This window comes from Pollicipes pollicipes, unplaced genomic scaffold (genome assembly GCF_011947565.3).
Source record: "Pollicipes pollicipes isolate AB1234 unplaced genomic scaffold, Ppol_2.1 Scaffold_4740;HRSCAF=5597_pilon_pilon_pilon, whole genome shotgun sequence".
Classification (NCBI taxonomy): domain Eukaryota; kingdom Metazoa; phylum Arthropoda; class Thecostraca; order Pollicipedomorpha; family Pollicipedidae; genus Pollicipes; species Pollicipes pollicipes.
The window spans coordinates 3,494,893-3,565,340 of NW_023596545.1; the positions used below are offsets into that span (position 1 = coordinate 3,494,893).

At 55.0% G+C, this 70,448-nt stretch overlaps 3 protein-coding genes across 5 annotated transcripts in view; 2 read left to right on the top strand and 1 right to left on the bottom strand.

Moving 5' to 3' along the window:
- Window positions 1-14,885: 14,885 nt before the first annotated feature.
- LOC119098900 (bromodomain-containing protein 8) lies at window positions 14,886-18,547 on the top strand. The gene is made up of 4 exons (XM_037221945.1): window positions 14,886-14,994; window positions 16,454-17,236; window positions 17,294-17,442; window positions 18,053-18,547. Exons 2-4 carry the CDS (start codon window positions 16,474-16,476, stop codon window positions 18,545-18,547), a joined length of 1,407 nt encoding a protein of 468 aa, XP_037077840.1. The 5' UTR covers window positions 14,886-14,994; window positions 16,454-16,473.
- Window positions 18,548-30,295: 11,748 nt separating this feature from the next.
- On the top strand, window positions 30,296-39,278 carry LOC119099331 (transmembrane protein 209-like). The gene is made up of 9 exons (XM_037222462.1): window positions 30,296-30,653; window positions 31,808-31,949; window positions 32,296-32,405; window positions 32,941-33,090; window positions 33,431-33,524; window positions 34,192-34,317; window positions 35,186-35,283; window positions 36,228-36,437; window positions 37,329-39,278. Exons 2-9 carry the CDS (start codon window positions 31,910-31,912, stop codon window positions 37,452-37,454), a joined length of 954 nt encoding a protein of 317 aa, XP_037078357.1. The 5' UTR covers window positions 30,296-30,653; window positions 31,808-31,909; the 3' UTR covers window positions 37,455-39,278.
- A 19,395-nt stretch (window positions 39,279-58,673) lies between these two features.
- The window catches only part of LOC119098674 (fasciclin-1), a 38,829-nt gene continuing 27,054 nt past the window's right edge, over window positions 58,674-70,448 (bottom strand). Inside the window, exons 7-15 of one of the 3 annotated variants that reach the window (XM_037221658.1) lie at window positions 69,356-69,406; window positions 67,939-68,099; window positions 67,306-67,448; window positions 66,680-66,788; window positions 65,865-66,088; window positions 63,934-64,096; window positions 62,225-62,363; window positions 61,935-61,955; window positions 58,674-61,092 (exon numbers count right to left, since the gene is read on the bottom strand). In XM_037221658.1, coding sequence (XP_037077553.1) covers window positions 60,905-61,092; window positions 61,935-61,955; window positions 62,225-62,363; window positions 63,934-64,096; window positions 65,865-66,088; window positions 66,680-66,788; window positions 67,306-67,448; window positions 67,939-68,099; window positions 69,356-69,406 — 1,199 coding nt within the window. In that variant the 3' untranslated portion in view covers window positions 58,674-60,904. The remainder of the gene's footprint in view (window positions 61,093-61,934; window positions 61,956-62,224; window positions 62,364-63,933; window positions 64,097-65,864; window positions 66,089-66,679; window positions 66,789-67,305; window positions 67,449-67,938; window positions 68,100-69,355; window positions 69,407-70,448) is intronic. The other 2 variants (XM_037221661.1, XM_037221659.1) reach the window with 2 other exon arrangements.

The following is a 70,448-nucleotide window of genomic DNA, read 5'->3' on the forward strand; positions in this document are numbered from 1 at the left end:
CGTTTTCGGGCCTACCACCGCTTTGTGCGCAATCAGAGCAATAAAATATGTATGCTCTTTTGGTTATCTGATCATGGCAACGCCTGGAGTTATGCTTGTTAGTTTATGATAATGATGTTGCCAGGATTATAATGATGACGATTACTGACGATTGTGTCTGATAGCATTGGCGTCAACGGTCGAACGAAGCTCGTTTATCGGAATGTTAGATGCCATTCTGACCCATCTGTTGGTTTATTTGTTACCCTCTACCATGGCATGCGCGCCATGCGCACCCCACCTCGGGATAAAGGCACTGCTTATTCCTCTGCCCAGAAGAAAGATCCAATGTGTTCATGGCACACTGCTTTTACTGTTGCCTTACGGCTCCAAACACCGCCTTGTGGTAGCTCTATTGCTCAACATGTGGCCATGGGAGTAAATACAAGTGGTCACTCACCCACGAGAGAGGTGGTGGTGCGCAAGCAAAGAACAACATAGTCTTCACTGAGCTGATTTGATATTTAAGCCACACGCCTGACATACATGCTTGCTTTGCAGATGTGCGACCTCTTTCCGTCACTTCAAACACGTTTATTCCAGTAAATATGAGCCATTGCGAAAAAGTGCGCTCGCCGGCTCGCGGGCGTCCCGCGGCGCTGGCCGCGATCAGCGGCTCGGTTTCTCCGCCCGGGTGGTAATCCTCATGTTCGGGGTGCTCGTCCGCAGCTGCTGACGTCACTGGAATAGGCGACGTCTGACATCTGCCTGCGCCGTAATAGCCAATAAACGGCGCTCTCGTCATGGAGAGCGCTCTCGGCACCGTCAGCTTGTGCTGGTTTGGAATCTGAACAGCGCCCTGGCCAGGGTGAGCCCGCTGATTTGTGATCCGGACAGCGCCCTGGCCACGATTAGCCCGCTGGTTTGTGATCCGGACAGCGCCTGGCCGCGATGAGCCCGCTGGTTTGTGATCCAGACAGCCCTCTGGCCAGGGTGATCCCGCTGGTTTGTGATCCGGACAGCCGGCTGGCTACAATAAGCCCGCTGGCGGACAGCCGCCTGGCCAAGATGAGCCCACCAGTTTGTGATCCGGACAGCGGCCTGGTCAAAATGTGCCAGTTGATCTGCGTTCAGGGCAGTGCTCTGCTGAACGCGGGCATTTCGCACGCCCCCGACTTTCCGATTGAGTTAAACCGGTCATGTATGGGATGGGTTTTGATTGGTTCATGGCATGGGATGGGCAGCGGAGATGAGCCTTAAACTGGGCCTATGCCTTCCAGAACCAGTGCGCAGCGGATCTTTGAAGCTACGGTAAAAAGAAAAGGCCTTTTCGTCGTGGCACATCTGTATCCTAACAATCCCGCAGCATAGACTTTAGCTGAGGCTTGTATCATCGGTGAAAGGAGGGACACGCCTTCGCTGATCATCTTAGAATTAAGCATTACCTCCGAGGCGTTCCGTTCTGAGGCATTCTCTGAGGCGTTCCGTTCTGAGGCATTCTGAGGCGTTCTCTGAGGCGTTCCACGGCAAGAATCGGCAATAAATCAATGTCATCCTCCCATCACCGACGCCGTTCTTGCTTTCAGTGCATAAATTGCACACTCGACGGCGGGAACACGTGGGACACGTAGGCACGGGGACATGCCGGCCGCGGCCAGAGAACTCGGGTCGGAACATTCAGGCCCCGCAGCGGGGGTCATAAGGGCGTTCTTCGTTCTTTTGTTTGGGGGGGGGGGGGGAGTCAACTGCAAGCGGTTGTGAAGCACTTCACGGATCCGGACAAGGGGTACGTCGTCCGGACGCTTAACTGGCACTCACGGCAGGCGAGACGCTTTGCCAAACGCTGGTGGTCTGACAGACACGGCTGAAGAATTTCGTGAAAAGGGGGAAAGCTGTCGGAAGGGACATCCTTCAATTGGAAAGCAATTCTATGGCAAAGCGCAGTGCAAGCCATTATTAATATTCGGGTTCTTATTCTCCAGCGTCTCCTTTTTCATGTGGTAAGAGGAGAATAGCAACCTAGTGATGAACGCCATTGGTGGTAAAGAGATGAAACAAATGCAGGTGACCACCCTTGTGAAGCGCCTACGAGTGCTTTGTTGATTGAGAGAACATACACGGGACATTTACGTGTGGGAGATGTGTCTTATCCTTGCGAATGATGCTGTTTGTTATTCATAAATACACATCTCGGATGTTACCTTCCCCGTGAGACTATACCCACGTCATCCACACACTGAGCGTGGTAAGGCTATCTCGTCAACGTCTGATTAGTGGCCAACGGTATGCCATCATCGTTCAATACATCAGGAGGTGATGCCCAAACGACGACATCAAGCAATCACTAGGACATATTAAGAGAACACTGTATGCCTCAAGGCGGCACCCATGGTCATGACTATGATGTACTTCGACCATGAGCATTGCCTTCAAACGTCAAACATTCTCATAACGTACCTGAACGATCGTGTGATAAGGCGGCTTATACAATAGCTCCGGCTACATTGAAGGTCGGTTATTTTCGGCATAGGAGCTCATGTCAAAAGCCAGGAGCTCGAGTACCTTCTTGGTTAATCAGCAATACGCAGTTGGGACGTGGCACTGTCGCTATACAACCTTGAACTTCGTCTGATAGAACTGCGCAGTTCATAAACCACTGGCACAAGGGGTACTGTAACCACTGCTGACAAAAACCACAGTTGACCACTTGTGATTTTGGCATCAACGGTCCACTAGATTAGTTCCGATCACACTGTTGGTTTCCTCGAACCATCGCTAGCAAAAACACATTAAGCCAGATCTGCTGATTCGGGACCTGCAAACGATCATACTGTTCTTTGATGGCATAATGGCTGCTGAAAAAGGTGGGTATAAGTGTCTGCAACACCATCACTCAGAAACACATTTTGACGACCGTAGGCCGATTACAACACTAAGTGCTTCAGGGCTGATGATAAACAGCGGATAATCGCTCATTTAATCGGCCACGTGTGACTCTGAAATAAAAGGGCGGCTAACCCACAGTACACTACGGCTCCGCGGAACATAACGCGCCGTATTATTCCAGCGCCAGGCCCGTCAACGCTTTCAGCTGGGAGTCGCAGTCAGCTGCATGCATACGAACGGCGTGGTCAGCGCGGTCAGAGACGTCGTTTAACCGGACGACCCGGGCTAAGGCTACTTTATGCATTGGCTGGCATGTTCGCGGGGCTGCAAAGGTGAATCAATGTAATCTTACGCACACCGCTTTATCATGCGCAAGTTTACTGTCAGAAGACAGAGTTCTCATGGGCTATGAATAATGCAGAGAAACGTAATGAACATAAGTTAAAAATGTGCATGTGATAGCGGTGTGACACTTGGACTTCCAGGTGGTCTCCAGCACTCTATTATTCATCTTAACTGGAACAGCTTTCCCAAATGGTGCAACTCTTGTAGAATAAGATAGTTGTAAAAGCTGCAATACAATTCCGGACCTGATAGTACATGTGCGAAAATGCTTCCTGGAGTAGACAAACTTGATTTCAAGAATCACGAGGCCTTGATTCAACTTGTGCAGTAGTATTACCAGAAAAACACGAATCATGAAAATGCGTTTACTCGCAAGTTTCGCACGCAAAAACATAACTCTCGTAATGACTTGACAGCAGCAAAATACCACCGACCTAGCGAGTAGAATCTGATTGGATGTAGCGCGATGTTCTTAGTTGCCACACCATAAGGTTCTGATTGATGATGAGGAAGGAGACAGAGGAGGCGAAACCACCAGAGGCCTTGGCGAGCCGGTTAACTTCAGTATGCAGATGAACAAAAGCCACCCGTGCGTCGGATCATCAGACGCCCGCCGCCAGGCCGGCCCGGCGCGTGGCGGCCCGGCTGGTCATCAGACAGGTCCGGCTGGTCATCAGACAGGTCCGGCTAATCATCAGACGTCCGCCGCCAGGCAGGCCCGGCTGATCATCAGACGCCCGCCGCCAGGCCGGCCCGGCGCGTGGCGGCCCGGCTGATCATCAGTCGCGTAGCGCGGGGCCGGCCAGGTGCGCGGTGGCCCGGCTGGTCATCAGACAGATCCGGCTGGTCATCAGACAGGTCCGGCTAATCATCAGACGTCCGCCGCCAGGCCGGCCCGACTGGTTATCAGACGTCCGCCGCCAGGCCGGTCCGGCTGGTTATCAGACGTCCGCCGCCAGGCCGGCCCGGCTGGTCATCAGACGCCCAGCGCCAGGCCAGCCCGGCTGGTCATCAGACGCCCAGCGCCAGGCCGGTCCGGCTGGTTATCAGACGTCCGCCGCCAGGCCGGCCCGGCTGGTCATCAGACGCCCAGCGCCAGGCCAGCCCGGCTGGTCATCAGACGCCCAGCGCCAGGCCAGCCCGGCTGGTCATCAGACGCCCAGCGCCAGGCCGGCCCGGCTGGTCATCAGACGCCCAGCGCCAGGCCAGCCCGGCTGGTCATCAGACGCCCAGCGCCAGGCCGGCCCGGCTGATCATCAGACGCCCGCCGCCGGGCCGGCCCGGCGCGTAGCGGGCTACCCGTCAAACCCGCCGTCCCTGCCACCACTCACACACAAAGCAGGTTTGTCTGCCGCCGACGAGATGGGGGAACCGGAGACCAGTTTGCATGGCCGCGGGGAGGCGCGGTGTCACGGCACCCAGCTGGGATAGGCCGGCCAGAGCGGCACGGCGCCGGCTGTGATGCGGCGGCTGCGGCGGCTGCCGGCCGGCCCTCCCGCCGCCCCGCTGCCGCGTGCACCTCTGGCGGGCAGCGGAGGGCCGACTCCGCGTGCAACGCCGCTCCTGCGTGCCAGTCACATCCTGCACCAGACGAGTCGGCGCTGGACTCCGTCGCCAGGCGTGAGTTTGCTCCGGCGCGACGCGTGAGTCAGCTCCGGTGCGAGTCGTGAGTCAACTTCGGCGTGAGTCGTGAGTCAGCCGCGGCGTCAGTCGTGAGTCAGCCGCGGCGCCGGTCGTGATTCAGCGTCGGCACTGACTGTGAGTCAGCCCTCGTGCCAGTCGTAAGTTTCTTAGTCCCAGCCATCAGTCCGTGCCAGTACCAGCGTGACTCGTGAGTGTGCTGTACTGACATTCGTGAGTCTGACTGTGTTGCGTTTCGCCCATGAGATTTATCGCTTGGTATAGAAATCGAGCAGAGTGCGCGCGATCCCATCGAAGAATAGCAAGCCTTTTCGGAGTCAGTGAGAGCGCTCTGCTTTGAACCCATTTATTATCAAGGCCCCACAAACATGCTGCCATTAATATCTTTGACGTGGAACTAAAGGGCGAGCTCTAAACCCAAACGTTTGCTGGCAGCCAAGGAGCGGACTTATGGATGTTTCAAGGTAGAGGACCTGATTACTTTTGCGATGAAGGTTCATTTCTTTTCTCGCTGTTTTTTGCTTGCCGTATCGATGCAAACTTCCACCACGCCAGCGCCTCGGGCAAGGAGTATGCATAACAACACTACCCTCCATCCAACATGGTATTTCAAGGTTTTCTGAGCTACTGCCCTCATATGTCCGGAAAGGAAGACAATCGGAGGAAAGGATCGGTCACATACGCGAAACGACCTGCCAGTGCTCGGCCCGGTTATCTACCATCATTTCCTCGTCATGTTTGCGCCGTTTCAGCGTCGGTCGCCAAGTGGCGTGACTGGGACGACCCCAACGTGGCTGGCCGCGGTTGACACCGCCACAGGAGGGCGGGACGCGCGCGTCCCGCCCGGTCGTCGGACAACGCGCCGCCACTCGCCGCCCGAGCCGCGCCGCTGACCGACGAGGCGAGCCTGGCGCAGCTCCGGCGAACCGGGCGCCGTGCAGTGCAGCGGCGGGCTGGCCGGCACGGCCCAGGCGCCTCTGAAGGCCACGGGGCGCCCTGACCGGCACTAAGGTGTCCGACGCGCGGCACTGAAGTGTCCAACGCGGAGGTGTCCGACGCACGGCACTGAGGTGTCCGACACCGGCACTGAGGTGTCAGACGCCGGCACTGAGGTGTCAGACGCGCGGCACTGAGGTGTCCGGCCCCGGCACTGAGGTGTCCGGCGCCGGCACTGAGGTGTCCGGCGCCGGCGCTGAGGTGTCCGACGCCGGCACTGAGGTGTCAGACGCCGGCACTGAGGTGTCAGACGCGCGGCACTGCGGTGTCCGACGCCGGCACTGAGGTGTCCGGCGCCGGCACTGCGGTGTCCGGCGCCGGCGCTGAGGTGTCCGACGCGTGGCACTGAGGTGTCCGACGCGCGGCACTGAGGTGTCCGACACCGGCACTGAGGTGTCCGGCCCCGGCACTGAGGTGTCCGGCGCCGGCACTAAGGTGTCCGGCGCCGGCGCTGAGGTGTCCGACGCCGGCACTTAGGTGTCCGACCCCGCCACTGAGGTGTCCGGCGCCGGCACTGAGGTGTCCGACGCCGGCACTGAGGTGTCCGGCCCCGGCACTGAGGTGTCCGACGCCGGCACTGAGGTGTCCGACCTCGCACTAAGGTGTCCGACGCCGGCACCGCGTCTCCCGCTGCCGGGCTGAGGGACGCCAGCGACCGTGCAGAATCATCCGGTTCATCGTCTGCAATTGGTGCATACTCTCTGGCTGATGGTTACTTGCATTTTCATCCTGTGTTGTGTGATCGCGTGTCTACCTCCTTCAACTTTTACAACAGCTATTACTCTGTAACTCGTACGGCCATCCTGACAGTGCATGCAGACCTGGGCTGCGTCTGGCAATGCATGCAGGCCTGAGCTGCGTCTGACAGTGTATGCAGGCCTGGGCTGCGTGTGGCGGTGCATGCAGGCCTGGACTGCGTGTGGCAGTGCATGCAGGCCTGGGCTGCGTCTGGCAGTGCATGCAGGCCTGAGCTGCGTCTGACAGTGTATGCAGGCCTGGGCTGCGTCTGGCAGTGCATGCAGGCCTGGGCTGCGTGTGGCCTTTTTTGCTCTTCCTCCTCCGGGCGCCTCAGTTTGGGCTCGTGCTTCGGGTTTTCAGCAAGATGTAAGCTTACACAGTTAAAGCCAAGTTTAAGCCCACCACGAAGCACGAGACGTTGCACGAGGAAGACCGATGAGATGTCTCACAGGCCCTGTCCCGCCCCCTCATCATCTCCGGCCCGGCAGGTGCGAGGTCGCACAGCCTCCGTGCCGACGCTGACGGCGCCGGCCGCCGTCTGGCCGGGGCGCCCGCGGCGATTCTGCCGCGGCCAATCACGCCGTCGCCCCGTGAAACGGTGACGTTTGGCCGCCATGAATTATCGCAATGGATGCGGGATAATGTTCGCCTGCAGGCGCAAGTTAATTCGCGGCGGCCAGTGCAGCGGCGGACGCCAGATAAACACGGCCCTCAGCCGAAAACTTCCGCCCCCCGGCCGTGCATCAAGGCTGCACTCAACTGGAGCTGAGACGAGATGCGGGAAGATATCAACGCCGTTATGGTCTGCCCGGCGAATCCGCTGCATACGAATTCAAATAATATGCTCGTATAACCGAGCCGCTGGCTGCAGCGTGCCTTGCTCCTGCATGGAGCCTATCGGCTGCCCGCCGCCGTTCGGTACACAGGAGGTTAGCGATCAGACATGCGATGTGAGGCGGCCGTACATGAATTTTCCATGCCGGGACACATGGACCTAGATACACATCGTATGTGCGAACCATGCGGTGACACGCGACTCAAGTGCATGACACCCGAAGGCGCCATGATGTGCCACGTGATCTGAGGTACAGACTCAATGACGTGCCACGTGATCTGAGGTACAGACTTAATGGCGCGCCACGTGATCTGAGGTACAGACTTAATGGCGCGCCACGTGATCTGAGGTACAGACTCGGTGACGCGTCAAATGACCTGAGGTACGAACTCAATGACGTGGCAAGTGACCTAAGGTACAAACACAATGACGTGCCACGTGATCTGAGGTACGGACACAGTGATACCCCACGTGATCTGAGGTACAGACACAGTGATACCCCACGTGATCTGAGATACAGACAAAATGACGCCCCACGTGATCTGAGGTACAGACACAATGACGCGCCAAATGACCTGAGGTACAAACTCTGTGATACACCAAGTGGCCTGAGGTGCAGACACAATGACGCCCCACGTGATCTGAGGTACAGACTCAGTGACGCGTCAGGTGACCTGAGGTACAGACTCAGTGACGTGGTAAGTGATCTGCGGCACAAACACAGTGACGCGCCACTGACACGACAAGTAACCTGAGGCACAGACACAGTGATGCACCATGAAGAGCCATGCCATGTCATTCAGCCATGTCAGAGCCATGAACCATGTCATTCAGACCGCACGTGCACGCGCCGTGGAGAGCCGTGTGATTTCAGGTCAAAGGTATGTTGGTTGGCGCGGGCGGAGACTGGGCTGAGCCCCAAGCGCAGCGAGCAGCTCACGGACGTGCACGGCCCGGGCCGTCTGAGGGAGGCTTGTGTTTCGGGGTGACTGAACTCCGTGCGAATGCTAGCGGAGAAATACGAGCTGAGCGCATTCATTCACGGCCAAGGGCTGCTATTCAGCTGGTAGACAACGCTGGGCCTGGCCACCTTTTTGAGTTTTTTTTTTTACCTGGATTCACGCTCGCATCCGGGTAACACAATATCACGCTGCCTTTCCGGTTTGGACCTGAATATTTGGAGCGATTAGTTTTGCATACGATGGGGAGCGGCCCAAGGCGTGGATCTCGACGAAAGAAGGGCGTAATGTTCGGAATGTGACGAGGATGTCGAAGCTTGACAGCACGAAGCGCAGATGCTTGCGTGAGCTATAAATGTTTCTATTCTCCAATGACACCTTGACGGCTGGTGATCCCTTGTATCAGGTGGCTTACTGCGAAGTCGGTTGTCGAGTGCAAAACCGGGTTCCAGAAATGCTCCACTCCCTTGTTATTGGGAATGTTCCAACAGTCCCAAATGACGCACGACCGGATTTTTCCGCGAGAAACACAGATCCTTCCAAGGAACGAGTTAAGCCGAGATCAATCGTCACGACACCGCGCCTCCGTAATTAGGGCTCCGTCCGCTATCAGACTTCCAAGATGGTGAGATTACCCGGCTCTAACCAAACCGAACCGTCCTCGATCGTGTCCCGCGGCACTGACCCGAAGGCAGTGCCGACGAGCGGCGCAGCACTGACCCGAGAGCCAGTGCCGACGAGCGCACCGCTCGTCGCAGGGGAGTTTTCGTAGCAGCTGCCTGCTCGCGGCCACCCAAGACAGAGTTTAGTCACCTCGGACCGTCTCCGAGATCGGACCAGACCGCCTCTGCGCTGCTACGACCGCGGATGTGGCGTCATATCTTGAGCGCCGACAGCGGCGCACACGCGCGGAGCGGAGCCCACCGCTGCACCTGCCGTCGCCGGCCAGCTCCAGCCTGGGTGCCGGGCCTGCGCCGCGGCGCTGCGGCGGCGCACGAGGCCGGCCGGCCGCCGCCCACGGACCCGTCAGCACCGGCCCAGGCGGCTCCCGTCGGTCGCTCATTAGCTGTCCAGAATGTATGTTCCTTTCTCGGGACATTTTATCTCTGATGGATATCGCCAGAAACGTCACGTGATTAATCAGCTATAACGAGTGATAAATATAGAAAGTCTAATGATTGGCGATACGCCGGTTGGGAGTCGACGGTGACACGTCATTGGGCGGCAGCGACCAGAGGGGCCAGCGCGAGGAGGCCCGCACCGCCGCCTAATGCCTCCCCGGCTAATGCGCTCCAGCGCCAAAAAGGTCTTATCGGGTCCCGCGCCGGTCAGCGACAGCACCGCCGAATTCATGAATATGTAGAACGGGCGGCAGCACGCACGCATCAAGCCCGGCCGTTTGATGTGCGGGTGACGTTACGAGGGAGAGCTGGAGGGGGGGGGGGAGAGGGGTTCACTTAGTGCGTGTCGCGTTCACACGGGGGCGGAGCAGAGGCTGACCTAGAAACGTGTTCACAGTGGTGGCGTCTGATGAAGCCCTGACGAAGTATGGATGCAATGCATCTGATAACCCAATGACAATTGCGGTGATTGTTTCCGCTGACCATAGCAAAGAAGAAATAAAAACTTCTGATCCTGCGATGGAATGAACATGAAATGAGGAAATTACGAAAATAAATATGAAGTTGTGATTATGCACCAAAGAATATCCGGAGTGCGCAAGCTATTCACTCATTTCAACGATCTTGACAGAGTCTCAGATGGCTCTCCTCAGAAAAATTAGTGTCCGATAACTCACTACAGACGTTCTTCACACAGTGCGCCTCTCTGATGAGCCTGTTTCTTTCACCAGGGAGTTTTTCCTTGATGTCTGAGCGACATAAGCAGCGCACAAGACAGGACAGCAACTTGTACACCACCGGGTGGCGCACCGAGGTGGTAAGAGACGCTTTTGGGGTCGCCCAGCCGCCCAGTACAGCGGAGATCCTGGCCGACATGCGGTTCCCAGTCGCCGAGGCGCCCGAGGCGCCACCTACCGAGAGCGATGCCAAGTGGCCACAGACCAATGGCCCAGGCCCGCGCCGGCTTGCTTGCGTGTTTGTGGGCGTTGTATGTCTGAATATGTTACCACAACGCTGAACGTAATGTCTTCAATTAAGTGACGATTAGCTACGATAGGCAGCAGTCTATTGCGTATGGCTAAAAAAACGGCTATTTCTGCCCATGAATGCATGCTGCCACCTCCCCCTCTCCTCCGACGCAGTAGCATGGATTGTGGCGACCAGCTCCCCGGGCATGGCACGACGCCCCGGGGCCTGTTTTAGCCCTCTGGATATCGTAGGATAGCTTTCCACCGCTGACCCTCTGGACATGACACAACGGCGAGCTCCGTTGATCCTCTGGGCAGAGAACGACAACCTCTTTTGCCTGCTGACTTTCTGGACGGGGCACAATGACGAATCAGATGACCGCTGAAGAACGGCATCGAGGTAGCAGTGGTCGAAGCCCCAGAAGAACACTGGGAGAGCGGTCTGCGACGACGCTCAGAGCATTGCACGACGACGCCAGCCGTTTAACCCCTGCGCACGCCCCTCTCCCAGTCCCCGACGACCCGTCCAACAGGCCCGAACGGTGGCCCCTCCGCGCCGTGCGCACCCGCCGCAGCACTTACCATGGGTAGCCGGCTCTGGGCCAGAAGGTGGAGCTGCAGTAGGCGACGTTCCTGGCGCCGCCGCCCCCGTCGAGACCGAGCATGACGCGCCGGGCCGGAGGTGGTCGCTGTGTGTGGAGCTCGTGCGGGGGAGCGGCCGCCGCTCTGCCAGGGCCCGCCGCGAGCCTGCCGCGGGCTGGATGCTGCCGACGTAATTGGTCTGCACACGGGCCGGACTGCGGCATGGCACTGGTGCGCCGCCCCCGGCAGGTGGGCGCCCTACCTGCCGCGAGCTGCTGCTCTTTATTCGCGGCGCCCCACAGAGCCGGGCCGCGCCGGCCGCCTCCTTTGTGGCGGCGCCATTCACGCGTGGGAACGTGCCGTCCCCTCCACTGCCAGCCCGGCTCCGAAAACGCTCCGCCGCCGCCGTTATTTATATTATAATTAGGATTAGTAAAAAATGTGTTGTATTGTTTACTGAAAAGTTCCGATCGCATACGATTTGGGGCGAACAAAGTTGGGGGTTGTGTGTGCACCTGATGTCGTGAGGCGGCGGACAAAGCGGCGTCGCCACCTGGTGGTAGGCATCAAGAGGCGCAGCTCAAAATTCCACCGACGCTGGATGCTAATTTGATGCATAATTTAGTTCCTTTCATCGGCGAATGGTTCGGCGTCCCAAGATGTGTTAAATCTCTCGTCCGATGCGCAGTTTCTAACACGCATGTGGGTATCGCCACGGGGAGGAAGGGGTGTCCCCAAACGGCGAGGACCAACATCTGATTTGCTCAAATGTCGCCCCCAGACCAGTTTGATAATCGAAAGAGCCACGCGTTTAGACTCTTCTTCCAGCAAGCATCATTCCATAGCAAGGTTAGTACAATAGTATTAAGCCGACAGTGCGCACGGTTGGTGTCTACCCCTAGCCATGCTTTTTACCGACAGTTTCGAATTCAAACCATAGCAGCAGAAAAACCTTTTGAAACAAGCTGCTTCTAAGCTTTCAGTCAATAAATCTGGGTCTGGGGCTCTGAGAGCGCCGTTTCTGACCCCGCTCTTGTATGCCATGCCCTTCGCTCTATGCTGCTTCCCGTCTTGGATGAACCTGGAAACTATTTATTCCGTTCTCTTCAACGAGCGACTTAAGAAATGGGCAGAAAGTAACTACATACACCGATCGGCATAATGCTAACGCCTTAACCACTAGCAACATCCCTGACGCAAAAAAAGTTTCGTGTCAGCCGTCGCGATATGCTGTATTAGATTCCTTTTGTCTTAGCTGGATAACTGTGTTTCTAATCATCTCGCTGCTTACTAGCGGCTGGGTGCCCACAATCGAGTTGAAGCTTTGAGCCACTGCAATCCATACTCAGGACACATGAAATAACACAAAGCTAGTTTAAAACATGGCCCATGCATCGTCAGTCTGTTTTAAATTTGGCTGTATACCGGAAACTTTGTAAAAGAGCCCGGACAATTTAAAAGTTTCTGACTATAAATGCGGCTCTTCCCCTGAGTATGTGTTGGTGCCGAGGCCTACACGAAGAAATACTTCGACCTCGCCGTCCCCAACTTGAATGTCTTTCATTAACGTCGGACTTCTTACTGGCTTTGCTAAAGCCTCTAGCCACAGTGCAAACGACGGTTAGTGCAACGGGCATCTCTTCACTAAGTTATCACAATCATAATAATTCCATAAAATCAGGATGTAAGGTAGTGTCCAAAGTCGATGCTACATGTACACGAATTGAGAAATATAAACTTACTCAATCTAAAACCTTAAGGTAATCAATTAGTACAACAGCTCTCGAAATGCCGTTGTCGTTAGTCATGCCCAGAAGCATGCCAACTCCATCATGCCTAGAAGCAGAGCGAATTTTGAGCCTGATACAAACTCATATTTAAATGCTTATTTTATCACCCTAATCAATCATTTGGGATCGCATTGTGTCACACTTGCAAACAAAGCTTACAAACCACGGAAATCGTGTGATTCACATTCATGCTAACGGTAAAGCTATTTGGGGTGTTTGGTGCTTTACGCCACACTCAACTGCTGTTCAACATCTGTACACCATCCATCATTTGTTGTCCACCATCTTTTCGAGCTATTTACGGATGGCCTTTTGCACCCGTCCAAGGCCACGCTCCCCAGTTTTCTTTTGAAACTGGTCGGAGTGTTTGAATGTGGGCTCTATGGCGTCGTTTTAGAGTTAATCAGAACCTTTTAAATGAATGAAAATCTGGGATCACATCTCACGATAAGCACTGGCTGTTGTGTGAACCCTCACTCCTACCGTCTGATAGAGCAAAACCATGTCAACGGCAGCATTTGGTGGCGTAAGTCTAACGTGCAGTGCTGTTCGGCATGGTCGGTCCTGCCCTCTGACGTCACCTGACCTTCAGCGCAGCTGCTGTCAACCGTCACAGGCGATGCACGTTAAAGGCAATCAAATGCAATACAGAATTGAGAAGTTTTGCAGCATTTCCTAAATAACTGCATCTGCTTTCAATTCTTAACTTTTCTGCCGATCAATATTACCAATTTTACAACTGCTTAAGGCTTTGTGCAAACTAGTAATACTGCACATTCTATATAGACACACCAATATTCCCAATATGCGGAAGCCCCCAGTGGCCGAACTCTGGCTCAAATGTTGCTATTTTTGCTCGGCTCGTGGCGCCGCAACGCCATGGTCAGAGGGCCACCGTGACTGTCTGACTGCCAGTCAGAGGGCCACCGTGACTGTCTGACTGTCGGTCAGAGGGCCACCGTGACTGTCTGACTGTCGGTCAGAGAGCCACCGTGACTGTCTGACTGTCGGTGTCGCTGACACCGCACGGGGCAGCGACACCACACCGTGACTGTCTGACTGTCGGTGTCACTGACACACCGCACGAGGCAGCGGCACCACACCGTGACTGTCCGATTGTCGGTGTCGCTGACACACCGCACTGGGCAGCAGCACCACACCGTGACTGCCTGACTGACGGTGTCGCTGACACACCGCACTGGGCAGCGGCACCATACCGTGACTGTCTGACTGTCGGTGTCGCTGACACACCGCACTGGGCAGCGGCACCACACCGTGACTGTCTGACTGTCGGTGTCGCTGACACACCGTACTGGGCAACGGCACCACACCGTGACTGTCTGACTGTCAGTGTTGCTGACACACCGCACCGAGCAGCGGCACCAGGCGCAAGGTACCCAATGTTATGACCGCGGCTTGGCGAAAAAAAGTAATAAAAAAAGAACACCGACTGGTAGTGAGGAGCAACGCGACCAGAATCAGACGAGATGTCGCACGCGTCCTCGTGATGAATCAGAAGTTGTTGCTCAAGCGTCCAATGCTTTGCATACCTGTGTTGTTACGAGTGTTCTCGCCTGCTTGCCTGCTGCCGAAGGACTGAGCTTGGATAAGAGAACCATTTGTTCCAAATGCAAGCCAGGAACGAGGCGCGGTATGCAAAGGAAACAATCTTAGCCACTTCAGCATTAGCCACACTAATAAGCAAAGAAAACATTACGTTTTATTTTGATGTGATGTTGGAGGATATGCGTTCGCCTGTGTACATCTACGTATGAGTAGTGGCGGTAAGTGGTTCCCGCTAATGCACTGAACAACTGACACTACCCTTGGCAATTGAATTGCCTCCTTATCTATCCCACATTGCATTTCCCCAAAAATTAGAGACAAGTACCCCCACCCCACCTAACGTACTCGCTAACGCAAGAGCTCCAAATCAAATTCCCGCTTCAGTCAGTCCGGATTGAATCGTGAGTCCAAATTCTGGTAGCTCGTCTTCAGCCGCACCATCTGCGCTAGTATCGTCTCATATTGGAATAGCGCGCAGACGCGCGGATGCGCGTGTTGGCGGTGGAGTCGTTAAGTATCTTGGAAAGCCGTGGCAAAAACTCGTTACAAAAATCAAGTCGACCAATCAACCTTCAATAGCTGTCGAAGGTAATTTGCATTATCTCTTTTGCTCATTGTAATAGCTTGTTCAGTATTGCAGCGCAACTTGCCCGCTGTTTTGGAAGGCGCTTATTTCCTTGCAAGTTGCAACATTGTGGGTGTGATGCAAGAATTTCGAGAGGTTATGCGATTTGGTGTGCCCCCTAACCCCCCAATCCCACCGTCTTGGAGTCATGTACAGCGTCACTGAAATTGTTGGTGTGCTCTTCCAGCAGCCTGTTAGATTTGTGTGTTGTGTGAAAACTAATATTATCATCCATAATATTAGTTTTCCAAGAAATAGATGGTTACAAGGCAAAGTTGGTGTGTCAGAATGTCAGTATTGGCTATGTTGATAATGTTATTTTTAGTTCTTGTATTTGCAGCTTAAAATTATTAATCTCACATTGAAGAATTAATGGTAAACATTAAGTAGAGACCCTTGGCATACACTTGGCATACATCTTGCACATTGCCACATACACACCATCTACAACTTCGTGTTAAGATGTCAGTGATAAACAATGAAGTGGAAACCTTTAGATCCAAACCCAACATAAGGTACATATCTGGTTTGTGCCAGAAAAGTATTGCCTTAATGGAAACAGATGAAATTTACAATCATAAATTTGGCATGGGTAAAGGCCTTTTATTTCTTTATGATGGCAAAAATTTAACAAATAGGGACATGACAAGTCTTGCTGATGCTTTTTTACTAATATGCATCACGTGATTTATGTATGATAAATCATGCAACTTAATATGGACATATTTAGGATCAAAGCATTATTAATAAATCAACAAGACAAGAGCTTGATGGACTCATTGATTGAAATACATTCATTTGTATTGGTTAGTGTGAATATTATGACAGGGAGCTTCAGCTGTACTCATTGGTCTGACAGAATGGACAAATGGCAATAAGCCAGGGTTGACAGGCCTTTTATGAAGTTATGCATCATTTAAGGTGTCATTGCAAGTCATCATCAGTGCATCAGAAAATTTTAAAATGCTGCTGATGTTTTCACTAAGCTGGCTAGTATACCCATACAAACACTTCCATAAAGCTCGGAACTTTGATTTGTGAATCTTCTACCTGTTCCCATAAGCCCTCATACCCTACAGCCAGGAAATTTGGAACCTTGGCATATGTACTACAGCAAACACTTGTTTTGCCTAGTCATGCACTGGTGTAAAACTCCTCATCCACTTAGTTTTTGTGGTGATCACTTACCAAACAGTGTACAAGCAGTGACACACAAAATGAATGGGTGCAAAATGATCACAGTAGTCGGCACACCCTAAAACTCCAGTCAACAACAGCACAAAAATAAATATCAATAGTGACAAGAGTGCATTACAGTCTAGTGTCCTATTTGGACTACATCTCCACATGCACCCTGCCTTCAACTGGTCAGTCATCTGGCAGTAGGCCACACCTGACAATGGCACGTGTCCTCTGTTCCAGCCAATCACCACCGCACCGCCATGGCTGCCGGCACGCCGTCCCGCCTGGCCCTGAAGCAGACCCCGCTCGACACGTGGTCGACGCGCGAGCACCTGGCGCTGGCGTCTGCCGTGCTGCGCAGCGGCGACCAGAACTGGGTGTCGGTGAGCCGCGCCATGCGTGGCTTCGCCGACGCCGGCCGTCCATCCGACTGGCTCTCGCAGAAGAACTGCGCGCAGCAGTACGCGCGCCTCCTCGAGCTGGTGGACGCGCCCAAGCGGAAGCGCGAGCGCGGCGAGCCGAACGAGACGCCGGGGGAGCACATCGTGCGGCGGCTGCGCCAGGACCGGACCGAAGAACTGCGCCGCCTGGTTGCCGAGAAACGGGCCGCCTACCTGGCGCTCAAGCAGCAGATCAGCCAGCTGCGCTCTGGCCAGCTGGACTCACAGCTGGACGACATCCAGCGCCAGATCCAGGCCGAGAAGGAGGCGGCTGCACTGGAGGAGGAGCGCCGCCGCCAGCGGTTGGCCGAGCGCGAGGCGCAGAAGGTGGCCGTGCAGCAAGCGCTGCGAGCGCAGGTGACCAAGGCGCCCCCGCCGAAGCGGCGCAAGCTGACGCCAGAGCGGCGCGATAGCAGCCTCTCCGAGGCCGGCTCGGCGTCCGAGCCCGAGTTCGCAGAAGACAGCGCCGCCTCGGACGCGGTGGCGGCCGAGGCCAGCGGCGACGAGGCGAGCAGGGAGGGCGCCGACTCACGCCCGGCGCCCTCTTGCCCGCTGCTCACCTCGCTGCTCCGCTCGCCCTCGGGTGGCGCGCGACCGGCGACTGCGGCGGCAGCGGCGACAGCCGAGCCGGGCCCGCCAGCGTCCTCCGCCGGCTCGCCCACGCTCTCACGGCTGCTGGAGCTGCCGCCGGCCGCGCCGGGCTATCCGCTGCCACGGCTCAACCTGTTCCCCGACCAGGCGGCCCGCGACGGCGAAGCGACCGCGGCGGAGAAACCGGCCGCAGAGAAGGTGGCCGACCCGCCATCTCCGCGGCTGCCGCCACCGCCGCCGCCACCACTGCCGCCGCCAGAGGCCTCGCAGCCAGCTGTGGCCGCTGAGATGGAGGTGGAGTCCGAGCCGGCGCCGCCTGAGTCGGCTGAGCAGGGTGACGCGGTGGCCGACGTGCACGCGGAGCCGGCGCAGGAGTTGCCTGCTGCCGCTCCGGAGGCGCCGGCTGAGCAGGCCACGCAGGCGGAAGAGGTCGAGGCGGCCGCCTGCCCGCCGCCGCCGCCACCACCGCCTCCACCACCCCCCGCCGCCACCACCACCACCGCCATTGCTTCCGCCACCGCCGCCCGCCGACGAGCCAGAGCCGCCGGCGGCCGAGCCGGAGCCGGAGCCGGAGCCGGCCGCTGCCAGCGGCCCCGGCGGAGATGGCCCGGCCGTGCCGTCCGAGCCGGCCCCCGTCATCAAGCAGGAGCCGGGCACCGAGGGTGGCGCACAGGAGGCCGCGCCGCCGCAGAAGTCGGCCGAGCCGCCGCTGCCGGTCGTCAAGGAGGAGCGTGACGAGTGGGAGGCTGAGTCGAGCGGGTCGCGGCAGCGCAGTGGCTCGGCTGGTGCCGGTGCCGCTGCAGCGCAGGCCGAGTCCGTGCCCAACAGCCCAGCGTCGGCTGTGCTCAGCGGCGACGACGCCGAAGAGCGACGCGACTATCGGATCTGGAAGAAGTCGATCCTAATCCTGTGGCGCGAGTTCACGGCGCATCGGCACGCCTCGATGTTCGCGCGGCCCATCACCAACGACCAGGCGACCAACTACCGCGAGATCGTGAAACACCCCATGGACCTGGCGCAGATGAAGCGCAACGTGGAGGCCGGCACGGTGAACACGACGCTGCAGTTCCAGCGCGATCTGATGCTGATGTTCTGCAACGCCATGATGTTCAACTCCAGCGACCACGAGGTGCACCGGTTCGCGCGCGAGATGCAGGCCGAGTGCGTGGAGAAGATCCAGATGCTGCTGCTGGCCGACAAGCAGACGAGCCAGCGACGGGAGACGCGCGAGTCGTCTCGCGACGACCTGAAGCGCAAGCGGTCCGGCGACGAGCGACCCACGCCCACCAGGAAGCGACGCTAGCGCCGGCGCACGCCCGGCTCCGTATCGCCCCCCTCTCGTGACCACGCCTTGGTACACGTGCGCTCCTTCCATTTCATCGTGTTTGGCGGACTGCGTGAGCGATGAGCGGCGGCTCGTTTTTCTCGTCTGTATTACGTTTCCAGCGATGTGCAGCGAGTTTTGGGCCTGGCGTATAGGTGCTCGTTCGTAACGGAGGCGTCCTGGGTGACCAGCCAGTATGGGCATCCTATCGATGTGTGCGTGTGTCGTCGGTACCGCTGTGAACTTAGTATCTGATGATTCCTGTTCTTGTAATAAATTTGTCCGACATTTGGTGTTTCAGGCACAGTGCCTTCGTAGTGTGACAGCGATGAAACCCTCAGAGGTAGGTGAGTGGACATGCCTAGTGATGAAGCTCTACGCGCACGACTCTCCATTCGTTTGCAGCGCGTGATCAGCCAACCATGGTCTCAGCAATGTCCGCAAGCGGCAGGTGGCTGGGCTTCACGCTGTTTCCCCGCGCTAAGGAACTTCCAGACCTTTTTGTCAGCCCTTCCAAGCCTATGTTGGCTCGGTAGTTGGTCGCCTCAACTCCCTGTCACCACGTCTGAGTTGTGTGGTTTCGGACGTGAGAAAGACCACGCGTGTGATTCATTGGGTTCTCGAGGTTGCAGATGTGATGAGTTGGGGTCAATCACTTTCATGCAACACGATACTCTTGATGTTAATGTTTTACGATAAGTGCAGAACATGATCCCTCGTTCCCCGTTCAAGCTGCGAAATGGTTCTGAAGCACGTGCTATGCCGTATATGAGGCCTTGTCCATGCTCCGCACAGTGGGCTGCTCCGAAAGACCACACGGGAGTGGCAGGAACGCGATGCTTGCCTAGTATTTGTATTGCACAACCATGATTCAAGTTCATTTTGCGGGGATATAACCCCCTACCTCTATCAATCACTGTCCGTGATTGCGGGTGCTGAATATTTATTAACGTGACGTCATGGACGTGATACTTAACGTTGCATCTTTCAACCGCGGACAACACTTCTTCACTGTATTCCATGCAGCCATGTTCAAACTCCGCAACCGCTGGACGGATTTTCTCCAGACCAAACCCAATCGAAAGCCATCATGTGGTTTCGTGTCCGATCTGAAACAGGATGCCTGAGGCCACCATCCACACCTTTAAGAACTGTAAAGGCCACGGAGACATTGCGGTGAAGCCCAAACTTAGAAACATCTCAACCCATCTGCCCAGTTTCACCAGACACCAGTTTCAGAACGACTGATAAAGATCTTTGCGTTCTATCTTCTGGTGAAAGTCCCGGAAAAATCCAGTGAGCGGTTTTCAAGTTTGGACTTGGCTGGGACGTGCGGAGTGGTTTGTACGGTAGATGAAGGTAAAGATTGTGACCTGGGGTCACCAGTTTTCGAATTATAGATGAAATCGCATATGCTCCATCGGTTGCCAAAGGTCCTAGGAAGATTATTCGAGCGGTTTTCGAGTTTGGACTTGACCGCAATGCTCCAGAATGGTTTATACGGTCATGGAAGGTAATGATGATGACCTGCGGTCACCGATTTCAGAGCAGCTGATGAAATCGTATGTGGTGTCTGTTGGTAAAGGTTCGGGACAGATCAGTTGAGCGGTTTAGAGTTCGGACTTGTTTGTAGTGCGCCAGGGTGATTTATGCGGTTTTTGAAAGCAAATGGTGGAAATGGTGGAAAAATAGAAAGATGGTGACCTGAGATCGTCAGTTTCAGAGCGACCACCAAAAAGCGCAGACTCGTTTTCGATCGGTGGACTTGGAGAAAATCAGTAGGGAGGTTTCGAAGCATGGACTTCGCTGCATGGATGGCGGCGAAGTAATATTGCTTTCAAGTCTCTCCATTGCGATCTGGTAGCGTAAGAATGTGCAGTACTCGCCGCTTCGTTTTCATCCTGTTATCTCCGCTTCTAGAACATGTGGTGTTGGAGTGCCTTTCAGAGCTGTGGCACCTTTGTTTCTGCTGCGTGATAGTTCCTTAGATGCAAGTTTCATGTGCTTTTCGTATTCTACGTGACTGTTTTTCGTATGCCGACACTTTCGTCCGTTGCGTTCCTTCGTGGGTGTTACTCCGTAGCCCAAGGCAACGACGGAGTGGGCGGATTCACGGTGTCGACCAAGGACAACGCATCTTCTGCGACAGCGGAATGTAGTTGGATCCCGACGGGGACGGCGTTCCTCCTGGTAAGATTTTTTTATACCACCGAGTCCTTCAGGAACGTCAGCCCCTACAAGATTCGAGACGAATTCACGATCTTCTGGAAGGGAGTGTAGCTCAGGCCGCGGCAGTGAGGAGCGGCGCCCTCCTGAAAACCATTGATGTCGGTCAAACTCGATCCCTCTTGGCACGACCATCTTTCGGGGGCTGAGAGGTGTGAGTCACCCCAGCAGACAAATTAAACCAGGTGGAAGGGGTAGTCTACGCACCGGGCATGGCGGGGGACTCTGCGAGGAAAATCCTGGAGGAGAGTGCGCCGCAGGGAGTAGCGGCAGTGACCCGTTCCCCGTCGAGAACTGCGCGCCCCAACCCCCCGCTAATGGTCCGTTTCGGACGGCTGCAACTCCCCGCGCATCTGCACGCAGCCTACACGCGGCATGAGGTCCGCCGGTACACCCCGCTGCCCCGCCGCTGTAGTCAGTGCCTACGATGTGGGCATGTCAAGGGCATGCGCGGGGCTCGCTCGCAGAGATGTGCACGCTGTGCCGGGGAGCACCCTTCCGAGCGATGCCCCCTCCCCCCCCCCCCCCCTCCACGCTGTGCGACATGTCAGGGCCCGTACCCGGTGACCGATCTTGCGTGCCCGGTCTGGAAGGAGAAACTTGAGACGCTGCGAGCCGCAGCGCCCGGGTGACCCCTCCTGGGTTTGGGCTGGAGGAGTGCCGGCACTCCCAGCGCGGCGAGCTGCGTGTGACCCACCAGGAACCCACTCACCCCTCGTACAAACCGTCAGCAGCCACCCCCGCCAGGGACGCTATCCGTGGCTGGGAACGGTACATGGGGGCCGCCGCCGCCACGCACGACGGGCAGTAAGCCGCTGCCCAGAGCGTCACAGACCACCAGCGCCAAAAGTGACCTGCTGAAAACCCCGTCACCACCTACATCCACAAGTCAACCGCCGCCCGAGCTGACCCGAGCGAAACGCCTTCACCGAGCGTAGACGACGCAAACGCCGTCAGTCAGGCTTCATCTCAGGCAACAGCGATTACAGGGATAATAGTGGTCTGGAGGGTACAAGGAGTCCACTCCCGACAACCTCCGCGGTGGCAGAGGTTACCCTGGCTGCGTGCCAAGAGCCCACTGACACTGATATCATGATCCGAGATGAGGCTGGGTCACCAGTATCAGCAGACCGCCGCAGCCAGGCGGTGTCTGAGGTTGACTCGGATGACTCCATCCCAGTGTGCTCACACGACAAAGTGAAGTCCCTCCTTTTGCCCGGGCCGTCAGGTCTCCACGGGCGCCATCCCCGGAAACGGACCCAGACTCCCCCCCCCCCCCACCACGCTTCCTACACAGCGACGAAGCTTCCGCTTACGTAGTGCATCAGCCTATGAGGGCAAGAACCGGGGGTATCGTACGCAGCCCACACACACAAGACGTGCGTTTATTCCAGGGTCCTCCTCTCCTGCCTAACCAGACCCGCGTCATGTCACATAAAGAAATGGCGTTCCTACTTCAATGAAATGTTGAAGATCTTTTGTAGCATTGTGCCGAATTTGAACAACATATGAATTAATTTTCTCCCCTGGTCGCTGCACTACAAGAAGCCTTTTCCGTGACTCAGATTCGTACAACTTTAAGGTTCCCGGATAAACTCTCTAGCAGAATAGCATAAATTCTGAAGCGCGTCAGGGTGGCGTGGCGGTTTATGCATGAAATTCGGTTCTCCAGCGACACACTTTTCTTCAAACCCAGCTGAACTTCGTGGCGGTTACTGTGAAACTTTTCCAATCTGTGTTGATATTGTCTGCATTCTTACCTCCCAACTCTCGGCTCATTACACAATCCACTCCTGATTATTTGTTCTCACAAATGCCTGCCAATTGCCTGATGCTTAGTGATTTTGGCGCCCACAATCCGCTCTGGGCCCGAAGCCAACATTTGTCTCCACGGGGATCCCAGATGAAAACCGTGGTCAACAAACATTCGCTGGTATACCCCAATGGTGGCACACACATGCTTAGGAGTTCCAGTTACCACACCACCTCAGCCATAGACTTGTCCATTGTGTCACACCGTGTCGCTCTCTTATTCCAGTGGATTGTAACTAGTGGCCTGTTATTTTCTGACCACTTTCCTCTCCATCTTGTTCTTACGCGTGCGACTGCACTCCTACCTCCGCCTTCCACAAAGAAATGGTGTACAAATGGTGTTGACTGGGAATCCTTTAATAGCTGTCACCCGGCATGTTCCATACGATTTCAAAACAACCGTACCAGATTTCCCCAATGCCGTCCACTCAGCCGCTAAATGTTATCAGCCGAAACATTTCAGGAGGTTCCAGACCTGATCGGACTGGAAACGCTTCATGGTGGAACTGGCGTTGTCAATGGGCAAATGCACTTCGACGCAGGGCACCTAGAGATTTTCAAGAATGCATTGGCGCCCATCATGCGGAATTTTATACAAAAGCGCGCAAAGCGTGTTCTGACACCTTGCGTCGAGAAAATCAATCGGCGTGGCGGGATTTTGCTTCGACGTGCAAGCGCTTTACGCCGTTAAGTAAATTTTTATAGCATGTCCGCTCGTTTGCCTCTCGCCGAAATCACGTATGTGCCTTCCCACAGCTTGCGAGAGGAAACGACATTGTAACCGATCCACATGAGGTCGCCAACACATTTGCGCAACGCTTTGCCTCTGTCTCCCCCTCAAATATCTACTCACCCAGCGTTAACCCATGTTTAACTAAAAGAACTTCCAACCCCGAGTTTACGTCTGATCACGATGAAGCCTATAATGCTCCTCTTATCATGCGTGAACTCGAATTGTCCCGGAGAAAGTTTCGGTTAGCCCAGATGAACTACCTTACTCGTTTTTCACCAAGCTATCTACTTTAGACTTATCAACACTTCCAGTCGCCATCAACAATCTCTGGATCAATCACACTTCCCCAGACGCATGGCTCCAAAGCATGGTCACTCCAATCCTGAAGCCCGGCAAAGAAAGGCTGTCCTCGGACTCAAATCGTCCAATATCGCTCACAAACTGTGCCTGTAAGGTCGTGTAACGAATGGTCAGTACACGCCTGCGATGGTTCCTGGAAACAAATCAGCTGTTAGACGCCTTCCAAAGTTAATTCGGAGGTAAGCATGGTACAGCAGAAAACGTTATACGTCTCACTACAGATATACATGCCAACTGGGATAGACAACATCTAACCGTCGCTGTGTTTCGTGGCCTCACGTCAGCATTTAACAAAGTCCATCGCGACACCGCGATCTGCAAGTTGCATGCTCTTGGCCTCAGGGGCCACTCAGCGCATTTTCTTTGCAATTTCTTGCAGTCATTTCTTCAGTGTATGCTGCTAATCCACGGCATCTGACTTACATCGTATGGATCATGGTGTTCCACGAGGTGGTGTTCTGTCTCCAACGCTGTCTTTTATCGCCATCAATGATGTTTTTCTTACACAACCGAACACCCTAGGATGTGCCCGATATTCGATGTTTGCTGGCGATCTTACTATATGGAGCTCACACAGAGACTGTCAAGAGTCTTTCTCAGCTTTGCAAATAGCAATCGATCATTGTGTGAACTGGTGCTCAGAATGGGGCTTCTTTCTCTCCACTCTCCACGCCATGCTCGTTTTCATGCGAGGTCCCTTACCGTCACTTGCCGTCTCTCCACAAATTTGTGGTACTCCCATACCATTCTGCCCCATACCATTCTGCCCCATACCATTCTGCCCCATACCATTCTGCCCCCATACCATTCTACTCCCAACTCCCATACTATTTCTGGGAATTACATTGGACTCACGTCTAACCTTCCAAGCTCACAAAGGTGTCATAAATTGTTGCCTAAAATGGCTTAGCGTCCTCAGGTGCCTTGCTGGTCATGCCTGGCGTGCAGACCGTGCGACGCTCATCACACTTTATATCGGTCTCGTCCGATCAACGTTGGGATATAACAGCTTCATATTCAGTAGTATCTCCGCCAACCTTTGCAAACGCTTGGGAGCCACTCAATCAACCTGCCTGCATCTGATCACAGGGGCCTTCCGCACGACCCCAGGTCTCGCCATCCGTGCTGACGCCAACCTGCCAGCGCTAACAGAGTGGCGTTGCTTCTTGCTGCTCCACAAATCGCAAAGTGTGATGAACCTCGAGTTATGCGCTGCTCTTGAAACCAATAGACCGCACCAACAAAGACAGGAGCGGAGGTCGTGTGTCCTGCCCGACGCTGTCAGACAGGCGCGACGAGCTCTTGACATCCCATGCATTCGTGTTGCTCGTAACCCTCCATTGACGCCTTTCTTGGTTTACAATGCTCTCTCAATAGAGTGTCTATCTAGATCCAACAAATCGGAATTGTCTTCTGTTGAGGTACAGTCTGTCCTCCTGGAGTACTGAAATCCGCGCGTCGAATCTGTTTTCTTTTACACCGGTGGATCTGCTTATGGTGACCAGGTTGGTGCAGCAGCCATCGGTCCTGACTTTCGATTCACCGGACGTCTTCCAGACTTCAGTACGATGTACTCTGCGTAGGTATACGCTTTAAAACGAGCGCTATCACATATCAGAGTCAGACGTATTCCTCAGTCTGCGATACGCACAGACTTCAAGGCATCGCTGCAGGCCCTTCAGCGACTCGATGATTTCAACCATCCGAGAGTGCATGATGTCCATGATATAATGTTTTCGCTGCCAACCGACCAACACGTGACCTTTCTGCGGATACCGGGACATTATGGCATCGTAGGAAATGTCCTCGTCGACACCCTTGCGAACGAAAGTGTCCGTCTTCCAACGCCTCTGGAAGTGTGTCTGACACTAGGTGATGTTCTTCATTTTACTAAAGTCTATTTTGCTTGGTATTTTCAGAATCAGTAGGATGTCTCTCATGCTAACCATATGCATCGAATCAAACCCACGCTCCAACCATGGGCCACGTGTCACCAGGAGAACAGGCAGAGAGAAGTAGTGTTGGTGCGCTTGAGATGTGGCCACACTCGTCTCACCCACAGCCATCTATTCAGTCGTTCTGCACCACCGGTCTGCGAGGCTTGTAATGTTCGGCTTACGGTTGAACACGTATTGGTTAGATGCGCCGCTCTCACTCGGGAACGTCGCCATGTCACGACTTACTTGTTAACACACCGCCTCCCCCACACCCTCCAAACGCTGCTAGCGACGATGATCCTGCCTTAAGCGATCTTGCCCTGGACTGCGTGATTAAATCGCCATTGGGTACAAAGATCTCACGGGATCTAATTCTCCATTCAGCTCCGTGGTACGTACGAATAATGCCGGGAAAGGATGACAGCACCCAACGTAACCAAGCTTTTACTCACCGGTTTTTTCCCACATATATGCAATTAATTGTGATCTTGAGTGACGGACCTTGTTGATCATATTTTCCGTATTGCCTAGCCAATCAAAACAAAATTGCACGTGTGACTCATTTAGGATGAGCCGGTTTTTATGCGGGATTGGTTAGCGAGCCCCGCGTTCCTCTTTTGGCGAATAACGTAGGTTGAAGCCACTAAAAAATGTTCTCGAGCTGTACATCTTCTGCATGGCACCGAATGTGACGCATAAGAGACGGGCAATTCATATTTGGAGGTTTTGGCGTGCTACTAGATTGGCGGACTCGCTTTCGGCCGGCGTGGTGCGAGTGGGTGGGGGGTCGTGCTGAGTTTGGGGTACGCCACGCTAAGCTAACTTAATGTACTCAACGCAGACATTGCACTCAACTAACTCAAAGGACAGTACGCACATTTCAGGAATTCTTCCTGCTATTGTTTGAGTCACGTTAGGTTTGCAACTTGAAACAAAGATCAGCATTACGGCTTGATATTTGCATGGCTGGCGTAGTAAACCAGTGACCTTACTTCGTGTGGTCAAGAAGGTAATTGCTGTATCTTGGAGAGATACCGTTTTTATTTTTCCATCGTGAAATGGGTAGCATGGATGAAATAAGTGAGGAGTCCTTGTGGCAGCTTCCTATTTTGTACCAGGTTATGAGAGGAGTGTAGAATAGTGGTTGGGATGGTGAGCACTTATTGAAATGCATACTTGCCATCAGAACAAAAGTACAAACAGACAGGTAGCTACTTCCCACCATGGAAATAAACAGTGGAGGTGTGGGCCTTATTCTGCCATGTGAAAATGTCATGAGCTTTACTGATGATGGCATTGTGATTGAACATAATTGTTTATATATGGGCTAAAACTATGGACCCATCAATGAAAAACAACAAAAATAAAGCTGTTCATTGATTGGTTGTCAAATCAGCTGCATAGAATTTGTGGACTGGAAGCATAAACTGAAGTGCCCAATGATGGTTTGGAAACATCCAATAAGCAAATGTGAACCCCTGCCTGAGCATGTGTTAATGTGGTGCATGAGATTCTTGTTTCATCTAGCAGTCCCTTGTCATAAACCAACACAACCAGATTAACAACACAGCTGGATGTAGGTGCAGCCTAATAATGAGGAAGTCAGTGCATGTTACAGGTGAAGCCCCTGTGCCCTCCTGCACCTTAATTTAGTTGAAAAAATTCAAATTGCAATGCTATGTCAGACAAATGTGTGGATTTTAAGATAGTGGATATCTGGCCCATGGCTGATTAAGGTATTTATCTCTGGACTCTGACCACCAAACTACTAAATCACATCATACTACGTAAACCAGGAGCAGGTAATATTTCCAGTTATTGGCATCCAGTTATGGTCACCTATTAAGACCAAACAAAGCCAAGCCTCCCACTTCTCAATATGCAGATTGTACACCCATTGTAAAAGAGCATGGGAAATTTGTGATTTGATGGACATACTGACAAATGCTGCTTGGAGTTGCTGGCATCTTTGTGCTACCATGCATGAAACACCTGATATGTTAATTTCTGAATGGGAGGAGGGCTCAAAGCGCTCACACATCGCATGCACATACTCAGTGATCTCCCATGCTAGCATGCTGGTGATGTGGTCTGGTTCTTTTATGTTTCTTCGGCCTTGCAGGACTGAAAACACAAGATGGCAGTCAATCAGTTTGTGTCAGAGGTGCTGCTGCGCAAGAACTTAGGTGCTGTTTCACGACAGTCAGCCTTTTGGATTATGATTAACCTGTTCTTGTCACTCTTCATCACATTAGAAATGTAAGTATAAAAGTAGATGTAAGTAATGGTGCATGCAATTGAGCAAAAGTGGCCTGTATATGTAAATATATATTATTTTGTGATCTGCCAGTGTTTGCATATGTTTGGGCCACTAGTGTGTCTATCTTTAAGGCAAACCATGGGCACTGCTCTAGAGTGCCTGTGAAGGTGCATGGAACCCCAATGTTTATTGTTTCATGGTTTTTAGGTGTTCAGGTTAATTATCAGGACATCCATTTGTCAAACATCAAGGCATCTATCATTTAGATATTGGGGTACCTACCAGCTGTAATTGTGCACAGAGGGTTTTCTGTTTGCAATCACTTGCCTGATTATATTGTGGGCAACAGGTCTACAAGGTTGTGCAGCGAAGTTTGTGTATATCTGCTGACATAACACTTAGTGTCTGCTTGACTTATCTGCCCATGCTACCCCTGCCTGCATGTTTTGCAATGCTGCTAGCCTTATTCTGTGTTGCCACGTGTTACCATGGTAAAGCTCCCCATTAGACCTGAGATGGGGGCCAGGTTCAGCTCGTACCTGGCCCCCAAGCTGCTGTATGTGTGTCCCATCTGACAGTTCGCTCCCAAGACAGGTGAGACAGGTACTACGGCGCCTACCTGGCCTCCAAGCTGCTGTATGTGTGTCCCATCTGACAGTATGTCCCTGACACAGGTACTACGGCTCATACCTGGCCTCCGAGCTGCTGGGTGTGCCACTGCTGCTGCTCTGGCGGCTGGAGCTGGGCGTGCTCGTCATCAGCTGCCTTAACCTGGCCGTCCACATGACCCGCTACCTGTACCCGGGCCTGGGCTGCGCCGTGCTGAGCCTGACGGACGAGCAGAAGCGCCTGCTCAGCGTGGGGCGGCACGGTGAGGGCTGGAGCGTCCGTCTCGGCCGCGCGTCCCGCCGGTGGAGGCGGTCCGCAGGGTGACGGGGGGGGGGGGGGGGGAGGGGAGCGGGGAGGTGCGGGCCGGCGTCTGCGACGTCGCTCGCCGTGGTGCTCGACCAAGTTCGTGTGATTCCTAGGCTTGCCATCTCCCATACTGAAATCAAGGGCATAGGTGAACTTAAGTGCTCTGGGTGTGGTTACACTGCCATTCAGATGAAAAGGCCTTCACACCATTTTTGTTGTTGTTGGAAATGCCGTTATCTTATTCGATGCACCTCGAAAAGCTGTAATGTAATGCCATGTGATCTTAGGGGGGGGGGGGCTTCAATTCATATAGGGCTTTGAACTGAAATAGCCATATTGAATGCTTTTCGGTGCTGCTCACAATCCCGCCCTTCTTAAGACGGTAGCGCCTCTAGTTTCTGAGGTACACGCCCGTGAAAAGAGAAAAGACATATTGTGGGGAATATTTCAAAGTCAACTTGGCATTCATGACATCATAATAACAACATTCAAACCCAGCCATTCCATAAGCCATGCGGCGATCAAGACCAAGAAAAATATGATTGGCGAGGCGTTCACATCTGGCGTTCTTGAGCGCTGTCTCAGATAAAGTGGCCGCCAATTGGTTCTCAATCAGTGCAATGTGCAAGGAACGATTACGGAATCAAACCATAACGCATTGAGAAGCATATTTACTATGTAGAGATTTGTGCTGTCTAGAGCGGTCTTTTCCAGTTAAAAAGTTTGCCAATAGTTATTAGTCAGCATGTTTGATCATATCTGATGCTTGCTTCAATATCTTTAAGTGTGTAACGTGTCCTTTAAGTTCAAAATTTGGGTGAACTTTGTGTGTGCCAAGAGGATGCTTAATTTCCTAAACGTGAAATGTTTCTGAACTATTTACCTGATGGCACTGAGGCCCTTTTGGTTTTGGACGGCAGTGCATAGCCCGCCGCTCCTCGTTCACACTGTTGTTTATGCGCCGCGAGTGGATGCAGTTTTTGGTATCTTGTCAACCCTGACCAGGGTGTCCCAGACGTGACCACCTGGGTAACTTTGAAATGGATAAAACACATGCAAGTAACAGCATCACGCATTGTTGGGCAGCTGCATGCAAATGTCATCTACAGGTCCAAATGGCTCGCTGACTTGAGCCAAGAATTTCAAAGCTAATTCTACTGCACAAGTGGCGTCTTTCTCCTCCAAAGCTATCGTAATGGGGCTGGGCTCTTGGCCTTGGCCGGGGTGCTCTGTCGTCGACTGGGAGCGGGCCCGTCGTTTTGAGCGTCGCCAGCGCTCTCGCCGCCTGGCACTGCACCCTCTGACGCGCGTCCGTGCTCGGTGGTGCGGCCAGACCCGGCCATCGGCAGCCGGCCCCGGCCGGACCGGAGCGCGACCGGCGCCGGCGGCTCGCCCGCCACGCCCATGGACCTCTCGGCGCTGAGCTGGCTGGACCGGTCGGACCAGGTGGGCGGCAGCCGCGCCCTCTCCGCCTCCGTCTCCTCCTGGGGCTACCAGGACGGCTCGGCCAGCGCCGGCTGGACCACGCACGGCTCGCCTTACGGCCAGCACGGCTCGCCCTACGGTCAACAGGGATCGCCCTACGGTCAACAGGGCTCGCCCTACGGTCAACAGGGCTCGCCCTACGGTCAACAGGGCTCGCCTTACGGCCAACAGAGCTCGCCCTACGGCCAACAAAGCTCGCCCTACGGTCAGCCAGGCTCGCCCTTCGGTCAGCCAGGCTCGCCCTACGGCCAACAGAGCTCGCCCTACGGTCAGCCAGGCTCGCCCTACGGCCAGCAGAGCTCGCCCTACGGTCAGCTAGGCTCGCCCTACGGTCAGCGCGGCTCGCCGTACGCCCAGGTAGTTTGGCATGCTTGTCTCAGGCAGCCGGGCACATTGATGCGGTATTCTTCAGTGAGGTCTCACCTCAGCGTCAACCCGCAGGCGTGGCGCTCTATTGTGGTTTGTGAATTCAACGCTGCACTACATATCGCCGCTATGGCGGTATGATATGGCTAGGTATAGCGCTCGGCGCGTGTGACATGCCTTACAGCGAGACTGACGGACATGAGGAGGTCGAGGCAAATCATTCACGTGACGTGAGTGTTATAACCGCCAAATGCATCGCATATTCTCGACAGTGAGGACATGCGTTCTTCACAGGCTGGCATCCTGGGACTAGGGGCTTACATATGCTTTAAATATTTGTGGTATTTTTGGCTAATACGTAATGCTATAACCATCTCACAGTCTGGACCAGTCGGTTGCACGAGTCAGTGTCCACACAAAGTAATCTTCAGCTAGGATACTGTTTTCAATGTGATCTAACGACAGCAGTCTTGCGACGGGGTGTAGTCATAAAATTACACCATCACAAGATGTGCTGACGATATGTGCGGAAAAATAGAACATCTTCATTGTTCTGTCATTTCAGTATATTTTCTGTGCAATGCGCAATTGTTGGGATTCGTGCAAAATTCGATTCGGTGCAGTGGCGTAAAAAATCTATATAGATTTACACGTGCAAATATAGATTTACTGACGGTTGCAACCGATGTGTGTTTGCCAGTTGATCTTGCCACGCTTCCTGTTTTTGACTTCGCAGCGTTGAAGCGGTTGTAGCTGGTGCAAACCGAAGCACGTGCATGTTGATGTGGCTGTCCTATGCTTACTGGGCGTAGTGGCCCCCGGCATATGGCACGTGTGGACCTCTGGCCGTGTGCGTTGTGTCGGCAGCGTCTGACCTCTGACCCGCATGGCGTCGGCGTCTGATCTGTGCGTGACCTCTGACCCCTGTGTCGGCAGTGTCTGACCTCCGTCTGACCCCCGATCCACGTGTCGCCCTGTGTCGCCGGTGTCTGACCTGCGTCTGACTTCTGACCCGCGTGTGGTCATGTGTCTCCGGTGTCTGACCTCTGACCCCTTTCCCGGCAGCGTCTGACCTCTGTCTGACCTCTGACCTATGTGTCGCCGGTGTCTGACCTGTGTTTCCCCCCTGACCCGTGTGTCGGCAGCGGTCGCCGCTGGCGCCGCCGTCGGTCGGCCGGCCCCGTATCAGCACGCCCGTCAACCGGCCGGCCATCGAGATCACCGACAAGGACAGCTTCCGACAGTACATGGCGCAGTACGAGGAGGCGGAGCGACGACGCAACGCACGTGAGTGCCGTCCCCTCCCCCTCCCGTGCGCCCCGGCTCGCAGTCGGCCGGCTAATGTGGGCGGACGGTGCCAGGGGTGCGCGCTGGTGTGATCGGCGTCGGCCTCGTCAGTCGCGCTTGTCCGGTGTGCGTCTTGCGTGATGCTCACCGTCCGGCGCGTTGAAATGCGATGGGTGTTGTCGACACCTTGGGGTCGGCACACTTCAAGCAACCAAAGTGAGATCGTGTGAATGCGAAAAGTGCTGCGTGTCAGGGCGTTTATGGACCGATTGCATGTCTTGACGTCTGATGACGGGGGTTCAGGGGATGTTGTAGCCTTCAAGACTTCAACCTCTGCTGTTTTCAGTGAACGCGTCGATGGAAGCGTCAGCCAATCAGAGCCAGAGCTTCTGGAATCACAGCAATTCCTCTCTGGCGGACTTGTTCACGCACTCACCGCAGAAACACGTGTACCAGGTCAGTGGCGTGGCACCGGCCGTGGCGTTATTTGACGACGAAAGGTCGGCGGAGCTACCTGTGCGCTGCCGGGCGCGCGTGCTGAAGTCTTGTGGAGAGCCGACCCGGCGGCGTAGTGACGGCGAAGCGACGATGTTACTCGTAAGCGTTGGGCAACTGGCATGCGAGGCTGGGATGTCGTCAGTCACCCCCAATCCGGGCAACGTGGTCAACAATCCTGCTCCATAGGGCTAATGTGTGACCTTCAGTGTTCACTGATATCGATTAAATGGTACTAGTCTCGGATGTCAGTGTTAACGATCTCTCCAGCGTGATATTACGATCTCCCTGAACACCATCAGCGTTATGTGGGCATCACCGGACATTGGCATGCTCTGTCAGTCTGTTTCCAGGACCGCTGGTTTACTCCGAGCTGTGCATGTGATCGTCACGACCCTGCGCCTCGCTTCTCGAGCGTGCACCCTTTGACCGCTGTCAGCCGTGCTCCGGCGAGTCGCGGTGCGCGCCGCCACCTGACGCACCCCTCGCCCGCCAGCTGTCTGTGCGCGACCCGCCGGAGACGGACGACGGCTCGGCCGCCGACGAGAAGGCGGAGAGCGCACTGCACTCGTCACTGGACCGCACCTGGGCGCGCCTCGACGTCAGCCGCGACACGCTCTTCCGCTGGACGGAGAACGTGCGCGTGGTGGGTGCCCGGCCGGCCGCCAGCCGTTCGGTGACGTCTCGCACGCGGTGCGAGTGACGGCGCCCAGAGCGGCGCTGGCGACGACCGCGGCGCGGCATTCGTCGTGATAAGGTCAAATGAGAACCATGGCGTTGCCCCAGCAGAGACGCCTTTTGCCGTGATATGCGATTTTTGGTAGCCTGGTCGCACGCCAGGGATGTATGCTCGTGACACCGGCCGCGCACAGGGCCGGCACGTCCGCGCGTGCCGCGTGTGATCGCCGACCCATGCGGCGTGTGAGGAGCAGCTCCAGTGTGACGTCACCGTGCTGACGGTCACGCGCTGCCTGGCGCTGTTCCAGTGGCTCTGCCAGACCATCCTGGTGCGGCTCGTGAAAGAGATCGACTCGGTGAACGCCGCGCTGAGGAGACACGGTCTCTCGGAGATGCAGATCGGTGAGTGGACGCTCCGTGGCGCACGCGGGAGCCTATCCTGGCATCTTCCCTCTCCGGTACACACGGCCTCTCGGAGGTGCAGATCGGTGAGTGGACACTCCGCCGCGCACGCGGGAGCATGTCCTGGCATCCGCCCTCTCCGGTACACACGGCCTCTCCTAGGTGCGGATCGGTGAGTGGACGCTCCGCCGCGCACGCGGGGGCCTTCTCTAGCACCTACCCTCCTTGGTACGCACGGCCTCCCGGAAGCGCAGATCGATGGGTGGACACCTCATGGCGCACGCGGGAGGCCTTCCCTGGTCCTTACCCTCTCTGGTACACACGGGCAGCTTGGTGCGATCCCGTGTCGCCCGTGCGCGGCGCGGTATGCCGTGTACATATCGGGCGCGAAATCGATGTCATTTGATCAAGATGGGGCTCGGCGTTGTAGATGTCGATGACGTAGTGTTTATATAAGATGTCACAAACGCGGTGTTTTTGCAATGCTGTGTTGGGGATGCTGCCCATATTTCGGACCGCCCTAGTACTGGTCACCCCAGTTCGGATTGCTGTATTACTGACCACCCCACTCGAGTTCTGACCATCCCAGCTCTGACCAGCCCAGCTCTGACCATGCCAGCTCTGACCATGCCTGTGCTGACCTCCCTGGTGGCGCCTCTGTCGACAGGCGAGGTGGGGCTGGACAAGCTGAGGAAGACGTCCCAGCTGGTGCGGGACGTGCCCACGCTCAACGCCGTCCTCCATTTCCTCTCCGTCTCCACGCACCAGGAGTACGTAGTGTTTCGCATACGAGGTACGTCCTGGTCAAGGTGTGAGGTGCATGGTGACGTCACGCACTTGGTGTACCGGGGGTCGTCACTGAGCGGGGCGTGTGCGGCGCACCGGGTCTTCCGAATTAGACGATAGAGGCAGTAACTAGGGGATATGTTGGGGTCTTCTGGCATACCGGATGCAGGAAGTCGCATTACAGCTGGGGCCAGCGCTTAACTCTGCTCATTTCTTATGTCGACGACCTGTTTTGGTGCAAACCAGATGGACGTTATCAAATCTGAGGCCAAAAGCACAATATTCGCTTTTCTAAGCCCTCAGTCCATCTATGCATCACGTTGACAGGTTTATGAACTCGGTGTTTGCCAGGGGAGGGGGGAGGGGGACTCAGAAAGATAAAGCTTTGTGAACTCGGTGTTTGCCAGGGGGAAGAGGGAGGGGGCTCAGAAAGATAAAAAGTGTTCTGAAGGCCTCAGATCTGCTGCATTCCATCCCTCTGGAGCACCAGCGAGCCATCGCTGCTGTGCCTCGGATGTGTGGCGTTCCATCCCTCTGAGGCACCAGCGAGCCATCGTTGTGCCTCTGATCTGTAGCGTTCCATCCCTCTGGGGCACCAGCGAGCCATCGTTGTGCCTCGGATGTGTGGCGTTCCATCCCCCAGAGGCACCAGCGAGCCATCGCTGTGCCTCTGATCTGTAGCGTTCCATCCCTCTGGGGCACCAGCGAGCCATCGCTGTGCCTCGGATGTGTGGCGTTCCATCCCTCTGAGGCACCAGCGAGCCGTCGCTGTGCCTCGGATGTGTGGCGTTCCATTCCTCTGAGGCACCAGTGAGCCATCGCTGTGCCGTGGTGCGCAGCTCTCGGTGACGAGCCGGCGTCTGCGCCTGTTCCAGAGCTGAGCCGCGGCGGCTGTCTGAAGGAGTTCCGCTGGAACGGCGGCGGCACACTCCGGGGCAAGGCCTGGGAGGAGCACCTGCCCACCGACTCGGCGGTACGGTGCCGGCCGACCGCGCCCGCGCGCCCCTCTGTGCACCTCCGGCCGCGCCCGCCGCTTCGGAATCCATCTAGGGTTTCACTCATACGACTGACTTCAGCTTTCGTAGTTTGGATATTGGGATTGGGGCTCTTTCGACCAGGCAAGATCATTTCAGAGCTATGGGATGAAGGAGACTGGATGACGGTGGGGCAGGACCGCATGCACTTGGGGGCCGAGCTTAAGCCCGCGCAGGGACCCACCCGCAGGGTATGCACTGGGCGCCCGGCCGGGGTCCCCTCCAGGGGCCCACTCGGCCCACTGGTCGCCGGCCTATGCAGCCTGCCCTGGACGAGCGGGACGTCGTGAGGGTGCAGGATGAAACATTTTAGATGATGAGAGGTTGGATAGATGTTTGAGGGTTTAAATTTAGATCTCTAAGCGCTACAAACACCGATCCATGCATCTTAAGCCGTATACGATCGTAGTTATTTAGTGGAGCGAATCGCAACGCAGTAAAAACGGAGAAAAAATACGGACGGGCTGTAATGTAATTCCACTGCATGCAGTGTTGCGATCACGCAATGCCAGAATTATTCCAACCCGACTCGAGTGCGCCCATTTAAAAACTGCTTTTGTTTTGAGGCACAGTTAAGATCACATGTGAGCAGGCCCCGTGACGGGTTCGGGAGGTGCGCCAGCGGGCCTCGCGTATCCCTGTGTCTGCCTCTGGGATCCCCACGCGCGTCGCCGTGCTCCGACGCCTCCTCTCCTGCCAGTGTCACGGCCTCACGTGCCCCCCCCCCCCCCCCCCGTTCCCGTTCCTGCCAGTGAGACCCTGACACCGTCCTCCGCGTCTGCCAGCGCCACCCGACGTGGCCCCCGTCGCCGCCCGTGTGACCGCGTGTGTCCCCCATGTGACGCCCTCCTCCCGTCACGCCGTTGCTGACCGGGGCCGACAGCTGGTGATGCATCTGCTGGCGGCCTACATGGACGCCCGCCTGCCGCCGCACCCGTCGCACCCTGACGGGCGCACCTTCACAAACGAGCACGTGTGCCGGGCACCGGACGAGCCGGCGGCCGGCCGACATCGGCTGGTCATTCACCAGACCGAGATCACACCGCCGCGCTTCTCACTGGTCAGCGGCCAGGAGACGCACCAGCTGGCCAAGGTGAGGTCTGCATGCTGTTGCTGCCCTGTGGAAGACGCACCAGCTGGCCAGGGTGAGGTCTACTGCATGCTGCTGCTGCCCTGTGGAAGACGCATCAGGTGGCCAGGGTGAGGTTTACTGCATGCTGCTGCCCTGAGGAAGACGCACCAGCTGGCCAGGGTGAGGTCTGCATGCTGTTGCTGCCCTGTGGAAGACGCACCAGCTGGCCAGGGTGAGGTCTACTGCATGCTGCTGCTGCCCTGTGGAAGACGCATCAGGTGGCCAGGGTGAGGTCTACTGCATGCTGCTGCTGCCCTAGGGAAGACGCACCAGCTGGCCAGGGTGAGGTCTACTGCACGCTGCTGCTGCCCTGGGGGAGACGCACCAGCTGGCCAAGGATAGGTCTGCATGCTGTTGCTGCCCTGTGGAAGACGCACCAGGCGGCCAAGGTGAGGTCTTCATGCTGCTGCTGCCCTGTGGAAGACGCACCAGCCGGCCAAGGTGAGGTCTTCATGCTGCTGCTGCCCTAGGGAAGACGCACCAGCTGGCCAAGGTGAGGTCTGCATGCCGTTGCTGCCCTGGGGAAGACGCACCAGGTGGTCAAGGTGAGGTCTGCACGCTGTTGCTGCCGTTGTTGTGGGGGTGGGGGGACTTGGGAAGTCGGCGAGTTGACCTGACTGAGACGAGCCAGTTAATGGCGGGGCGTGGAGTACCGAGCGTGCCCAGTTCTCTTAGCGCGGCAATTAGCAACGGTCGTCACCTTTCCCGTTAGGATGTCCTTGCTGTGTGGAGTTTTGAACCGAACCGATCCACCAATGGAGAGTGGAGTGTGGTGTGATGTCATCCGCGGCCAGCCTATCGCTGAAAACGCCAGAGGCGTGACGGCTGCTGATGACGCCTTCGGCGTTGCAGGGGCGGAACAACCTGTTCCACACGCTGCTGCTGTTCCTGTACATAGTGCGGCACAAGCACGACTCGATGCTGGACAAGATCCACATCGGTCCGACCGGGCTCAACATGCTCTGGATCATCGAGTGACGCCTGGCCGAGGCGCTGGCGTCGGGGCTGGGCCGGGACGGGCCGCGCGGTCGGTCGGCGGTCCGCCCCGTCCAGTAATGACGCCGTCCGCGCTGGTCGCCTGGTGACCAGGACTGCGCGACGCTCAGGCGGCCGCTGGCCCCGGGGCAGCTCGTGTGACGTCACCGGCGCCGCAGCGGGCCGGGCGGTGATCGGAGCGCGCCGGGCCGGCGCTGGCGCTGCGTTACAAGCATCGCGGCGCGGTTCTCCGGGCCGGGCATCACCCCGGCTGGTTCAGCCCGTGTTGTGCGGCGTTTCCGTTGGCAGCGGGCTGCTTCGAGTCGGTGGCTTCGCACTGCTTGGAATGGATCGATCCACACGCTCATTATTGAAATTGGGGTGCTGCATATGGATAGCTCCTCTTGATAACGGGCTCGATGTTGTCTAAAGCGATGCTGACCGCACCGTGTTGAACGTGATGGATTGCCCGCCGCGTATGGTGAAGCTGTTTTTATGGCTCATTTGGTCTCATGTGCGTTTTCATCAGTGACTGTGATGTCAGCATACAAATCACATGCTCATTACCAGTGTTGTCGACAGTGATGGAACAGAAGATGTGGGAAGCTACCTGTCCGGGGACGGCACGCACGCTTTTGTGGCGACAGACGCGCTGGGCTCTGAGCGCTCGGTGGCTGTAAGCAAAACATGTGATTGTTGGCCTCCGTCGCGATTAAATCTGACCCAAAGTAACGTCACTTTCCCGGAACGCGTTCTGGAATCGCATTTTGGGTGTTCAGAGCTTTTAATGTGATGTCGCGATGATCAGAGCCGTTAGCGGGCCTGGAGCTGAAACTCTACCACCGCCATGTTTTGCGTCCGCTGCAACCTCAGACCTGACCCAAGGCCACCATGTATTAAAACGGTCCGGTTTTAAGTCACTTGAATGGAACACTGAAGGTGTGAAGTGATAGTCTAGTGGAGCACGTAGGTCCGTCTAAACTACAAAAGGAGTAACTGAGCACTATCCCAGTTCAGATTATCGCTTACCATATACGTTGCCGTTGTTCTTCCACTGCCTCCAAACTGCGCCTGCTGTGAGCAACAATGAAACCTAGACATGGGATGGAACGTTTGCATATTTAGAATATTTGCTGCAAAAACATATTGACAACAGTGTGCGCGCTTCATATTGAGCCTGCCGCCTTCTTCGCAAAGTTCGCACTGACTTGAACTTCAACCCAGGGGACTCTCTCAAGAAATCTCAGCTTGGTGGGCAAAGCCTGGCAGGCAAAGATCCTTCAGATGTAACGCCAGCGGCTCGTTCCGCCCCGCGAGTCACAGCCGCGAGTGTGTCCGGGCTGAAACACTACAACATACTTTACATTACTAGTGTACCTATCAATCAATGCTTCGTTGCAAACGGACTGCTATTAAACCGTTTCTTGAGAAAGGATTTGCGGGCTTCCTGCCGCGCTTGTATTGCGTAGACGCGTGCGTGGCGTACGGCGCCCGCTCGTGACGTGCGCGCCACGAAAGGGCACCGGGGCGGGGCGGGGTCGTGACCGGTGGTGCGTGCGGGACTTGCCGATAATTTGGCAGAGACGTACTGCGATGGCACTGTCCATGGCTTTGGAATAGCTCCAAGAGTCGGGACGAGACACACAAATACGCTGCGGAACAAAACTTGGTAAAGGACGGGTTGGTATTATTATTGGCCGTGAGCTCCGGCTGCGAATGGCCTGCGTCGACTGGTTCGTACCAGAGGCCGTTTTCATCCGGCCTCCTGCAGGCTTGCTGAACAGACGTTGGCAAGGAGCTGGCTGTGTTCTGAGGGCGCCAGAGACCAGCACGTGTCACCTTATGATAAGTTTGCATGCAATAATAAAGTCACAGTAGAAACATCCAAATGAGTGCATTTAAAACACGTGTCGTCTCGCGCCATGCAATAAATGTAACGCGCCTGCGATGCACCATCATTGGGTTCCCGGTTGTTCCGGTTGTTTGGTTGTGCCCCCATCGCGATTTCCTGCATACGCCCGTGCTAGCGAAACATCACACCCCAATGTTAATCTGCAAGCATGGTTGTTTTTACTGAGAGCGTGTCGACGTGACCTGGAGAGGAGCTACCGCGCGGCCGCACGTGCTGACCATGCTCAGCGACCGGGGCAGCCGGGCAGCCAACAGTGTCACGGGTGTCACAGGTACGACAGATCACACCATGTCACACACTTACAGATGGTCTCGACAGTGCTGGGACGTAGCCAGGCCGGACATGGTGCAAGCGTGACACGAAACGCAGCCATACACCGGGTTTGTGGTCGCAGCTTTGCCATTCGGGGACAAGGAAACAACAAGCTGCATCAGGGGTACAGGGGCATGCTACGTCCGCCGTCAGGGACGGCGCTGAGTCTCACGGGTCAAACCAAGGGCACGGACGGAGTGTATTGAGCACCGCCGATCGTAGCGGACCACCTCGGTCCCGCGAAAGACCTGTCTGGCCACACCGCGGCTGGCTCGCATCCTGCCCCGAGCCCAGCTCACCCCGGCTCGCACTCCACCTAGGCCAACGCCCCCGGCCCATTACTGGCCTCCGTTTCCGACCGGGCACCCCACGGACCGATCGCACGTCAACTCTGACGGCCAAATTAGGTGCGCCGCTGCTGGTGGGCACCGATTCCAGGGTCGCCAGCTGAGTTCGCGGCGCCGGCCCGCGACTGACCTGTAGCTGTGTGCTGTCGTCAGAGGGCGAATGAAAGGCGGGCGACGACAGACTGCCGCTTCCCGCTTTCGTGCGATGCATCGCTACACAGCCACGTGGCGAATAACTGAGCCGAATGGTGGTGGCTGTCGGAAAGAACATGAACGATGCGTGCGCGATGTCCGAGCGCTCGCCAATATGTTGTCAAGGACTGCACAAAGGAGCTGTGGAGTTCTTTTTCCCAAAGGTCGCCGATGGGTCGTGCAGTACTCATGTGCAGCGAATTGGCTACACACAAACTGGGTGCCTGTACCCATCGGCCCGACGTCTGATATTCATGGCCGTGCACCACCATGTGCCCTGGCAAGAACCTCCCAAAGAAGAGGAGCGGAACAGGCGACCGGCACCTCACGGCGTCACTGGACCGGTCCTTCCCGTCGATCACTGCCGGCAAAAACCCAGTCTGCGGAAGTGCCGACTCCGGCGCCGACCTGACCCGCACCCCGCGTCCAGCGGCTTCCGGCCGGACCGGTGCGGCCCACCGGGAGACGTGCCCGGCTCCGGCCGCGTCAGCCCCGCCAGCGCGCCCCGGAGCCCGGCAGCGGTCCCCAGAGGCCCGGCAGCGGTCCCCAGAGGCTCGGCAGCGGTCCCCAGAGGCCCGGCAGCGGTCCCCAGAGGCCCGGCAGCGGTCCCCAGAGGCCCGGCAGCGGTCCCCAGAGGCCCGGCAGCGGTCCCCAGAGGCCCGGCAGCGGTCCCCAGAGGCCCGGCAGCGGTCCCCAGAGGCCCGGCAGCGGACCGCATAGCCCGGTAGCGGGCCCGGATCCTGGCAGCGAACCTCGAGCAGCCCGCTGCCGGGCCCCCCGGGCTGGGATGGGGGCGGCTCGACTGTCACGCGCAATGGCATTGGCGCCGTCCCGGCGTGTCACCACCCGGTGTCATGCTTCACCTTTTACAAACCCGATGAAATGGACATCCGACGCACGTTATTCAAGCTCGAGGGCATTTGGACGTTATTGACACTGCTTGGGTTTGAAATTCCAATTCTTTCCTTTGCCTTGCTCGCCAGAAAACAACTTGATTTTTGGGATTCCTGGAGCCGTGACCAATCGCGACTTCGTGGACATTGGTGTATGAGATTGTCGTCGCCTACCGAACTGGCAGGCCATGGCGCGCTGTTAGATTGCCGATGAACTTGGCCGTCCTAGATTCAGAACGAGTTCTTGTCTGCCTCCGTCTGTATATATCGTTTCCCGTTTGATTCACCTCATTATTACTGGGGTTGTGGACACAAGATAATGACAGATCGGAATGTATTTCAACAGGTACTTATCAACGTCTAGACGCCTGCGTGCTCTAGCGCACGTCCATAACTGTACTAGCCCAGGATTTCTTCGATTTGTGCTTAACAATGCGACATATACATGACCTCAGCGCGCTAGTTACATCGACAGAGATCATCGTGCCTAAAATCACGGTCGTCCCAGTTTATCACCATGGCGACCATACAACAAAATTCTGACCTGCGCCAAGCGATCAAAGCTCCGGCCGGATCCCCGCCATGCCAGACACGTGACCCGGCTTCTGACTCAGCGCACTTGCCCGTTCATGGATGGATGATGCGGTGTGACGGGCGCGATAGTCGCGTCACCAGCCTCCTTGTCGGCAGCTTTAGTCCCCCACGTTTACGACTGAAAGGGGCTCGCCTCGACAAGTTCACCGCCCCAGTTCCCTCGTCACTGGCGTCGCTACGGCCGTCAAAAACCTGCCCTGCCGCGAGACGGCCAAGAAGACCGCGCCAGAACCCAGTATGCTTGAGTGCCCTCGAGGCGACCGTTTCGGGGTCTGACGCTGAATGTGGGACTGATCTCGGGCCGCCAGTGAAGCGGCTCACCTGGTGACGGTCAGTGGGCAGAGGTCAGCTGGGCCACTGCCGCCGCAGGACGGCCGCCACCGGCCATCCCTGACCGGCAGACCGAGCGCCGACGCAGCGTGACCGACCGAGGCGGCGAGATGGGCGGTGACGTCGGCGACGCTCGGTCCAGCGTCAGATCTGGGCAGGCGCCAAGAGGTGTGAATACCGAGCCCAGCTACATGGGTAGAAAACGAGGGCTACACGTGACCGGAACAGGGAGCCACGGGCAGCTACAGAGCTACAGTTATACAGCTGCGGGTAGCAGCTGTAGAACCGAGCCCAGGTATATGGATAGAAAACGAGGGCTACACGTCACCGGAACAGGGAGCCACGGGCAGCTACAGAACTACAGTTGTATAACTGCGGGCAGCAGCTGTAGAACCATTGTTCTAGTTAGAGCTTTACCTGAACAGTAAGTCGAGGGATGCGGAATTTCCGCTTTTTCAGCGCCTTGTGTGGGAGTCAACTTGTGCAGACAAGTATCCTCCATGCTGGATCAGCATGGGGGATACTTGTCAGTCATGGGGGATACAGGAGAGTGGCAGCTGCGGGCGTTATCATTTCGTGCAGCGTCTCGTCAGCGATAAGCCTCGACCATTCTACTTCATCTTACGGAGACTTCGACGACCACAGCTCTGTTCGTACCTCGCGAATGCAAAGCTGGCCGTGGAGGATGATGTCACTGATGGCATATACAAAAGAGTCCATTTCATTAGATACTTTCTGGGGTCCTGAAACAGCAACTCAGTTGACACGCTGTTTAGATGACGTCGACAATAAACCTAACAAATGTATCAAAATGCGTCGATGCAAGCTCAAATGACCACCCCAAATGGGATGATGGCGTGCATGTCCTAAGTGGACGCTTGGCAAAGAATTTGCGTTCATATGCTTTATATTTAGCCTAGCAATGTCAAAGTAACCAAGCTGATGATCGCTGTACATTTCGATAGAACTACTTCAGCAGTGTATGACAATTCGCTCCAGTCTAGACTGGAGCCCAGCAATGTCATAGTAACCAAGCTGATGATTGGCGTACATTTCGATAAAACTACTTCAGCGGCGTGTGACAATTCGCTCCAGTCTAGAGTAAAACTAGACTAAACTAGACCCACCACGCCATTTATGGTCACGGTCGCACTGACTCTATCTAGGGACTAGAACGGCTGACGGCCGAACGAAGGACGTTTACCCGCGGCTGACGGAGCTGTTATCAGATGGGCGATTTCCCAGTAATGGACGGCTGTCCTGCGAGGTTCGACCATTATCCGCTGATTCGCCGTCGCCTGCCGGCATTAGCGGCCGGAACAGGACACCGTACTGCGCTCGGGTGAGTGACCCCGCCGAAGCAGTGCAAGCTGCGCCGGCGGTCAGGACGCTGGGCACCGTCGGACGGTAACTGTTACTGCATGTGTCTAGGAGGAGTCCAGGAGACATGCGCCTCACGTTTGCTCTCCGCTTGGCTTCAGTGAATTCACATAGAGCTCGACTAAATGTCCGGAAATTCTGGAAAGATGTGTTTAGGTCAAGACGTCAGCCATGTGCTGATGTATGCGTGCCCTACCGTGCCCGTATGCGCGATCATGTGTAGTTGTGCAGTGTCCAGTTGTGAACGCGTCCTGGATGTGGCTGTTTCCGGTCGTGGCCATGTCCAGTTGTATCCGTGACAGCTTGTGACCGTGCTCAGGTCTGTCTTGTTGTGGCCAGACTCAGATCAGCATTATTGATCTTGATCACGCCTACGTCCAGGTTTGGCCGTATCTAGTCGTGACGTGGCCAGATCAGGTCTGCAGACTGTGTCCGGTTGTGCCTTGTGCAGGTTTGACCGTGACTAGGGCAGAGGGTCCGTGTCCAGGTGTGACCGTGACTAGGTCAGGTCTGCAGACTGTGTCCGGTTGTGCCTTGTGCAGGTTTGACCATGTCTAGGTCAGAGGGTCCGTGTCCAGGTGTGACGTGGCCAGATCAGGTCTGCAGACTGTGTCCAGTTGTGCCTTGTGCAGGTTTGACCGTGACTAGGTCAGAGGGTCCGTGTCCAGGTGTAGCCGTGACTGTGTCAGGGGGTCCGTGTCCAGGTTTGACCGTGACCAGGTCAGAGGGCCCGTGTCCAGGTGCGACCGTGACTAGGTCAGAGGGTCCGTGTCCAGGTGTAGCCGTGACCGTATCAGGGGGTCCGTGTCCAGGTTTGACCGTGACTAGGTCAGAGGGCCCGTGTGCAGGTGTGACCGTGACTAGGTCAGAGGGTCCGTGTCCAGGTGTGACCGTGACTAGGTCAGACAGTCCGCGTCCAGGTGTGACCGAGACCAGGTCAGGAGGGCCGCGTCCAGGTGTGACCGTGACCAGATCAGGCCTGGAGACCGCACCAGCTGTGCCGTGTCCAGGTCAGTGGGCGGGCCGGGTGCGGGGACACCGTTAGCGCTGTGCGCCGCTGTCCTGTACAGTCGGCGGCGCCGGCAGTCGACCGGTGAAGTCTGTGGGCCCGGCGTCGCCACCGTCGCCGCCTCACCAGCCGACCGGCCCGGCCCGGCTCCAGCCCGCCACATGGCACGCACAGGTCAGTGAGGCGCGCCGCTGACCCACCCACGGGCCGACCCCGGCTGGTGCGCGGGGATCGGGGGCTCTCTAATGTCACACGATGTCTGTCGGCCGTGATCTCGCACTGCTCGAGAAAAACAGAGTGCTTGTCTATCATACCATCGGAATAGCCTGAGCGTCAAAAGGCGCCCACACGTACAGGTGCGCCTCGAGATATGTCTCAGATAATCCAAAGGTCTGTCCTTGACTCTTAGGGCTAAAAAGTGTAGCCGGTTTCATATAAATCAAAACAGAATCAGATTAGGTGGGGTCTAGAAGGCGTTGAACCGAACCAAAGCGCGCTGCCTGCAGTCAGTATCGCTGGACGGCTCAGCTGTTTGCACACACCGCTGTGCTAGCGTCTTAGATGGTATAAGATGGCGTGTAGCATGAAGTGCAGGATGCAATCCAGAAAGCGATGCCGATAATGCTACCACATTTTTGCAATCATTACAGATGAAGCGCCATGCTTCGTCAGCTTGATTAAAAGCAGCATTGCGTCTGTCACAGACGGAGAGAGAATGTGGGGAGCACGTGCCACAAACTTTCGCTAGGTTTAAAATCATTCCTTGTGCTGCATCGCAATTCGAAAAGAGCGCCTTCAGAGGTCTTGATGCTCTTCTCCTCCCTCCAACTTCTTACACGCTGCTGAGTCAGCAACTAGACACACAAGAAGGCCAACAACTGGGTCATAAACTGCAATGATTTCAGGAGATTATGATTATTGTCCAATGTACTGGGGCATTTTAAACAGCGTGCTTTGGGCACCGCACGGAAACAGTGAGCCCTCTTTTGAAGGATCAAAGCCCGGTTTCCAATATTGTTTTACAACGAGTGACGAGACGTTAGGTACTCATGGTAAATGATCACAAGTTCTGAAAGGTTCAAACTTCTCGGCGGATGTCGCCAGATAAGGGCAAGCCTTTGCTGTGAACTTAAACGGACGCAGGCTGGTCGCTGAAGATCAGCCGATGTCCGGGGTGCATCGCCGAAGATCAGCCGATGTCCGGGGTGCATCGCGGAAGATCAGCCGAGGTCCGTGGTGCATAGAGCACATGTCGAAACGCATCGGAACGGGAAGGAAAGGCACTCGCAGAGAGGCACTGATCGAGGCAGGCAGACGCGTCACCTGCAGGCGGGCTTGGTCTAACACACCGCGTTATCAATATGTCCTTATAATTCAGTTCTGACTCTGTCAGCGCCAGACTTTTACCCAGAAGAAAAACGATCAGTACAAGTTCATGGGGAATAATACCAGCATAACGTCCACTACAGATGGAGCAACATCAAACCACCTTTTCAACACAAAGATATGCAACATTTCGCTCGCTCCCTATTTTCTAAATATGCCTCTGCCAGTTTCTTGACTGCTAACATGACAGACCACCTGTCCATTTTGCAGACTAGATTGCCCATCTCTCACTACCATAGCGAGATGGGATGATCCGGTGCATGAAGCTTTTTTTGAAATTTTTTTCACAAAATGCTGTAACTTTGAAAGAGATTGTACGGCAATTAGATATTCATGAGTAAAAGGCAGGTTATCCGACCTACCCGACTGTACGGCTGCGCGCTCTGCGTCCCGGCGGATTTGGATTTGGACTCGGACTCGGACCCGGACTCGGACCCACCATTCTTTGAGACGCGGACTGAATCTTGATTCCCTATCAGGCTCCAACCGTGGTCAAGTGAGCATGCTCATAGCGAAACGCATGCTGTGAAGGAATAAGCTTTGCATAAAGCACAGGCGAATGACGCGCAGAGGGTTTGCCACAAGTCGGGTTTTCATCCACTCCATACAGGACGGTGACACCACTGGTGCCGAGACTTCAGTGCATATCACTAGTAAGCCGATCACGAACTCAAACGTCGAATATGATTATACGCTGAACAAGCCTGCTTTACAAGCTTGTGCGGCCAGCCATTGCAATGCAATCGGCATGCAAAGGAAATCTTTCAGGGGAAAGCTGCTGCAGAGACAAGGCAGCCGGGATATGGGACCGCCTTCGTACCGATGACGGCCAGTGGTGGTGCAGCGGTCAGGGCGCTCGGCTTCGGACCGGCCTGGCTCGGGTTCAAGACCCTGCCTCGCCACCACCGCATCACATGTGACATCCCAATACAGGCGTTCGTCTCGGAATGGCCGGGGCCGTCGGTGAGGCGTGAAACCTAATCGTTAGTAATTGTACCGATGATGAACGGGTCGCCAGCGGAAGGTGCATATAATCAACGAATCCGCCGCGTAGAATGAAGTGACAAGTGAGGTGATTTGTTCATTGCAGGTTTATACACCTGTTGCCTAGCCTTTAAAGCCACATTGGTGTGAAAAACGTAACGTGCACGCGTGAGCTGTTGGAGAGATAGATGGCCAGAACATCAGTGTGTCCTCTCACCAGCAACGACAACTGCGTCCATGGGCAAGACGGCGAGCATGCTACGCTGGGAGCTGCTCGCATTTGGTGCGAAGCTGAGAAGTCTAGTGCTGCATGGGGTTGTGTTAAACAGAGACGCCCCGTGCTTTGTTTTTCGAGGCACACATTTGGTGCGAAGCTGAGGAGTCCACTGCTGCATGGAGTTGTGTTGAACAGAGACGCTCCGTGTTTTGTTTTTCGAGGCACACATTTGGTGCGAAGCTGAGGAGTCCAGTGCTGCATGGAGTTGTGTTTACCAGAGACGCTCCGTGTTTTGTTTTTCGAGGCACACATTTGGTGCGAAGCTGAGGAGTCCACTGCTGCATGGAGTTGTGTTGAACAGAGACGCTCCGTGTTTTGTTTTTCGAGGCACACATTTGGTGCGAAGCTGAGGAGTCCAGTGCTGCATGGCGCTGTGTTAAACAGAGACGCCCGGTGTTTTGTTTTTCGAGGCACAAATGCCGCCGCGGACGACTGAACAAGTGGTGACCGACGCCAAAACACGGCCAGCCAGCAGCCTGGTTCACACGGCTCGTGGGCTTCCCATGGAGCCTCGTAACCAGGACAGGCGTGGGTTCACATCATCTCGGCTGTTAAGATGTCGGGGCTAAACAAACTACTCTTATGGATGGAGTAAATGTAATTATCAGAGTACATTGCCACTTGCGCGCAACTATTCCTCACTTGTTCAGCTAACGCTGCTCCGGCTAAAGAACAGCGGACCGCAGACACGCACCCTGCCCCCCCCCCCCCCCCCCACCCCCTTCTTCCCTCGGTTTGGCTTGCTATACACATGCCTTTTAAGCGTGTAACACAAAGCACACATCAACGTCCCAAGAACCCAGAATTCGTAGCTCAAAACTGACGGTGATATCGCGGATGTCTGAGGAGCCAGCGCGATAAAATGTCGACAGGCACCGGCCGAAAACGGCGTCTATGCGGACCAGTGACATGTAAAATTAACATCAATTCAGCTATAAGTGTCTACAGCTATTGGTCGGATTCACGGTTTAACCATCATGTGGTGATAGCATCGGCACAGCGCAGTAAGAACCATACTAAGCAAAGCATGCTTATCTTGAAGATGAAACGAAATGAAGACCACTGAACCAATGCAAACAAGCCTTGTTCAAACTGAGAACAAAGCAAGTGAAACATCAAACTAGATGGTGCATAACCAGCAAGACCGAACGAATTCAGTAAGTCTATGCAGAAAGTAGATGTCCGAGCAAAATATTTTATGTCCGCGATCTTACTAAGATAACTTACTCGAAAACTTCCTCCCTCCTTGATCACCATTTACTCGGCAAAAAAATTAATGAGGCCAGTTTACTCAGAAACATATAAACCTCCCCCACCATGTATCTCATACGACGGCGATATATCTGGCGCCTCTCCCACAAGATTAACTGCCGGCAACAGATTCTCCGCTCATTTGCACCATCGGCGGCAGCACAATCATGCTGCGCAATGCCGCATGAGGTTGAAAAGCATCGTGTTGCCGCAAAAACTTGCAGTTTACGTCGTCATGCTCGTCGTCATGCCGGTTGTTCGATTTTATGCTTTAGGCTTGCTGGACTAATGCAGTTGCTACTAAATGTTCGGCACAGGGATTATTGGTGAGAAGGCAGCCAGATGTTCCGGCAGGCTTGCTGGCCTAACGCAGCTGTCACTGAGTGTTCGGTACAGGGATTATCGGTGAGAAGGCAGCCAGATGTTCCGGCAGGCTTGCTGGTCTAATGCAGCTGTTACTAAGTGTTCGGTACAGGGATTATCGGTGAGAAGGCAGCCCAATGTTCCGGCAAACCGACCGCAAATAGTTAAAGTGTGCATGTTTTTGCTGCCCTGCCATTGCATATTAATCGTTTGACGTGTATTTGACGCACCGAATATTTGGAGGGCACCGAATATTTGGCGAGTGCTGTTCCGTGCTTCCAAGGCACATCATCATACCGGCCATCAATATCACTCTAATCGGCTCGCTGGTCACATGCGCCTTCCGGTTACAGTGTCCATTGTTTGCACGAAGACATCCAATGTTCTGTCTGTTCCGCGGCATTACGCCTGTGTCTGGCGGCCTGCGACGCATGAAAAGCTCGGATGCCGGCAGCGTCTTGATAAGCTACGCTGTGGTCATATCAACGTCATACAGTGGTGTCATTTGATAATACCACGAGAATCATCGGATGATGCTATGTCTCACTTTCTCTTATACAGCCTTACCCATGGATACGTGTTCGCACCCGTCATGGGCTGCGTGATGGGCTGAGTGGATCGGCCAAGTTTGTTCCGGAAGCTAACTAAAAACATCATATCTATTTGAGTGATTTGTCGCAATATTTCACTGCTCACAAACCCAGGACCGGTTGTCGTACCACTGCAACGGTGCAGGCTGTCTTCATCTTTTCTCGTAGTTCTTGGGCTCAAAAATGATTGAAATAGACCGATAAAATCCATCTAAACCAAACTAAACCCCGCTTTATCACCGGGCCTGTTTGACAGCACTCAAGACCGAGATCTATCAAAGCCATCATCCTCCTTCGAGCGGAAAACACAGATGCCTCCGAAGCGGCGAGGAACAGTTATCTAGAATCACCGGCTCGGCTCGGCCGCTGTAAAGTTGGACGCGGACTGGAACGGGGCCGGAGACCGGCGGTGCGCGGACGGCGTGAGGAGGGCGCCGCTTTCGTCGGCCATCTGCCGCCGCCTCCGCGGCGCCGGTCCCACTGCGCGGTCATGGTTACGGCAGGCGGGGGTGGCCGGCGGACGGCATCGCGCGGGGCAAGGAGGGGCGCGTGAGAAAAATACGTACGGGCACATACAGGCCAAAACGTGCAGGGCACAGAATATTTGGAGCCCAGTCAGCGAACGCAGCTGGCTGATTGTTGGGATGGCCTCTTGGCTAGGGAGCGTTTACAGGTCAGCTGCAGATCTCGATCAGCTGCAGATCTATGTTGCGTAGATATTTGACCTTTGACTGGCAAACGAACAAACCAGTGGCCTAGTTTCGGAACCCCATGCAAGCACAGCGAAATGAGGTGAACTGATCGTCAATGGTGTGAGCTGAAACAGTGCATTTTTCTCGATTTTTCACCACTGTTCACTCAAAAGGCACGTCAGCCCGAAACATTTTACAGAGATCAAAGTAAAACACGGACTTGAAAGGCAGCGCAAGCTAGCAGCAAGCAAGGCCACGCTCGCCTTGGCAGAACGCGTGGAATGGCAAATCCGATTTAAATGTAAGCCTGAGCTCAAAGTATGGCAACAGCAAACGGCTACTGAAAAGCGATTTTTCATGGTGGTTTTTCGTTTGGACGCAGAGGCAGAAACTCGCTCAGACATATTTATGACGTCACGTGACATATTACCGATTACCATTTGACTTCAAGTGTTACCGGCGTTTGTTGCATTGCCTCAATACGGTAAGCTTTTAGCCTGATGAAAACATTTGGCAAGCGCCCAAATTAGGCTTTTCAGGGCTTCTGTGTCATGAGCCGATATACAGACAACAGCGCGGAAACGCCCTGCTATTTTTCTCCACACCGCCGTAAAAACATCCCCAGGTTGACCCAATTCAAGGGCACAGGAATGTCTAAAGAAGAAACAAGAGACCAGACCGTTTTTAGGTCAATTACTTCCATGCTTTACAACAGGCGCGATGTTAAACTTCCATGAAAAGTGAAAGGCTCTCTTCCCCTCACGCTCCCCGCTTCTTCCCCTCACGCTCCCCGCTTCTTCCCCTCACGCTTCCCGCTTCTTCCCCTCACGCTTCCTACGCTTGATGCCCGATTCTTTGCGTCCGGTACGCATGGTGGAGGACAGGCGAAGTGTAGCATTATTTACCTCTTGTTTTGTTCACTGCTGGTTTACCCAAACATACCGCGAAAACGTAGAGTTACATGCAGCGATATGGAGCTCCGGCAGTCGTAAATATTTCGCATAAACGGCACAAGCGACCCCAGTTCTGACCCCTGCCGGCCTCCGCACTAAGAGCACCCCGCGCGAGCCTCGTGTGGCGTGAAGTGCCGACATTCTGTGCAATCGACAGGTGTTGGCGCGATCCTGTCACTGGTGATCCTGTCACTGACGGCGCTGTCACTGGCGGCTCTGTCACTGGCGGCGGCGACAGTCAGCACGGCTGTCCAGGAACGGAGTCATGGAAGGTGAGGTCATGAGTCACATCACTGATGCGTGCACACTACCGCACAGACAGCGCACACAAACAACACGTGCACGGCATGTGTACAACAAGCACATACATTCCCGCATGTACATTCCTATACGCATGAAGGAAGTTCACGCGGGTACACACGGGGGAGCAGAGGTATTCTTTAGTAAAAACGCCTGATAACACGACGATAACACGCCATTGTCGTATTATAATATATATATATATATATATATATATATATATATATATATATATATATATATATATCGTTTTGCAATGAATAGTTAAAATATTACCGTACCATCAGATCGGTTTGGTGCAACTGCAATATTATACCTTATATCCATACTTCGCGCGCAGTCATCTTATATTTATTGCGTGCAATAACATATCATTGCTTGCCCATGCCAACAGGTGGCCGTTTGATGGTGCGGCCGACAGGTGGCAGCCCAGTCGTCACGGCAAAACATTGATCGCTTCTCCAGATCTCCCAGCCCTACAGCTCTTTCAACGTTCAGTTAACCCCAGTAAGAAGGTGAAGAAATGGAGAGACCGCAAACGGAGCGAACATGTGGCACGAAAACATCATTCGAAAACAGACTGGGAGAAATATCAACACGTGAAAAAGAAAGGACCAACTAAATTTCAGTCTGGACATGCTAAGAAGCAAACTGAAAAAGGGCAGCTCCAATTTTTGACTCATTTTGCCCCTACTGATGCCACCAGAATGGCGCATGGAAAACACAACAGGGAGAACGTTGCCATCTTGGGCTCAGAATATGTTCAAATGAAGGCTGAGACGCTGTCGGACACAATGAATCAGAATGCGAGCAATTACATGCCAGGTGCACAATTGCAAAAACGCGAGAACCAGGAACCCCTCAAAGACCTTTTGGAAGACGAATTAATGGGATCCCAATGGCCTACGCGCACTGAAGACGCGTCACATGCATTCGAAAGGTTCGTAACAGAGAGGGCGAAATCCCATAACAGAGCACCTCGAGCAGTTCCTGAGGAAGAGGTGAAACTTGTACTGAGCAATGCACAACATGCGCCCTTGGAAGAATACGAAGGATCGGGGGTTCCCAGTGACCTTTACATCGTTAGGGAGGAGTTTGGTGACGGCGGTAATTCTTACGACGTCGAGGCTGGATCTAGTGACAGCAGTGTCCCTAATCTCGTCCAAGAGGGGTCTGGAGACCGCTATAACCTTTACCACGTCGATGATGGATCTGGCGACAGCAGTGCCCCTAATCTCGTCCAAGAAGGATCTGGAGGCCGCTATAACCTTTACCTCGTCGATGATGGATCTGGCGACAGCAGTGCCCCTAATCTCGTCCAAGAAGGATCCGGAGACCACGATGGCCTTTATCTCGTCCAGGACGGATCTGGCGATAGCAGTGTCACTAATCTCATTCACGATGGATCTGGTGACCTTGACCAACCAGTTGCAACAGACATTAGTTCCGAAGACGGCGATGAAGGAGCCATAGCGCCACGAAAGGAAGACTTACCGAGCTGGAATTTTGCCGAGGCCTTGAAAAAACTCGCCGAGGCCCCGGCGCCCGCTATCCTGGAGGCTATGAACATCGGCCACCTCGCGAGGCGCGAGCCGCCTTCCGATGACCACCCCGACCACGCTCATCACGAAGGTCATCACAGCGCGCCGTATGACGGGGTCGGTGGGCCGCCGCTCCGCGCGCCACCGCCCGGCGACCCGGGTCTAGAGCAGAGCCTGCGGACTGAGGACGAGCGCACCAGCAAATTCGTCAACAACAGTAATCGCCTGGCGCTGAACGTGTACCGCGCCCTGGCGGCCGACTACGGCAGGCAGAACATGGTGATGTCTCCGATAGGTGTCGGCAGCAGTCTGTCCATGCTTTACCTGGGCGCCCGGGGGAAAACGTCGGACGAGATCAACAAGCTGCTGCAGCTTGACGACATGAGCGAGTTTAACCCACACGTTGGTTACTTCAAGTTCCTCAGGCTCATGAGCAGGCAGAGACCGCCGCACACGTCCGCCATCTGCACGACGATCTACAAAGACCAGGTACACCTGACGAACCAACGGGATATCTATGGTGTCACATTTTGCTTCGTCTGTGGTCTTACCAAGTTAACCAAGTACTGTTTTACTCTGTTTGTTCTGAAGTTAGATGATTAACACTATAGCGGTTGCTGCCGACACGGTACTTGTGATGTTCATAAACGTATCGAGTGTTGTTGTCGGCTCATTCTATGCCAATAGCAAGATCTTCGTGTTAAACTATCCACATATTGTGAGGATTTTCATTGCTTGAACCATGTAGGTCTGATTTCCTTCAACCACAGCCTTTCCTTTGATTTGCAGGCAAGAGGAAACATGCACACTGGATTTCACTCATTGATTTACCGTTATTATCGCCCGAAGATCAATGCAAACGTGAGTACCCGGCACACGATTCACACAGGCATCCATTGAAGACATCCGTTTGATTGTCGTGGAGCAGGTGCGTCATATAGCTCAACTTAAGTGTCTTTTTCTGAGAACACCATCCATGATTCGATGCCGTGCAGATATCGGCACACCCGCTCGCATGATGTCTTCCATCCTAATCTTCCATCCTAACCTTGGTCAGCTCTCACAGCATGTGCGATGGGCTCGGTAAGGAGGAGCGATTTCCACGACGAAGCGACGCGCAGCACCGGTCCAGGACCGTCCAGCAGCTGCCCAGAGGTGGGTCTGACCGTCGATGACGGGCGCAACCACAGGTGCAGCTGTCCGACCCCGGGCGGACCGTGCAGGTCGAGGCCAACCGCTGCATGAAGCAGACCACTAAGGGTGTCGTGGACAGCTTCGTCGGTGACCAACAGGTCATCCCTGTCATTGGGCCGTCCCTGGTGACCTCCTCAGCTACCTACTTTAACGTGAGTCGAACTGGAGACCAGGCGTTCTCCCATGCGATCCTTATTGTATGTTTCGGTGTTCGTAACTGGGACGTTGTCATAGTCAGGTGTTTTCATGACACGCGGTTGTTTTAATTTCACACAACTGACACCATTAACTTGGTGGCTACTCTGCAATGTTGAAAATACTCCGAATGGTCGCACCGCATCTGCGCGGTGGGGTGGCTGCGTTGGTGCTCGCGTTCCATGAATGCGAACGCCACTAATGTTGATGCTGTCCGGACTCAGCAGGTAGGTACCCCGTTCAAATGCGAGTAAAATAGCCGGAATAAAAATGAAATAACTCGAACAAAACGACATAAATATGACAAAGCCAACCTTCCGAGCGAGACGCCCTGCATCGCGGCATCACGCCATCTCGGCCTGAGCCTGCCTGGGCGCCTCCCTGACCCGGCCTGACCCGGCCTGACCCGCAGGGCACGCTGTCACCGGAGCTGGACGTGCGGCCGGCGCTGCTGACGTTCATCCGCGCGCCCGCCACGCCACGTCGTCTGCTGAGCACGACCGCCCTGCGCGTGCGCGGCGTGCTGCCGGCCGGCTACAGCGCCGAGCTGGACGCCACGGTAGCAGCGCTGCCGTACGCCGGCGGAGAGCTGCAGCTGGTGCTGACCATGCCCGGCCGCAGCGGCCGGCCCGGCGGCGCCGACCTGCAGCGGCTGGAGACGCGGCTGGCGCCCGCCGCCTGGCGGACGCTGCTGCGCGCCGCCACGCCGCAGCCGGTGGAGCTCACGGTGCCGGTGGTAGCGCACCGGACTGACGTCGACCTGAGGTCAGCGCTGCGTCGGCTGGGCGTGCGCGCCGCCGCCAACCCGGCCGTCGCCGACTTCTCCGGCGTCAACGGCCTGCGGGACCTGGTCTTGGGCGGCCTGCTCCAGATGACCGAGTTCCACCTGGGCCGCGCCGCGGCGCACGGACGCGGCCGACCCGGCGCAGAGGCGGCGCCTGCTCGCGACGCGCGCGACGCCTGGTGGGTGGGCAAGGAGACGCTGCCCTGGGAAGAGCCTCGGCCGGCGCCGAGCGGGCCGCGGCCCGAGCCGCTGGACGGCCGGGACGGGTTGGTGCCGCTCCGGTTCGATCGGGCGTTCCTGTACGCGCTGCGGCACGAGCCGACGGGCGCGCTGCTCCTGATGGGTCGGTACCTGGACCCGGAGAGCCACGCGTGACCGTCTGACCCGAGGAACACCGCCTGATCGCCTGACCCGGGGAGCAGCGCTAACCGCCTGACCCGGGGAACACCGCTGACCGCCTGACCCGGGGAGCACCGCCTGACCGCCTGACCCGGGGACCACCGCCTGGCCGCCTGACCCAGGGAACACCGCTGATCGCCTGACCCGGGGAACACCGCTGACTGCCTGACTCGGGGAACATCGCCTGATCGCCTGGTCCGAGGAGCGCCGCTGACCGCCTCACCCTGGAGCACCTCAACCCGAAGAGCCACGACGGGTCGCCGGCACGCTATGCGGTCGGCCATCAGCTGACTCCAGATCTGAGCGGACTGCTTATATATATTAGTGTTTCATGCGATATTACGAGTGTTAAATAATTGAGTTGTGCTCGCTTGTCGTGATAGCTTTATATTAGGGTGTGTCCCTCTCTGGCATTCTGTTGGATCGTTATTATGCATGGAGAAGTTAACGTGCGATCAGTCGTGTTGTGGCGATATTTTTTTCTTCGACTGCCTCACAGAAGTGTCGCACTACATGGATGTTCAGTGAAATTGGTAAATTTTACGTTTGTTTGAATTGCTGGTCGACCCAATCGTTGTTTATGCCAGAAAATATTAATCACAGCCGTGGAAGCGAGCCAAATACAGTCGAACATACCGCCTCGCTTCCGTGCACACCACGAACGACAGACTATACTGCCTCGCTTCTGTGCGCACCGCCAACGACAGACTATACTGCCTCGCTTCCGTGCACACCACGAACGACAGACCATACTGCCTCGCTTCTGTGCGCACCGCCAACGACAGACTATACTGCCTCGCTTCCGTGTACACCACGAACGACAAACTATACTGCCTCGCTTCCGTGCACACCACGAACGACATACCATACTGCCTCGCTTCCGTGCACACCACGAACGACAGACCATGCCGCCTCGCTTCTGTGCACACCACGAACGACAGACTATACTGCCTCGCTTCTGTGCGCACCACGAACGACAGACTATACTGCCTCGCTTCTGTGCACACCACGAACGACAGACTATACTGCCTCGCTTCCGTGTACACCATGAACGGCAGACCATACTGCCTCGATTCCGTGCACACTACGAACGACAGACTATACTGCCTCGCTTCTGTGCGCACCACGAACGACAGACTATACTGCCTCGCTTCTGTGCACACCACGAACGACAGACTATACTGCCTCGCTTCCGTGTACACCATGAACGACAGACCATACTGCCTCGCTTCCGTGCACACCACGAACGACAGACTCGCTCCGGCTGTTGACATCGTTTGAACACGCACTCGAACTGGCGGCGTCCGTGAGGCAGTAATAGCGGAGTGTGGATCACCGCACGTGGGAGTGGCCGTCACTTCCCACGGCAGTGGATGGACTGGTCCGTGCTGCCACCCAGACGTGCGGCAGCATGATAGCACGGGCTGCCGCGACACACAGGATGACTTTTAGATTCGCTTTCACCTTTCCACCATGTGCGGAACTCGTAAGACGCATCAGACATTTTCTATTGGCTTACCCTCGCACTCCCTGCGCAATGCCAGACGCTTGGCAACTCTTTTGGCATACTATCCACCATTTTGCAGAGCATGGAGCGTGAGATGTTTGCCCACTACCTCTACAGAAACGCCTCCAGCCCCGAGATGCTTTTGCTTGCGAGGTCCATTTCGCTGAGGCGTGCCTTCAGGGTGCCCAAAATATTGTCGATGCGGTTCCGACCAGGATAGTTCCCCGGCTACATTCCGTGTCCCCGAACCTCGGAAATGTCGCTTGAGACCACCCTGGAGCTCTACGCCACGTGAGCGGAGCGCCACCTGGCATGCATATGGCGGCCGGCGTCTCACGCACCATCTGGCTACGCCGACGGTCTGGTTTTCGGCTCCACGTGCAGCTCTATGAGTCCCAGAGCAGTCATTATCCCCTCCCCCTCCACCTCAGAGAGCATGACCTTCTGAGTTCTTCTCAAGTCGGCCAGGAGGTAGGTACTTCTGCTCGCTTTTCCCCCAAATGCGGGCGTTTTTAGCTGGAGGGGAGGGTTGTCTGAGCCCGAAAACAAACTGGTCTTTCCAAATAGCCTCTTCAGAATTATCCTTGTTACAGTTTTTATTTTTTGTGAAGCTTCGCGTTTGCCTTTCGCTTTTGTTGCGGTCAATTTTGACTGCTTAACCCTTAAGTGTACCGTGAAGCCCAGGAGCGCCTGATGTAACGATTAACGGTCGCGCTGCATGCCCCAAATCCCTCTCTTGCCTTTCAGTTTGGCTGATATTTTTCCCACGCTCTGCCTTTCATCAGCACAGCTTTGGCGCAGGCAAGTTTTAGTACCCGGCTGACCAGCAAAGATCGGCCTGAACCATTCTTGTCATTGAGAGATTCACCTTGTGAAAATCAACACGTCACTAACAATACCGTGACAGTGACAGCAACACCCGTATTTACTGCTCGGCGATGTCTGTGATATGTGAAGTGATAAAAAGCATGTTCCATCCATTAGAAAATAAACCCGTTAAAAATTAGCCAGAACAACAATTCCAAAAAATAGACCAGTTTGCAAGTGTTACTCGATAAACTGAACTCTACACGTAATTTTGGGGTATTTGCGCCGCCCGAATGTAAAAACGATTGGAGCTACTGGACCAAATGTGCAGACACATTTTGAAACACCATGCGCGTCTTACAGCTGTCGCATTTCGGAAACAGACGTCCTACCGCCTCCTAATTCTAAATCCTTCCTTCGCGCACTTAAGAGACGTGTTTGTAACAATGCGTCGAGGAAGAGCCGAGCAGGTGAGAAGTCTTGGCGGCAAAGCCGAGTCAGGGAGTGTCTGTGCCATCGTCCATCGTATTGTCCGCGTTTAGGCTTACAGTTACTCCTTCGGGAGCTGTTCGTCGCGAGCCAGTCCGCTCAGACTGCAGCTGCTCATTGTGAGCCAGCCTGCTCAGACTACAGCTGTTCATCGCGAGCCAGCCCACTTAGACTGAAGCCGTTTGTAGCGAGCAGCCCTCTCAGACTGTAGCTGTTAGTCCCGAACAGCCCGCTCAGACTGCAGCTGTTTGTAGCGAGCAGCCCGCTCAGACTGCAGCTGTCTGTCGCGAACAGCCCGCCCAGACTGCAGCTTTTTGTCCCAAACAGCCCGCTCAGACTGCAGGTGTTTGTAGCGAGTAGCCCGCTCAGACTGTAGCTGTTAGTCCCGAACAGCCCGCTTAGACTGCAGCCCAGGTCCAACCGCCGGCGTCTTTTCGTGCACTGTATTTCGTGTGGTCACCGGCAACGATAAATCATACAAAAACACGGCTGAGAGGCGCGGGTGGCCGCTGTCGTAGGTCCGGCGGCCGGCGCAAGCCAGCCGAACCCAGCGGCGGGCGCAACGCCGGCCAGCGACAGGTTGCAGAGGAACGGAACGTGGAACGGTACAGACTAAACGGACACACGAGGACAGCGTTCCGCTGGGTGGAGCCGGCCCATGAGCTGCTGCTCACTGTCTTCGGTACGCGGCGGGAGGCTGACATGCATGAAGCGGAGTGTTAAACCACGTGAGACTCCCCCAGGCACATGTCTATAGCGGGAGAATGGAACACAGATAGGCACGAACAGACGCGTTTTAACGCGAGGGGACGACGGAGAGGGTAGATGCCAGCGTTCTTCAGATAACGCATATCAACATTACCACATAGCGCATTTCATTTTGAGATTATACGAACAGTAGATGTTCCCTCCATAGCGCGCAAACATCTGGCAAATATAGGCCGTGGCCTTCAGAGTTGCTAAACTTCTAGGCATCTACAATGTAGGTACGGCGTAGTATATGCCTGCCCGTCACCAGAGAGCAGGACGGATCCCCACACTCCAAACTCGGGACAGGCAAGGCCCAGCAAAGGCTAACGCTACAGATCCACACGCCAAAGCTAAGCCACGTCCACATCCATTTTGCTCACACCGGCCTACAACATGCAATAAATGAACACGTGATACGTCTGGCGCGCGCACACACGGCCTCAGCGCGCTCGCCGCGCTCCAGTGCACTCGTGCTAAGCTAGCGATGCGCCAGCTTAGCGTAATTGGCGAGGACAACCACGCACGCTGGACTCATCCACTGAGGCCCAAATGCCGAAACACCTTTTCGGCCCTTCGCTCCAGCCTCCAAGACACGTGTAAGCTGCTAGCCACAGAAGAGTGCACGCTGCACAAACACACACGCATGCGCGCCACGAGGCCCGCCAGACAGGCACGGACTGACTCTACTGACTGGGCCCTGGTCAGGCGGCGACGAGAGCGCCCTCTCGGCGGAGGTCGCTCCAACGAGCCCGTCTCCTCTCCCCCTCACGAGCCGATCGGACCTCGGGAAGCCGAGGTCACCTGCCGCCGTCGGCCTCGGATACGACCGAGGAGCGCAGGTACGCGCCGCCCCGTGCGGCGCACGACTTCGGGCGCTAAGAGGCAGTACAGTCGTCTGCTGCACGCCAGCCCCGCCTGGTCCGTCGAAGCATTGACCGTACAAGCGCAGGAGGGCTCTGCATTCTATCAGGAGCATGCATTTGGACTCGCACACCTTTGAACTTTTTTGCTTAGAACTCTAGTGGCCGCAATGTTTGCTTGTCATTTGCCGACTGTAGAACATTAGTAACACAATTATCTGCCGCCCCAAAATCAGGAGCATCTCGCATATGCCGTGTGAATAACTCTCCCAAAGCACAAGTCGTCAAGCTAAAACAGCTCTGAATTTCGTCCCGAAAATCACCTTTCAGTGGAACAGTCTGTTCCAAGATGCGATGTCTTTCAACTCCATATCCTAAGGTGAACCCTTTTCTAAATCTGTCAGTAACCCTGATAAGCTATATTTGGCCAAGATATGTTACGAAATAAGCTGAACTTCTCGGGGCGGCAGGCGTTAAAAGTAACAAAAGACAGAAGTCCAGGAACGAACGAACAGCTACAACATAAACTTCATGGCCCAAGGAATAGGGGGAATGTCAAGATGTTTACTTACATAACCAAACAGCGATAGGCTCCGGTTATGCCAAGGCTCTGCGTTGCATGGGGCCCTAATCGCGGGAGATTCAGTGTCATGCTGTCACACATTCGCGGTTTATCGATGAGGTCGTTTCTGTCTTGATCTGTTTCACGGCAAGTGCAAATCACCTAGAATAAGCGCCGCTTTATCTGTTCAATAGAGTCCGAGTGAAATGGCGAGGTCACCAGAGCTTTACCCGGTGTAGAGGTGCGTTTCGTTGCTCGCGTCGCACCCCTCAACCAGCGCTGTATAGCAGCGTAATGCCAATTCCACGCGTACAGCCCATGCCCCTGGCCGCACAAACATCTATCACGTGCAGCTACGAGCTTCTTCGGAGAGGCCAAGGCTGCGAGTCTCTTTGGAAAGGCCGGACGCTCTTGCGGCGCGGCGGCGGCGCCGCGACGGCTACCGCAGCGCCATGTACGCCGCTGCTCGGCGGAGAAGTAGGCCATGCGAGCGCACCCGGTCTCAGTGCACGCGCACAGGCCGCAGCTCCACGCGCCACCGTTCGCTGAGACAGTTGAGATGCGGTGGAGTTGCTGGGCCGGGGCGGGGTCGCTGCCAGCTTACAGCCGGAGCGACAGCAGCGCCGCCACGAGCCAGATCGCCGAACTAAACACCGCCGGCGCTCCGCTGGTGGTGACGTCACGCGCCCGCATCATGACTCCGTCGATGACGTGGATGTACCCGTTGGTGCACTCGACGTTGGTGCGCGTGACGCGCGCCTGCATGCCCTCCCACTTGATGACATATTCTGCGGAGAAAAAGGGTGCTGAGAGCGGGCTCGGGAAGGCATCAGGATCGGCCTCATCACCGTGACCCCTGCACGGGACCTGAGCTTGGGGCTCCGCGCAAACGTGACGTAACTGCGTGGCTGGCAGCATATGATTGCCTGAAGGGCAGCATCGAATTGTTCCATAATTATAAGCACCTGATAACTTTTTACTTAGCAGCAGGGTTGAATTACAGAGAAGTCTGACTGCAATTCATTTTTTTTCTATAGGTAGAAAATATATCCAAGGTCATGTAGTTTTTACACAGCTGCGGCAGCTACAACGCGCCCTCCAACGTCTCTGATCAGCCGTATTTGCCATGCCAGATCCTAAAGCGGAAGATGAATCAAGTCAAATGCTGAGACAACTAGGTTTTGACCATAGCTAATGTAAGTTTTGACAATTTTTGTGGTAGGTTTGGCCGTATGGATTCGCTAGATGTCCTTAACTAGTTTAGCGAAACCATATGCATTCGTAAACGCATGTCAATTAACAGCTGATAAATGCAGGACAGCAGCACATCCACAAAAGACACACAGCAAAAATGGCATTTCATAAACGACACAAAACCAAAGCTGGTTGAAAAGCCATAAACGATGTACAGGTTATTCGCTTAATAGCGTAGCATGATAGTACCAGCAGATAGAATATCAATCAGAGATTGCTAATGTTAAACTATAGGTAGGACGAATCTCCACATAAACTGAAAAAAGCCAACAAATCGCACAGCAGCCAGAGACCGCGGATGCACAGCCGCTACAGGGGATCTGATAAAATGCCGCTTAATCGGCGGGCACCGCTAAGGCAGCGCCATCAGCTTTACCATTCATTGGAGCACCGAGCGCTGTTAAAGAAGAGCGCCGGTTGATATCTGCTGCGTCGTAGGAATGATGCTCACACCGGTTCAAGACGGGCTATGGTATGTTAAGCACTGTTTCCACACTGACCGACGCGGGAGCATCGAAGCATCTACTTCTCATTGCACGCTATTTGTTGGGAATAATTGTAAACAATTGACGGTCGAGCGAGAAAAAAGGACTAGAAATGTCTGTATAAGTTTACCCTTTACTCTTTAACGTTAACTTTTCCGCTCTGTGACGGCCTTGCACGCACCTGACGTGCCAGGCACGTTCTCCACGTGGAAGAGGGTCTTGAAGGTCTTGACGCCGCCCTCCTGCAGCGACAGACGTACCAGCTCCTCCATGTTGTAAGCATGGCCAATCACCAGATGACGCTCCAGGATGTTGGTGGCCTGTGGACGTGCGGACGGTGAGCCGGCGAGCTGGGACAGGGGCATGAACAGGAGAGAGCGCCGAGGCCGCAACCAGGGACGGCGGCAGGGAGCGCAGGCGACTACGGGGCTGAGACAGGTCCCAGACACAGGTCAGGACAGGTCAGGTCGAGACAGGTCAGGGCCGGAGGTACCACTGAGACAGTATCGGTGACTGGAGGACGTTGTTACCTGTCTGCGGGCCACCTGACCGTTTTGCACCTGATCTAGTCATGCGCTGATAACAGGGCAGAGGTGGAGGACAGCTCTGAGATCGGGGCGAGACCTGGAGGCTGCGCTGAGATCGAGGCAGAGATCACATGCGTCGGGAGAGGGTCCAGGGACCTCAAAAGGATCAAGATGGGGATTGGAGACCGCGCTGATACAGAAACAGACTCTGAAGACAGCACTGAGAGCGAGAACGGACAGCGCTCCATAGTCGCTGGCTCTGGAGACAGCACTGAGAGCGAGAACGGACAGCGCTCCATAGTCGCTGGCTCTGGAGACAGCACTGAGAGCGAGAACGGACAGCGCTCCATAGTCCCTGGCTCTGGAGACAGCACTGAGAGCGAGAACGGACAGCGCTCCATAGTCGCTGGCTCTGGAGACAGCACTGAGAGCGGGAACGAACAGCGTTCCATAATCGCTGGATTGAGCTCTCCTGGGCCGCTAACCCTGTCAGGCCGCTGGAGCCCGACGGCTTGACCCGCTCATATTGGGTGGGCGAGGTGCTTGGGTAAAGTTACAAGGTTCATCACCGTAATCAAATGGTTCTGCCCTACGATTCTACATACATAAACAAGAAGAAAACCGAGAGCTACACATGAAACGTAAAAAAACATAATTCAGACGGGCATGAGCTGGTCAGCGCACCGATCAGTTAAAAGCGCCAGATTACCCCCCCCCCCCCCCCACATCTGTATATCACAACATCCCAAAAATCGTTAAACAATGGGATGACTTGCAACATCAACGACTTTCATAAAGATATGCACCATTAAAAAATCAAACATTGTTGTGTACATGCCACGCAGTATAACAATACAGCACACCTGTAGCACCGCTGCTCCTCCTCCGCCCAACACATACACGTCAGTTCAGCTGGCTGCTGTCGCAGTCTGCTGGTCCCTCTCCTCCTCCTCCGCCCAACACATGCGCGTCAATTCAGCTGGCTGCTGTCACGGTCTGCTGGTCCCTCTCCTCCTCCTCCGCCCAACACATGCACCTCAGCTGGCTGCTGTCGCAGTCTGCTGGTCCCTCTCCTCCTCCGCCCAACACATGCACGTCAGCTGGCTGCTGTCGCAGTCTGCTGGTCCCTCTCCTCCTCCTCCACCCAACACATGCACGTCAGCTGGCTGTTGTCGCAGTCTGCTGGTCCCTCTCCTCTTCCTCCGCCCAACACATGCACGTCAGCTGACTGCTGTCGTAGTCTGCTGGTCCCTCTCCTCCTCCACCGCCCAACACATGCACGTCGGGTCAGCTGGCTGCTCTCGTAGCCTACTGGTCCCTCCTCCATGGATTTAGACCCCGGCGTGTCCAGCGCACCACCCACCTGGTAGGACGCCTTGCCGCTGAACAGTGACTTGTGGGAGGTGGGCAGCTGGCGCTTGAGCTTCTCCCAGGCCAGGTTGGACGGTACGAACATGGTGAACTTGCGGTCCATGCGGCGAACATTGTCACCGAACCGGTCCTGAGCCGCCAGCGCGCTCGTCGAGCTGCGAGAGCAGTGGCAGACACACGACCAGGTGACACACAGTCAGGTGACACGAGGTCAGGTGACACAGTCAGGTGACGCACGTCCACTGGCCAGGTGACACACGGGTCAGTTGACACACGGTCAGGTGATACACGTCCACTGGCCAGGTGACACACAGTCAGGTGACGCAAGGTCAGGTGACGCACGTCCACTGGTCAGAAAACACACGGCCCAGTGATACATGGTTATGCGGTATAGCCAGCTGACGCTCCATCAGGTGACTCACGGGCATTTGATACACGACCAGGTGATACATTATCAGCTTAAACGCTGTCAGGTGCTATACGGTCAGGCGACATGGCACTCCCAACTTTTCGGAACTCGTATGTTGACGAAAATAGGGCTGGGAGAGCGTCGCGCAGTAATCGCATGTTCCGTGCCTGCGCGACGTTGCGTGCGTTTGGAGGCCCAGAGCGTCCCTGGGTCGATACGGCGGCCCCACTCACGAGTCGTACCTGCTGCGGTATCCGCGCCTGGTTGTACGAACAGGTAGGTGCACTCTCAGCGGTATCATTTACCACGTGACCTGCGTCATTGACCAGCGAGCACAAACACACGTGCTGGGTCATGACCGCAGCTGTCTGAGGGTAAACTTCCGCCTTTTTAAATTGCCGGCGCGCCTTTCGCAACAAGAGGCAGCCAAGACAATGCAGAGAACCGCGTGCACCGGACTCTCTCTGACTTGTTTCGTGACCGCGGCATCATTTCAGTCGTGGCGCACGTTCCAAATTCTTCATCACAGAGACATCTCGGATTACCGAGATAGAGAGAGGGAAGGAGAGAGAGAGAGAGAGAGAGAGAGAGAGAGAGAGAGAGAGAGAGAGAGAGAGAGAGAGAGAGAGAGAGAGAGAGAGAGAGAGAGAGAGAGAGAGAGAGAGAGAGAGAGAGAGAGAGAGAGAGAGAGAGAGAGAGAGAGAGAGAGAGAGAGAGAGAGAGAGAGAGAGAGAGAGAGAGAGAGAGAGAGAGAGAGAGAGAGAGAGAGAGAGAGAGAGAGAGAGAGAGAGAGAGAGAGAGAGAGAGAGAGAGGAGAGAGAGGAGAGAGAGAGAGAGAGAGAGAGAGAGAGAGAGAGAGAGAGAGAGAGAGAGAGAGAGAGGAGAGAGAGAGAGAGAGAGAGAGAGAGAGAGAGAGAGAGAGAGAGAGAGAGAGAGAGAGAGAGAGAGAGAGAGAGAGAGAGAGAGAGAGAGAGAGAGAGAGAGAGAGAGAGAGAGAGAGAGAGAGAGAGAGAGAGAGAGAGAGAAGAAAGAGGAGAGAGAGAGAGAGGAGAAAGAGGAGAGAGAGGCGTTACTTCAGTGCACGCAGGTGTCTCAAACAGGGGTACGTTATGTTGGCCAACGGCGGTTATCCTGACCACTGCAGGCGCCGCTGTAAAGGCGGTGTCTTCATTTCCCGAAAGCAACACAAACTCGTATAGCAGCTCAGCCTCTTCCCCTGATGCGTCTCTGAGCCACTGCACCTCGAACGACCAGAGCCAGGTCGCGGGAGCACCCAACAGGGGCCCGAATGGCGCCAGGATCCGACCCCAGAACGGTCCCGCGAGCGCAGCTCAGTGCCGCCCGTCGTCCGGCGGTCCCAGCGCCAAGATTCGACCCCAGGACGGTCCCTCGAGCGCAGCTCGGTGCCGCCCGTCGTCCGGCGGTCCCAGTGCCAAGATCCGACCCCAGGACGGCCCCTCGAGCGCAGCTCAGTGCCGCCCGTCGTCCGGCGGTCCCAGCGCGACGTCACCCACCTCATCATGGAGTCGACAGCCAGTTTGTCGCCCAGAGAGCGGTACGGCACGCCCAGCAGCTTATCGATGACGTGGACGACACCGTCGCGCACCACGATGTCGGCGATGGTGACGGAGGCGTTGGTGCCGCCGCCCTCCACCGTCATCGTCAGGTTGCTGCCCTCCACGCCCGACAGGGAGATGTAGAGCGACCGGCTCGTGTCGGCAGACTGCACGGTGTACAGCTGGAACGGACGGCCCCGGGTCAGGTCCTACAGCTTCGCCGTCAGCCTGCATGTCCTGCGCGTCAGACGCACTCGGACGCACTCATCAGGTACACAGTGGCGGTGACGCGGGATGGTTTGCTACACCGCGAGTCGGGCCACTGCCGAGGCCGATCTAGATTCCAACAGGGTGCTGGAGGTCAATGCCGTGGCGTATAACTGCAGACGAATGCATCGGGTTCGTTGCAGTGTTTTAAACAGCCACCTGACGATGTTACAGCCTGTAAAGTCTGCTTCAGCTGAATCAATTTGGTGTTTCTTACAGCCTTAAGCACATTTAGATAACAGCCATGGTACATTACATCGAAGAATACAGCAACGCGAATTGCACGTTTGCGATACCAGCAGCGCGTACGCAGACTAAGTGGGAATGTCGAACCGACTTCACCTGCCTGACCTGGGAGCGTGACTTCCCCTTAAGACTGTCAACTAGGAGCGAGACACCCCTCTCCAGTCTCACCTGGGAGCGGGACACCCTCTCCATTCTCACCTAGGAGTAGAACACACTCTCTCGAGCCTCACCAGGGAGCGAGACACTCTCTCGAGCCTTACCTGAGAGCGAGGCGCCTTGCGGATGTTTTCTGTGGTCACCCTCTGTCGCACTAAATGCAAGCTCAGAAGCTTTCGCAGCTTCTGTGGCGACAGCTTTACCTCAGTCAGCCTGCGAGGTAAAATACGCAACAGTTACTGAACACCTGGACACATGGACCAGTATAGCTAGGGAAAATGTTTCAGATTCAATTGACGCGATTTGACCACGGTGGATTGTGCGGTCATGGTACATGTGTGCGAAGTTGAAATTAAAGTCACGAGGCCCCTATGAAAGGTCGATGAAAACACATCCCACAATTTGCAGCCTATTTCATGGTGGACAGGGTCGCATTTTGGTCACTGAATAAACTCAACGCACTTAACACGGCCTTGGGTACAGGGTAAAGGTACAAATGAAAACAGTATGTTTTTATTTTGTATAGTCATGAATGTTTTGCTACTGTCTCAACCATAACGAAATATTTCGCGTGTTTTACAAATGGTCAAGCAGCCATTTTCCAGGAAACCAGGACCGAAGTTTTTGACCTGCTACAAAAGTTCATGTGGACATAACGTTTACGTATCAAAGTGCACTAATCCAATCACACTGGCGTCGGATATATGTATAAGCAGTTGTTTAATCTCACCGCTTCTTGTCGACAGTGTAAAAGGCCTCGTTGGAGGGGATGAAGAAGGTGGCGCCGTCCGCCTCCCGCATGGTCTGCAGGAAGTCGGTCGCGTGGTTCTGCAGCAGGTCGAAAAACTCGAAAAACCTGTCCTTGGAGCCATCCTGTGGACAAAGACAAGGAGATTTCGAGTGACAACGTCCACACAGATGTTTAAAGCATATGTGGTTGCTTAAAACACATACAATCTGGCTTCCAGAGAGCTGTTTCCCATTGGCCTCCGTTGATGTCGTTTAGAGAAAAGATGCTTCCGAGCACCATATAAGTGCAGCAACGAATTCGGTCTAAATCGGCTGAATTGCCATCTAAGCTCAAACAAAAGTTTTTGGAGAACTAGTCGAAACCCGGCCGGAATGGTTCCGCGCCGTACTTCACCCGGGACGACTTGGACCGCCGTCAGTCGGCCAGATTCGCAGACAATACAGTACCTTTTAGACAAGACACTTCCCCTTCAAACTGACTGCATGAAGTTGGTTTCGTCTGGATCAGTGATTCAAAAGGATTAAAATAACTAAATAGAGCACACGCAAAATTGAGCCGACAGCATCATCAGTGTCCTAGCTAATCTACGGTATCTTGAAGTGAGCCGGCTACCTGAATGAACTGGAAGGTGGTGGAGTCCATGACCATCAGGGGCCGCTGGATGATGTGGACGACCCCGTTCTTGACGGCGATGTTGGGCTTGATGACCTTGACGAGGACGGTGCCGGCCTGGTGCACCGAATCGCCCACCAGCGTTTTGCTCTCCACCTCGACTGAGACGCGCAAACCAGTCAGTCCAAACGCCGCGGCCACTCCCGCGGCTCGCCGGCCAGACCGATCAGCGGCACGCCCGGTAGCCAGCAATGTGGGCAGCTACGGCTTGGTCCAGGCCCGCGGACTCGCCTTCAGGGCTGATGCCCTGCAGCTTCGTCAGCGCGTCATACACAGGGCTTATCTTTCTTGAGCGATGAAAACAAGACCAGGTTAAGCAAGCAATATCCAGTTTAGCGATCCCGTATATAGTATATGTTGCAATATACACTTCTATTGGCTTATAATATCCAATCCTTTTGGCCTTTTGGATTACGTCTTTACATCGTGCATGGCAGTGTGCCATTGCTTAGTGCCTCCTGCCTGCCCTTCACATCAGCACTCCGCTAATACCACCATCACGTGGCGTCCATATCCCAAGCGAGAACACTCAGAGCGAATCCCAGCAGGGGTAAGTACATGCATTCCACTCAGCCGTGTCAGTAAAGCAGTGCCGGGGACAGATAATGGGCAAATAACCTCTGCAACGATGAGCTAGTAGGCTGACGCCCTCTTGGTAATTGGTACGCACGCATGATGGTGTGATATTTGTATGGCGCAGCGTTGGTACCAAATGATATGGTTCAACCTGCGCATCGTGGCCATAGGAGCCTGAAGAATCTGTCCAGTTTCGTGCGCATGATGAATGCATTTGCGCAACCTATGAGAGCTGCATTGCTATACTTCAAATAAAAAGGATTCAAATAGAACGGATCAATTTGCTCTTGTGTTGGACTTCTGGAATCCTTGGTCATCACCCATGTATCGCATTTTACCAAAATAAACCAGAGCCGGATCATTTCCGACCAAACAAAGTGTTGAACCGCTTAACTCCTGGGCATAAGCATGAGTTTATCCAAAGCTGGACGGGTGAAATCGGCCAGAACGTCTCCTGCAGCAGCGCATCACACTAAAGCCCTTCGGTGTTATTTAGTGAAAAGGCTGAACCAACGTTCCGATCAATTGACTGTTCTTCTGCAATTCGGGGACTGGCTGATCAAGCAACACTTTGTACTTAGCAAGGATCTTAACGCCAAAGCCAACCGTGCAAAGGGTTTTATCATACCAAATAGCGATGTCGGTTTCCTATGTTTTCACATGCTCGCCATCTGTTTTGTGAAATGTTCAAAGCGCACTAGTGGTCATAAATTGTTGATTAGTCATTCATTCATCCATTCAATCCTAGAAGCGTTAATAATTCATTAATCTCCCCACTTACACAGCTGAAATGGACGGCTCTCTTCCGGCACGTGCTTCTGTGCTTTCAAAACTGTCAAAAAGAAGGGGCGGTACAGGATCAACGTGCGCATGCATCTAAAAACAAAAGTGTACTCCGGCGTAAGACCACGCATCACTGCACGCTTATTCCGTGAGGCTACGCAAGAATTCTGCGCGGCTTCTTGACAGGCGCACACTGCCAATGCATTATCGGCATCAGTAAACCCGTGTGACACTGGTGTTTATCCGGCAACTAGGAAGACGACTTGTCTATTTGTGAAGATAATACCACGCAGGAGCTTCATTGTGCAGAGCATTAGAGCAGCATGTAGGCGAATATGGACGTAAATAAAACGCAATCGTTGAAACACACAAATGTGTCGTGTCAAAATTTGTACGCGCATATAATGCGTTCTCGTTTGTTCTTGCCGCGCAGTGCCCATTGGTCCAGTCTGTTCGTGCCGCGCAGTGCCCAATGGTCCGGTTTGTTCGTGCCGCGCGGTGCCCATTGGTCCAGTTTTGGAAAGGTGCAATGGGGCTGGAGGGCTCCAGGAAATGCGAGTCCTCGCATGAACGCAACCGCCGTAATATTGTGAAAGATTCGATAATTAGAAACGTAGCCATGCTAAATGTACGCAATTTAAGCAATGTGGCACTCAGAAGTACACCGAAAGGTCAGGGGGCAATCAAATTCTAGTAAAGTGGTGCGACTCCACCGTCAGCGAATCACCCGTAATCGTTCGTAACTTGTCACCAGAAAACAGGTGAGTCCAAGTGTTCCGCCCGGAAATGTCTTGATAATTGCCAACTGAAAGACCGGAATTAGTACAAATCACTGTTTTCTTAAGACGGACGTGGGCGCGGGAAAAATGAGTCCACCTTTGTCGTAACGATATAAGCTTCTGCGTAGCCTCTGAAGTTACTATTTCCCGCTGTCTTCATTGGACAAACTGTTTTGCAGCGTTTGTCTCTTGTAACTTACTGAAGAAAGTTGACTAGCATCGCCATAATCCAACTACAGTCCCTGTACAGTACCCCCAGTACAATGGGACTTACTGGCCAGGCATTTTATGTAAGCACTATTTGAAGCTGCC

Coding starts and splice junctions, on each gene's coding strand:
- LOC119098900 (XM_037221945.1), top strand. CDS start 16,474: ATGGCTGCCGGCACGCCGTCCCGCCTGGCCCTGAAGCAGACCCCGCTC. Junction 17,237..17,293: donor GCTGCTCCGCTCGCCCTCGG/GTGGCGCGCGAC, acceptor CGGGCCCGCCAG/CGTCCTCCGCCGGCTCGCCC. Junction 17,443..18,052: donor AGAAACCGGCCGCAGAGAAG/GTGGCCGACCCG, acceptor GCTGCAGCGCAG/GCCGAGTCCGTGCCCAACAG.
- LOC119099331 (XM_037222462.1), top strand. CDS start 31,910: ATGGCGCAGTACGAGGAGGCGGAGCGACGACGCAACGCAC. Junction 33,525..34,191: donor TCTCTCGGAGATGCAGATCG/GTGAGTGGACGC, acceptor CTCTGTCGACAG/GCGAGGTGGGGCTGGACAAG. Junction 34,318..35,185: donor CGTAGTGTTTCGCATACGAG/GTACGTCCTGGT, acceptor CGCCTGTTCCAG/AGCTGAGCCGCGGCGGCTGT.